The 72,089-nt window shown below is 38.5% G+C and overlaps 1 protein-coding gene across 3 annotated transcripts; it reads right to left on the reverse strand.

The window, feature by feature from the left end:
* Positions 1-8,981: 8,981 nt before the first annotated feature.
* On the reverse strand, positions 8,982-44,660 carry LOC105057821 (uncharacterized). 3 transcript variants are annotated; one of them, XM_010940525.4, is made up of 3 exons: positions 44,393-44,660; positions 10,176-10,246; positions 8,982-9,776 (listed from the first exon to the last, which is right to left on the reverse strand). In XM_010940525.4, the coding sequence occupies exons 2-3, from the start codon at positions 10,242-10,244 to the stop codon at positions 9,180-9,182; spliced, it is 666 nt and encodes a 221-aa protein (XP_010938827.1). In that variant the 5' UTR covers positions 10,245-10,246; positions 44,393-44,660; the 3' UTR covers positions 8,982-9,179. The 3 variants fall into 3 exon arrangements, with proteins under 3 accessions (XP_010938827.1, XP_010938826.1, XP_010938825.1); XM_010940524.3 differs by having other exon boundaries at positions 10,164-10,246; XM_010940523.3 differs by lacking the exon at positions 10,176-10,246 and having other exon boundaries at positions 44,393-44,655.
* Between the last annotated feature and the right edge of the window lie 27,429 nt (positions 44,661-72,089).

The raw sequence follows: 72,089 nt of genomic DNA on the forward strand, positions 1-72,089 counted from the left end.
AATATTTTGTCATAAAAGATATAAAAGATGCTTCTTATATTCTTAGTATAGAAATTCATCATGATAGGAGTAAGAAGTTGCTTGGTTTATCTCAGAGGATCTATATTACTAGGATTCTAAAAAGGTTTGGAATATCAAGCTGCTCATCAAGTGAAGTGCCAATTATTAAGGATGATAAATTTAGTTAATTTCAATATCCCAGAAATGATATTAAGAGAAATCAGATGAAGGATATATCTTATGCATCTACAGTGGATAGTCTGATGTATGCTCAAGTATGTACTTATTCTGATATTAAGTTTGCTTTGAGAATACTTGGTAGATATCAGAGTGATCCAGGTGTAGACTATTAGAAAGCTGCCAAGAAGATGATGCACTACCTTCAACAGACTAAGGACTACATACTCACTAATAAGATGACTAATCAGTTAGAGACTATTCAGATATAGATTATACTTGTTGCCTCGATAGTAGGAAGTGCATAATAGGTTATATTTTTCTGTTGGCTGGTAGAGCAATTTCATGGAGGAGCGCAAAACAGCGCATTGTTGCCTGCTCTACTATGGAAGCTGAATATATAAGCTGCTACGAGACTTCCTCACATATTTTATGGTTAAAAATATTTATCTCAGGGCTCGGAGTTATGGATTCTATTTTTAAGTCGCTAAAAATTTATTGTGATAATTCTATTGCTGTTTCTTTCTCTAATAGTAGCAAAATGACCAATACAAACAAACGCATTGATGTTAAGTATCTTGCTGTAAATTAGAGAAATAGTAGTCATCAGGTGTCTATTAATTTTATTGGTACTGCTTATATGATAGCTGATCCTTTGACTAAAGGTTTAGTGCCTAAAGTTTTCAAAGAGCATATAAAAGTTATGGGCATTTATCATTAGGATGTTTAATTTGTAATAGACACTTATTTTGAGATCTCTTAATAATTTAATGACTGCTATTACTTCTGTTTAATTATTATTTGTATATATTATAGTTAGACTTTTGTCAAAATTAAAGTAAACAAAAGTGTTATTCATATGACATAACGGAGGGACCATTATCATAGGCATTATAATTTTTAATAGCCTATATACTTTAGTATATAAGATTGAGTTAAGTGAGAATTATTGATGTCATGATACATGAAAGGGAGTATGTCATTGAGATGTATAACTGTCATGATCTATATTAATGGTTTTTGCTTAACAAAGTATAAAAGATCTTTCAAAGAATAGATAATTGAATAAATTTTTAAATGAGTCGCATTCGTCGGGTCATTTTCAAAATTTGATTGAAAACTATTATTTTTGAAAACTAAAATTTTTTTTTAAAAGTAAAATATTTTGAAAAAAAATCAATGAGTTATTTTAAGTGATAATATAGGCCAAGTGGGAGAATGTTAGATTTGACTCTTAATATAGCCTAATTATTTCTTAGTCAAGTTTAACTCATTGGATTAATCATATATTCTAAATCAATTACAGTAAGCCCAATTAATTAAAAAGATTTATTCCTAAACAGATATGAACTGGAAGTTCAACTTTAGTTAAGAGCTAGTCTTTTGATGGGACAAAAAAAAGTGCATTTATAAATATAGAGGTGCTCTAGTCCTCTTTCTCCAACTCTTGAAAAGATGTGAGCGATTTCTATCGATCGTCCATATTAAGGAGGATGAGGAGAGAGAAGACCAAATGTCTCATGGAAGAAGATCAGATATCTTGTGGGCTACGGGATCATCGTATTGGATACACGATGATGCAAGGTATGATTTATTTAGATTTGATTTTTGCATGAATATTGGAGCACGATCCAGACATAACAGAAATTAAAATTATCTAACATTCTAGCCCTGGTCCTTCTTTATATCATCCTTTTGGTGAGAGTTCTTAAAAGGAAGTGGATTTGTGTCCCATATTAGACTACTTGATATCCCTGCAATGTGGATCCTTGGATCTGCATCAAAATCCATGTAAAGCACGTATCACATGCAATGAAAAGGAGCATCACATTAAAAGCAAAGCTGTGGATTTATTTGAATCGTGATAAAATCCAAAAGTTCCTTCAAATGGTCCAATAAGCGTTAGACCTAAACCTTTTCCATTCTGACGGTGGTCCTATCTGTTATAGTTGTATAATTGGTCATGATGCTAGATTCTAGCTAGAACGTTGGGCAGGCAAACTCTCTGGTTAATTTAAGGTGCGTTTGATTAGTCATTGAAAAAATATTTTTTTATTTTTTGATTTTTAAAAAATAAAAATCAAAAAATAATATTTGATAACACTATAAAAAGTAAAAAGTAAAAATTAAAATAATCAAAATAATTACTTTATACGTAAAGCAAAAATTTTTTGCTTTCGAAAACTTGTTTTTCTATTTTTTTTGCTTCCCCACATCTAAAACGCCAAACCAAAAAGTAAAGAGCCTAAACCTTTCTCCCTCATCGATCTTTTCATCTCCCCAAATCCTTCTCCCTCCCTTTCCGAATCCTTCTCCCTCATCAAGCTCTTCATCTGCCATCCTCAAATATTATTTTTTGCTTTATAACAACGTAGTTACCAAACATATTTTTTACTTTTTTTTATTTTTACTCAATAGTAAAAATTAAAAAATATAAAAAATATTTTTTGAAAATCAAAAATCAAAAAATGTAACCAAACACATCCTTATTTTGTAGGTTGTTCGAGGTTGCTTCCAAAAATGCTTTGGTGACCCAAATTATCTTAATGGTGTGATCTGCTGGGAGCTAAAGATCAACAAACCATGTCGACAAAATAGCAGATGCCTGTTGATCAATACAGTTATGGCTGCAGCTCTGCGACAAGATTCATAGCTTCTTCTAGGCTGAGGTTAGGATTCAGATGGAGTCTTCTCCACTCATTCGTTCTTTTTGTAGGTTTCTTTAATCAGAGAATGCATCAATCTCATTTGCTGGACGTTTGTCGGATGTGGTGGCACCTCTAAATTTCAGATATTTTTGTGTCATGATTCAAGATAGCTTATTTGAGGATATAAATCTCAGGAAAATAGAGTCAACAGAAGGGCTGCTTCCAATCTAAGCACAAGATCAACCAAGATATTGGTCGACACCAGTATCAAGCAATCTCTGAGATGGCTCTTGATATAAAAACCTTACCTTGTTCCCTCTAGATGTGTAGAAATCTCTAGGGGAAGAGTAAGACATTTTGCCCGGATGTCAGCTCCCTGCTGGCTATGCTTTCCCGAATGAAATGAGCGGCCGCCGCCCCCCACTAGGAAACACACGCACGCAGAGAGAGAGAGAGAGAGAGAGAGATGTGAAAATTATGCCAACTAGCTTACAGCATTAAAAGAAAACAGGAATATTTTGAATAGGTGCACAGGTGAAGAGCAATTAATAGCTATTGGACTCTGGCAAACATCATACCTGCATTATATCTTGTTTAACAATGTGCTTGGAATTTAGTATAATGATTGGTTTTTTCCGTTGAAGCTGTACCCCATTCAGGAGAGAACCCCCTACTCATTGTAAGCACAACTGTAGTCATTTAAAAAAAAAAAAAGGGGAAGAAGTTGAAATCCAAAGATGTGAGATATATTAAGGACATGCACTGATTAACAAGTGATCAGGCTCAAGAATGATCTCAATGACATGAATGTGTGTCCTCGTTTACCTGCACAACAAGTTGCAGTGCTTTACAATTGAAACTGTAATAGACAAGATACACTCATGTTTGAGTTCCACTTGGAACCCTTCTGTTGGTGCAAAAATCCGCTTGCATCAGAGATACTGGAGTCGAAGGAGTCGCGGTCGCCGCCGGGACCTGTAAAAGAAGTCTAAACCGGAGGTGGGGTTGCTCCGGCAAGACCCTCCGACGCTCAAGTCAGTTCTCTGCCTCAACAAGAATGGAGCGCTCGAATGAAAATTTTAGCAGAGTTTCTAGATAAAAACAAGAGCTTATGGAATAACGTATCTGGGGTTCCCCTTTTATAGGCGGAGGAGGCAACAAACTGATGGTGATGCCTGTAACCGTCTGGCAGTGGGCCGCCCATAGTCAGAAAAAATTTGTTGCGGAGAGTAGTGGGGTGGACCCGTGGCTATTACCGGGGCGTGCCACGTGGAGTCTGCCACGAGAAGCGGAGCGGCGTCCGTTGTCGCGACTTGCCAGAGGATAGAAGAATCGCGTGGTATCCGTCGCAGGAAGTGGAGCAGGACCGTAGTCATTATTACGGCCTGCCAGGGAGTGATGGAGCCGCGTGGAATCCGTCGCAGGAGGTGGAGCAGGGTCGTGGAGTGATGGAGCCGCACGGAATCTGCCGCAGGGAGTGGAGCAGAATCGCGGCTATTACTGCGGCGCACCAGGGGGTGAAGGTCTGCCGGCTGAAGTCTGGCTGGAGTGTTTGGCGGAGAGAGGTAGTTAGCCATCTGTCCGAGAGGAGCTCGGAATCCGGCTTTCGCAGGAGTTCGAATGGAGTCTTCCTTCAGTCACAGCCGGGGGTGGAGTCCGGCTCCCGTAGGGGTCTGGGCGGAGTTTCCTTGCTGTTGGAGTCGTGGGCGGAGTCCGACTCCCTTAGGAGTCCGGACGCAGCTCACCGGCAGTTGAAATCGAGGACGAGGCCCGGCTCCCGTAGGAGTCCGGGCGGAGCCTACTTGCAGTCGGAGTCGCGGGCGGAGTCCGGCTCCCTTAGGAGTTCGAACGCAGATCACCAGCAGTTGGAGTTGAGGATGAGGCCCGGATCCCGTAGGGGTCCGGGCGGAGTCTTCCTGCAATTTAAAGCCAGGGACGAAGTCCGGCTCCCGTAGGGGTCCGGGCGGAGCTTACCAGCGGTTGAAGTTGGAGCCCGGCTTCCGTAGGAGTCCGGGTGGAGTCCGGCTCCCGTAGGAGTTCGGGAGAAGTCTGTCTGCAGCCATTGGAGTCGAGGACGGAGCCCGGCTCCCGTAGGAATCTGGGTGGAGTCTTCCTACAATTAAAATCAGGGGCGAAGTCCGGCTCCCATAGGAATCCAGACAGAGTCTTCCCGCAATTAAAGTCAGGGGCGAAGTCCGGCTCCCGTAGGAGTCCGGAAGGAGCTTACCAGCAGTTGAAGTTGGGGATGGAGCCCGGCTCCCGTAGGAGTCCGAACGGAGTCTTCCTGCAATTAAAGTCAGGGGCGAAGTTCGGCTCCCGTAGGAGTCCGGACGGAGCTTACCAGCAGTTAAAGTTGGGGACGGAGCCCGGCTCCCGTAGGAGTCCGGGCGGAGTCTGTCTGCAGCTGTTGGAGTCGAGGACGGAGCCCGGCTCCCGTAGGAATCCGGACGGAGTCTTCCCGCAATTAAAGTCAGGGGCGAAGTCCGGCTCCCGTAGGAGTCCGGACGGAGCTTACCAGCAGTTGAAGTTGGGGACGGAGCCCGGCTCCCGTAGGAGTCCGGGCGGAGTCTTCCTGCAATTAAAGTCAGGGGTGAAGTCCGGCTCCCGTAGGAGTCCGGACGGAGCTTACCAGTAGTTGAAGTTGGGGATGGAGCCCGTCTCCCGTAGGAGTCCGGGAGGAGTCTTCCTGCAATTAAAGTCAGGGGCGAAGTCCGGCTCCCGTAGGAGTCTGGACGGAGCTTACCAGCAGTTGAAGTTGGGGACGGAGCCCGGCTCCCGTAGGAGTCCGGGCGGAGTCTATCTGCAGCCGTTGGAGTCGAGGACGGAGCCCGACTCCCGTAGGAATCCGGGCAGTTGAAGTTGGTGATGGAGCTCGGCTCCCGTGGGAGTCCGGGTGGAGTCCTCCTTGCGGTCGAAGTCGTGGGCGGAGCCCGACTCCTGTAGGAGTCCAGGCGGAGTCTTCCTGTGGTTGAAGTCGGGGACGGAGCCTGCAAGGGTCAATCCCGCTGAGAACTTCGGCTGTGGGTATTTTATACCCAACACCAGTCCCCCTACTTCCGAGTTTGAATTTCGAATGAAGGAAGTACAGAGAGATTGGCATAGCCGAAGTTGTCCCCTCGAATCCTGCGCACGATCGCCCCCAGATATTTTGGCATTAAATGTGCGCGTGCTGGAGTCTTTTCGAATTGGGGCGATACGAAGGGACCCTTCGAAATTTTCGCTGGTACACTGGCCCAGGTACGATGCAATAATGGCTCTACCAACCGTCAGCCACTTTTAGCCACCTGTCGCGGCGAGTGGGACATGTGTCGAGCGCGGGCCGGCCTGGGGGGATTCGCGATCATTATAGCGCCGGATCCCAGGGTCTATTTAAACCCGTCCTTCCACCTTTAGGGGCCCTATTCCGCTCCAGAGTTCTACCAGTATCTGCCCTTCCTCTAGTGCCAATCCTGTTGGTGCAAAAATTCGCTTGCGCCGGAGAAGCTGGAGTCGAGGGAGTCGCGGTCGCCGTCGGGACCTGCAAAAGAAGTCTAAACCGGAGGTGGGGTTGCTCCGGCAAGACCCTCCGATGCTCAAGTCAGTTTTCTGCCTCAACAAGAATGGAGCGCTCGAACAAAAATTTTAGCAGAGTTTCTAGGTAAAAACAAGAGCTTATGGAATAACGTATCTGGGGTTCCCCTTTTATAGGCGGAGTGGGCAACAAACTGATGGTGACACCTGTAACCGTCAGGCAATGGGCCGTCCATAGTCAGAAAAAATTTGTTGCGGAGAGTAATGGGGTGGACCCGTGGCTATTACCGGGGCGTGCCACGTGGAGTCTGCCACGAGAAGCGGAGCGGCGTCCGTTGTCGTGACTTGCCAGAGGATAGAAGAATCGCGCGGTATCCGTCGCAGGAAGTGGAGCAGGACCGTGGTCATTATTACGACCTGCCAGGGAGTGATGGAGCCACGTGGAATCCGTCACAGGAGGCGGAGCAGGGTCGTGGAGTGATGGAGCCGCACGGAATCTACCGCAGGGAGTGGAGCAGAATCGCGGCTGTTACTGCGGCGCGCCAGGGGGTGAAGGTCTGCCGGCTGAAGTCCGGCTGGAGTGTTTGGCGGAGAGAGGTAGTTAGCCATTTGTCCGAGAGGAGCTCGGAATCCGACTTTCGCAGGAGTTCGGATGGAGTCTTCCTTCAGTCACAGCCGGGGGTGGAGTCCGGCTCCCGTAGGGGTCTGGGCGGAGTTTCCTTGCTGTTGGAGTCATGGGAGAAGTCCGACTCCCTTAGGAGTCCGGACGCAGCTCACCGGCAGTTGAAATCGAGGACGAGGCCCGGCTCCCGTAGGAGTCCAGGCAGAGCCTACTTGCAGTCGGAGTCACGGGCGGAGTCCGGCTCCCTTAGGAGTCCGGACGCAGATCACCAGCAGTTGGAGTTGAGGACGAGGCCCGGCTCCCGTAGGGGTCCGGGCGGAGTCTTCCTGCAATTTAAAGCCAGGGGCGAAGTCCGACTCTCGTAGGGGTCCGGACGGAGCTTACCAGCGGTTGAAGTTGGAGCCCGGCTCCCGTAGGAGTCCGTGCGGAGTCCGGCTCCCGTAGGAGTCCGGGCGAAGTCTGTCTGCAGCCGTTGGAGTCGAGGATGGAGCTCGGCTCCCGTAGGAATCCGAGCGGAGTCTTCCTACAATTAAAATCAGGGGCGAAGTCCGGCTCCCTAGGAGTTCGGACGGAGCTTACCAGCAGTTGAAGTTGGGGACGGAGCCCGGCTCCCGTAGGAGTCCGGGCGGAGTCTGTCTGCAGCCGTTGGAGTCGAGGACGGAGCCCGGCTCCCGTAGGAATCCGGGCGGAGTCTTCCCGCAATTTAAGTCAGGAGCGAAGTCCGGCTCCCGTAGGAGTCCGGACGGAGCTTACCAGCAGTTGAAGTTGGGGACGGAGCCCGGCTCCCGTAGGAGTCCGGGCGGAGTCTTCCTGCAATTAATGTCAGGGGCGAAGTCCAACTCCCGTAGGAGTCCGGACGGAGCTTACCAGCAGTTAAAGTTGGGGACGGAGCCCGGCTCCCGTAGGAGTCCGGGCGGAGTCTGTCTGCAGCCGTTGGAGTCGAGGACGGAGCCCGGCTCCCGTAGGAATCCGGACGGAGTCTTCCCGCAATTAAAGTCAGGGGCGAAGTCCGGCTCCCGTAGGAGTCCGGACGGAGCTTACCAGCAGTTGAAGTTGGGGACGGAACCCGGCTCCCGTAGGAGTCCGGACAGAGTCTTCCTGCAATTAAAGTCAGGGGCGAAGTCCGGCTCCCGTAGGAGTCCGGACGGAGCTTACCAGCAGTTGAAGTTGGGGACGGAGTCCGGCTCCCGTAGGAGTCCGGACGGAGTCTTCCTGCAATTAAAGTCAGGGGCGAAGTCCAGCTCTCGTAGGAGTCCGGATGGAGCTTACCAGCAGTTGAAGTTGGAGACGGAGCCCGACTCCCGTAGGAGTCCGGGCGGAGTCTTCCTGCAATTAAAGTCAGGGGCGAAGTCCGGCTCCCGTAGGAGTCCGGACGAAACTTACCAGCAGTTGAAATTGGGGACGGAGCTCGGCTCCCGTAGGAGTCCGGGCGAAGTCTTCCTGCAATTAAAGTCTGGGGCGAAGTCCGGCTCCCGTAGGAGTCCGGACGGAGCTTACCAGCAGTTGAAGTTGGGGACGGAGCCCGTACTCCTACGGATGGAGCCCAACTCCCGTAGAAATCCGGGCAAAGTCTTCCTGCAATTAAAGTCAGGGGCGAAATCCGGCTCCCGTAGGAGTCGAGACGGAGCTTACCAGCAGTTGAAGTTGGGGATGGAGCCCAACTCCCGTAGGAGTCCGGGCGGAGTCTGTCTGCAGTCGTTGGAGTCGAGGACGGAGCCCGGCTCCCGTAAGAATCCGGACAATTGAAGTTGGTGACGAAGCCCGACTTCCGTGGGAGTCCGAACGGAATCCTCCTTGCGGTCAAAATCGTGGGCGGAGCCCGACTCCCGTAGGAGTCCGGGCGGAGTCTTCCTGTGGTTGAAATCGGGAACGGAACCTGCAAGGATCAATCCCGCTGAGAACTTCAGCTGTGGGTATTTTATACCCAACACCTTCTAATAGGAAACAAGTTCTCTGGGATGGTAAACAATTGAATGTGTTCAAGTCATCGACATGACCCATTCCACAATCTGTAAAACAAGATAAAACATCAATGTGCTCTTTATCCATCGTAAATGGCAAAGAACTACAGAAGGCCTTCCAAAATGTTTAGCTTACTGACTTTTGACCTCCTACATATTAATCTTTAAACTGCATAGCTTTTACCTGAACGTCAACTCAAAATGCATGGGTAATGACTGCGAAACATTATGAATGTATATACCAATCTGCAGACAAAAATACTAAAACCGAACCCAACACCGGGTGCACTTAGCCATGCAATCTCCCTTACAGTCCACATTATAGCCTAAAACTTTCGGGTTCCGCAGAAGAAGATTTCGAAGAGTTTTTCCTTTGATTCCCCACTCCCTCGCTAGTGTGGCAACATTGGTCTTCACTTCATCATTGAGATCACATCCAAGCACTTCAGGAAACTTCTTAAGTAATTTGTGACGATCATCATCAGAAAGGCCTAAGCCCTTCAGGTACTCCAATACTTCATTTACCATTTCATATCTTGGAACTTCCTTCTTCTTCTCTTCACCCCAATAAGGTGAATGGATCCATCCAAATGCTTTCTGAAGCATCACATCTGCCACCTCAGCTGAAAAACTTAATGTGGAAAGCATCCCTTTGCATTCTTCCCATGTTTTCTTCTCTTCATCTTCTAGCACTACTGCCTCTGTTTGACCAATTGAATTTATCTTCCACCTTTTCAATGTACAGCTTAAAATGCGGCATCTTTCTCTATTTATATTTGTTTGGACATGGGGCCTTACTCCACATGGTGGCTTCTGCATAAGCAATGCCAGACTGGGTGTTGAAATTGATACATCTGACTGGAACAAGATAATACACAATATAGTCAAAAGATACATTCATACAAAGATTTACATATGCACATCAATCCATGACAAAGAGGTACAAAAATGCATCAATTTACCAACAAATGTCACATGAGTTCATTACACTAAATGTGTTATAATAGATGCTCTAGAACTTCTATCAATTCCTTATATTTTTCAATGGATTTACAAGACAAAGAAACCATTCCTTATCCATGAACTTTGCTTAATAAGGTAGTTTAGCCCAAAATTCTCACTAAATATTTGTCCATGCTTTCTCAACCTATATCTTGCTGATTTAACAGCTTAGGTGCATTTGTATATAACTTGCAACCAGGGGACATGTAATATAGATGTCAACACCAAAAATCAGATTTATACCAAGCAACCTACAGATGAAAGGGGGCTAAATGCTGCGGATTCAAAGGTCAGCAACAGTGATGCTGATGATTTGCCCAACATCCCTGCAGCATTAGACATAAGAATGTTAAAGAAAGAAACACGAAACAAATAGAAAGAAGTAGAAGTATTAGAAAATGTCGAAGTTAAAATACTCAAAAATTAAATGGTTGGTTTTCATTGATTACAGCAGTGAAAATGAAAGGGCATTCAAAAGTAAAGAGATTGTGTATCTTAAGGAAGCGGAAAGCTGACGATTAATTTCAATCAACTAAAGGATTGACAGCTCAGAAAAGGATAATGGTGACAGAGTTTGATCCAGTGGCTAGAGTGAATAAGAATATTAGATTAGTGAAATGAACCAGAAATTTCAATAAAAAGATGAAGCATATTATAAGTAGCCTTGGGTTTCTAGTTGTCTGAGATCATCTCTACCAAGTTTAGCAGCAAAGCAACAAGGTAGCTGCTTTCGTTTTTTGGCTTCATTTAATAACAGGCATCAACTGAAAGTCAAACCCTGGCTTCTTTGTCCAAGATTGTTCCAAACAGCACTCAAGGATGCAAACTCAAGAAGTGTCAACTTGATGGACAAGATGAAATTGTAGACAGATAGAACTACAATCCACAAAACCTAATTTAAATGAGCGGTTAATTATAACCGACTCAAGCATATCAGCTTTTCTAATGGAATTGATTTTTTAGAATAATTTATAAGAAGATTATCTGAAAAAGAGAGCTGGCATCAAAGAGAAAAGAATGGAAGAGACCCAGATGTTGACCGGGAGATTTTAGAAGAATATTTGGTGATCTTATTTTTATCAATAATGATGCACGTACTCGAGGAAAATAATTGCAGATAATTTAATCATGGTTTATTGGTATTTAATACATTAATAAGAGTGGGGCGACTAATTCTGTGTTGTAACATAAGGATGAGAATATTTCTTAGTTGGACCTTGTGGTGCTTCATTCTCCTGTTTTCTACTTCTTCATACATCTATAAATAACACAAAGTAGTTGTTAGTCTGGAACTATAGCTTAGAAGGTGGATGCCAGTAACGTCCTAATATGACATTTACGCTAGTGTAGCAGAAGTCACAGGGAAGAGAAATTGAAGTGTTTGAAGATCCAACCAGACGTTGATTTTGCAATGAGCTTCATCATGCTGACAGTTAGTTTTTGGATAGAGGGTGTTGGTTTGCAAACATTCTGCATGCTTAAATGATGGATCATTTTTGTGGTTGCTAATCTCATCATTAAGGTATCCTTTTCAGTCATGTTTGCAGCAGGTTATTGTGTTTTCTGCTTGTTTACTGGATGCATTTTATCATTTCCATTCAAGTCATCCACTATGTTTCAATTTCTTTTTCTTTTAATTTTACATAACATGCTGTTCACTCGTCTTTTTCTCATCGAAACACATGCATGCATGCATGCATATATATATAGAAACAGTGCAGCAATTTATTAAGAAATAGGAAATTACCACCAGATTACTTCCTACTTCCAAAAGATATAGCCTGAAGACCATCAAAACGAAAATAATCCAGAACCAGAGGAACTGATTAAGTTAATGCCTGAGGAGATGGCTTAATTGCCACATTAGCTTTACCTGCTACTTGTGCTGGTTAAGTCCAAAAAGAGAAATTTTATGTTTTGAAGAACAGAAGGAGAAGAAGAGCGAGGTTTCAGAAAAAAACGTTCACTTTCCAAATAAACCAACAGATCACAGAAATAATAGTCTTCCATCCCTTTCTAAAAGCTGATCTGACCCTTTTGTTTTCTCCAAACCATTATATGGGAAGATAAGCTGGCTGGCCACTGTTTGATTTTCAGCAATTGCCAAAGTGTCCTAAAGCTTTTAATGAAAGGACCTGTCACATGCAGGTGCTTTATCATTTCTTTCTGATATCCACAGAAGGAGCATCAGTGGGGGTTGACCATTTTCCCGTGGCAAGACTTGACATATTAAAAACTTATTTCCCAATGCTAACCAGGTAATGATCGTAACCTTCCCCAGCAAGCACAGGAGTTCTCCAAAGGGCCTTTGAAATATTTAGAAACCAAATCATTGAAGTGAAAAACCTGCAAAGATACTGAAGAGAATAGATTTCTGGTGATTCCCACTTCCAGAAGGCATTTGTCCCCTCTATTTGGAGGAAAACTAAGAATGATGACTTGATAATTGAAAACACTCCTATGTAAGGCTCTCTTCCATCTCCCTTCTAAACTATGGACGCCAATCTATCTTAACATTCAATAACTAATAGATGACTTGGTATTTGACCTCCTCATTTTAAAGATTAGTGCCATGCAAGCCAATCGCATAGTTGATATAATAAGAACTTTTCTGTAATATCTTCCAACTCTTGTATTAACATTATTTATTTATGAAAAAAATGAGACATCTTATTTCATCATTTGCTACAAGATTGTGATGAACTCCATAAATTAGGACAATAATTTTAGGATCATGATCAGACCATGCCAGTAAGATCTAAAATCCTAAAATCTAAATTTAAAATATTTTCAGTTCTTGGATCATTGAGTCGGAGATCAATGGTTCCAATAAGACTGGCATATTCTATGTATGCTCGACGGAGAGGGTGATTGATCTCACAATCACTTGTGTGGAGACACTAATACAATGATATGGATGCTCATTAGAGAATGAGTTCACTGAATTGATCCATACAAAAAACATCTTATGGAGACTTATATGTCAAAAGATAGTTCTCTAGCGGGAGTTATACAAGTGATTCTTAGACCTGAGACCACCATAAAATCTTGTGCACATGAATCCATATTTTTGTTTTATACTCATTCATAACTAAGTCATTTACAGCATGTTTTGGATATGATGGAATATATATGAAGGATATAAGTCGATCAACAAGGAATCGATCACTCCTAGTAAGAGGAGATATCATCCTATAAGTTATCATCTCTAGATAACTCAGGAAGTCTTTGATCAAAGCAAAATGAAAAATTAGAAAGAGTTTCTAATATTTCATCATTAAAGTCGTCATTGATTGATGGATAATCGATATGAATATGTAATTGAGTTTGACATGATTCCATACTCATAAACATATTCAGAATATGAGATAATCGAAGGATTGAATTGCACAGAACTTATAACTGAAGGGTATATTTAGTATTTCAATTAAATTTCTCATTTTTCGAATAGTCATGATACATTGCTAGACGTCAATCTTGATTTGTAGATATTTATAAATTAAAAAGTTTAATTCATGAATCATTTAGATCAACATGAATTGACATGATTTGGACCTAAATTGATTAGAAGGCTTCCAATTAAATTAGGTCAACATACAACTAGACCTACTGCTGGCTAGATGTGGAATCCAATGGGTCACACATAATGGATTTGGTCAAGAATCTATTTAGAATAGGTCATAGATCATTAGATCCAAGTTAGGTTGCTGTTCAGCATGCTAGCATATGTGGCTAACCCTAACTCCTAAATCAAATTGGATTTGATTTAGAACCTTATTTATATGGTCAACCTAACTGAATAGGACTTGGATTTGGTCAAGCCAAGGTTGGGCTACCAAGGGTTGGTGCCTCCTAGCCTCATCCACACCCAAAACCAAGAGACCAAATAGGTTGGGACTCTTCCTTGTGTTTGGCGCAAGGTTTAATGGCACTAATTTATTTATGGCGTGGAGAAAGACCAAAGTTCTTCTATCATGGGTCTCTGACTGATATGGCACCTCCTCAGCTTTATCTGCATGCCCACATATCGAAGACTAAACGCCTAAGACTTATCTGAAGTTGGCATATGAAAATATTGGGCACAGATTATTGTTTGGCATGAGAAAGGACTAAAATCCTGCTTTGGGTCTCTGATCCAAAGAGGCGCCATCTGATTTTTTTCTCTCTCCCTTCCATGCCTAATGATGGCCTTTTGACCATGTCTACGCCCCTTGGGTGGCGTGGAGCAAGAATTAACACAGAGACCTAAGCAAAAAACTATTTCTACTTGATGTTGGTGCCAAGAGTCCTGTGTTGGACAAATGGTTGGCGTCCCCTCATCTCTTCTCAAGCCCATCTGATGGGTATTGGATCAGATCCAATGCCACATGGCATGGCATGGAAGCTTATCAGAATGAGAAAGACATATACATCCCTTTGATGCAGAAACAACATATAAACTTTTCTTCGAAAGAAAAGTGGTGCGCCCTTTAACCCTTAAGAAATTCTTCTACATGAAGGAACTTATCTATATTTCTACGAAAATTATTTTGGGGCGTGTGGACTTGGGATGCGTTGGTTTATGTAGCGTCTCCTCTCTAAATATAAATAGAGATCCCATCCGAGAGTCCAAGGCATCAAAACCATTCTGGTTCTCTTCCTTCTCTTAAGACAAGTCTTCCAAATTAAGACAAGTCAAGAGAAATTCAAACAGGAGTAGGAAAGATAATGGGAAAGGATTTTGAGATATTAAAGAGAGAGTTAAGGGAAGAGAGAGAGTTCTAGCCAAATCCTCGAGTGTTTGATCCTAAAGAGGCTAAAAGAATTCTTGGAGGAAGGATTCAGCAACACAGTTCCTTGAAAGAGTGTCTTTGATCGAGTCCGATGTGAATCATCCTTGGAGGCAAACATTTGGATGCCTCATAGAAATTGGTCGACCAACATAGGTATGCTTCCGAACAAAATATTTAAATTCTGCTTTGGTTGTAAGTATCAAGTAATTTCTGGGTTATAGGGTTCGATTATCTTGATGCTCATTAAAGAAAAATTTTTGAACATCACCCTTCCGCTGCCATACCACAACCCTACAGTGGTATGAGAGCCTTCCTTGATTGATTCAATCAAAGGTCTAGATGATGATATGATTAGGATATGATCATGTCTATTTTATGATATCCGTTATATGTTATAAACACTGTAGCATATAAAGTTTCATATTAGGATATGCATGAGACCAATTGTCCCTCATAAAAATTATGTGAAGTCATGATGCCGAAGTGTGACGAACACTATCTATATCTTCCTTCATGCTGAGTCAATAGAGTATATCAACACCTAGAGTAAGCTTATTGTGCTATCCACAAGACTTGCTATAGGGTTGGTATGATGTTGCCTTAATGCATATTGATACTTATGGTTACTGGTGTTGCCTTGTTGTGCTAATCCACAAGGGCAACATTATTTAAGTATGACTATATAAAAATGGAAGATTCGACAAACATTACAGCTCGTTATGCTATCCACAAAGCTATAAATATTATAGAGGCAAAAGTATTGTTGAGAATTATATGGGATGCAATTGGAAAGGAGTTTCCTACCCTTAAACTCATGAAAGTTTGTTGTACTATCCACAAAATTTTCATGGGAAATCGGGATCTCAACCCCACTGAAGAAACCAAGTAAGATTTTTTGTTCACCACAAAAGAGGATTATGGTATTCGATAAAATAGTAAAAGACACAATTAGATATAAATCCTCATCTAGTTATGCACGTCATCATGAGTAATCTGCTTATACATTATTCTTTATTTATGTAGAATAGTTCTACATTATGACATCTTCATTATCACGACCTGGCATATTGGATGCCAACAACTTGATCGGTCCTAATTATGTGGATTGGTTAAGGAACCTAAAAATAATTTTCACTTAGGAGAGTCTCCTACATTCTTGATACTCCTGATCCGGATTCGATCGAAGAAAATGCTACAGAAGAAAGGACCACATATAAGATATGACAAAATGACAGTATGACTGTCAAATGCATCATGTTGGCCTCAATGAGTAATGAATTACAGAGGCAACATAAAAACATAAATCTTCAATCCATACTACTCAACCTTAAGAAGTTATATGGAGAGCAAAGTAGGAGTGCCAGATATGAGATATCGAAGCAACTGTTCCGTGCGAGGATGAGTGAGGGCACATCCGTGCAAGCTCATGTGCTAAAGATAATTGACTTGATCACTTGATTGAATCAATTAGGATTTGTCATGGATGAAGAGCACAGTCAGGATTTGATCCTGCAATCACTTCCAAAGTCCTCATAGTTTGTTATAAATTATTATATGAACAAACTGAACACTAATCTGTCAGAGCTGCTTAACATGTTAAAGATAGCTGAGAACCATTTCAAGAGTGATAAGGCTCCTCTTCTTCTTATGGATAAGATCTCCAAGAAGAAGGTAGGCAAGAAGCATTCGAACAAGAAGAGGTAGAACTCTAAACGTAGCATCTTTAAGAAGTATGATGGTATCTATCACCATTGTGGCAAGCAAAGACATTAGATAAACTGCAAGAGCCACCTTGTAAGTCTGAAGCATAATGCAAATGTTGCATCCAAAGGTCTGTATATGATACATATCAATTTTTTATTGAGAAATTCAGCTTCTGATTATTGGGTATTGGATACCATCTGTAGTTTTCATTTATGTAAGTCGTTACAGGGACTATAGAGAATTCAAAGCCTGAATAAGGGTGATTTCGAGCTTTTCGGTGCTAGTGGAGAGTCCATTCGTGTTGAAGCTATTGGAACCTACTTGTTGAAATTGCCTCGAAGCAAGACATCAAAATTAGAAGATTATTTCTACATGCCAAGGCTTATTGAAAATATTATTTCTGTACCTTTGTTATTGCAACAAGAATTTGAAATTAATGAAAAGGGCAATAGTTGCTCTATTTTTCAATTAATAATTTTTTTGGCAATGCATATGTGGTAAATGGCCTTTTTTATTCAGTCACTCAATGATTATATTTTTCATATTGATGAAAACAAGAGTTCCTGTAAATAAGTTGTACAAAGAAGAGTTTTTTAATCCTTATGATTTTAAATCATTAGAAATTTGTGAATCTTGTCTCATGAACAAAATGACTGAATTTTTATTTATGAGACATGGAGAAAGGACAGATAAGTTGTTAAGACTTATACATTCAGATGCACGTCGGTCAATGACAACTCAAATCAGAAGAGGATGCTCCTATTTCATCACTTTTATAAATGATTTATCAAGGTTTGGATATATGGATTTAATGAAACATAAATCCAAAGTCTTTGATAAGTTTAAAGAGCATCAAAGCATGGTTAAAAAAAACTAAAAAAATATTAAAATTTTTCAATCTGATCGAGGAGATACTTGACTAGTGATTTTTTCGATTATCTTAAAGAAAAAGATACTCTCTGAATGGACTCCTTATACACCACAATTAAATAATATATCAGAAAGAAGGAATCGCACTTTATTAAATATGGTGCAGTGCATGACATACTTCACTAATCTTCCTATCTCTTTCTGAGAATATGCCATAGAAACTGCTGCATATATTTTAAATAGGATACCTTCTAAATCTGTTGCTAGCACTCCATATGAGATATGAAAAAAAAAATATCCAATTTTAAACATCTTAAAATATGAAGCTTGCCTGCTTGCGTCAAAAGAAATTTTGGACAAGCTTAGTGCTAGATCAAATATGTGTAGGTTCATAAGTTATCCTAAGGAGAGTATGGGATATTATTTCTACCATCCTACTGAATAAAAGATGTTTGTCAGTAGACATGTTACTTTCATGAAAAAAGAGTTTATCCATGAAAAAGATTGGGAGAAATGTGAAATTTGAAAAAGTTCAAGACCTACAGACTATCTCACTGCCACTTGTGGATAGTCCATAAGGGGTTCCTCAACCAGAAGTATCCACTGATGAGATACATCCACAATACACATCTCCTCTCCGAAGGTCAAATAGAGTGCACAATGTATCTTTAAGATATGGATTTGTCATTAAGAATGACAACGAGACCCACATTATTAAGGATGATGATCCTCTGACCTATCCAGAAGCAATCATGAATAAGGACTTTGACAGATGGCTCGAAGCCATGAAATCTGAAATGGAGTCCATATATTCCAATCAAGTATAGACTTTGATTGATGTACCTGAAGGTGTGACCCTAATAAAATATAAATGGATCTTCAAGAAGAAAATTGGAGCATATGGCCAAGTTGAAATATACAAGACTAGGCTAATGGCAAAAAGTGTTAGGCACAAGCAAGGAATTGACTATGATAAAACTTTTTCACCAATGACAATGCTCAAGTCTATTCAGATTTTACTTGCAATATCGCATATTATGATTATGAGATATAGCAGATGGATGTAAAAACAGTCTTCCTTAATGATTTTCTTGAGGAAGAAGTTTACATATCTCAATCAGAGAGATTTGTCTCTAGTGGAAGGACAAATCAAGTATACAAGCTTAAGAAATCCATTTATGAATTAAAACAGGCATCGAGGAGCTGGAACATCCGCTTTGATGAAATAGTCAGAGTTTGGCTTTATCAAAAATATAGATGAACCATGTGTATATAAAAAGACTAGTAGGAGTGCCATTATCTTCTTGATTTTGTATGTAGATGACATACTTCTTATTGAGAATAATATTTTAATGTTGCGATCGATCAAAACTTAACTATCAAAGAAATTTTCCATGAAAGATTTGGAAGATGCATCCTATATACTTAGTATAAAGATCTATAGAGATAGATCTAAAAAGATGCGAGACTTGTACCAGTCTAGGTACATAGACCTCATATTGAAAAGATTCAACATGGAGGAAAGTAAAAGAGACTACCGGCCTATGAGTCAAAGCATACATCTCTCCAAGAAGATATCTCCTAAGATACCTGAAGAAAAAGAAAGAATAAATTCTCTCTTATGCTTCGACTGTAAAATTTATTATGTATGTCATGCTATGTGATAAGTACCACAAACATATCACTAAAAGCATCAAAATGTATAATAATTGATCTTCATTCCTTAAAAATTGATGCTCCTTATCTTTTGTAGAATAAAAGCTCATAATTATAAAGAACTCGATTCGCAAGCCTAGGAAGTAGATTGCACTTAAAATAAAGACCAAAAAAGGCCCAAAACCTAGCTCAAAACCAGCCCAAGCCCAGTCGGTTCAACATGGACCAACCGATTGATCCATGCACGGTCCACAAAACAATGCAGTGGTTCACACACGGTGCAGGAGGGCAGAAGGTTTTTCTGCCATCAAATGGCTGAGGATTTGAAACACCTGATGAATGGCTGAAGAAGCGCTCTACCATATCCATCGGTGGTGGCCCACTGATTTGGGTGCGATCCAATGGTCCAAAGCATCTCTTGCGCGATCCGACAGTGAGGAGCTGTTGCTAGCTGAGAGAGCTGAACCGAAAGCTTATTTTTGCACCATCCGATAGCCCAGAACGAAGATCAAGCATGATCGGATGGCCAGTGTGATTTTCGACTTTGATAAGGCACTGATGAAGCATGATTTGGGGCATTTGATCGAAATCCAATGGCCAAAAAATTTTGTTCACGCAGGACACGCTTGGGATGCGAGTTCGAGAGGTTTAACGCGGCAAGGAGTCCTGTAAGGTGTGGTAATTCTTGAGGAATCAGGATAGTGAATACGATCAGGACTTAGGAGGCCATGAAAGCTATAAAAATGGGTACAGAGAGGACAAAAAAAAGAGAGCAAAAATTAAGAGAAAATTGTAGAGAAAAAGAAAGAGAAAGAGAGGGAAGTTGTTAAGGGTCTGGAGTTTTGAAAGAGAATTTTCGGATGGCATAGGAGGTTCTGCTGCATCTTCTTCTTCAAGTTCTTCTTCTTCTTCAACTTTCAAAGAAGATAGAGCTTTTGATGGCGAGCGAAATCCAATCCATGAGCAGCTAAATCCTTCGTCCTCAAGGGAGTCGATGAAATCCTTTAATCCAGATTTGTATTTTATTTTTTGATCTTATTGTGTATTTTCTTTATACAATCAACTACTTGAACATTGTAAGGCTTCTTTATTTTTGAATAATAGTGAATATTTAGCAAACATGAATATTTTCTGTGATTCTATTCATATGTTAAAATAGTAGTTTTTTTTGTTTTATGATACTTGATTTTGAATAGTTTATGACTATGTAAAGACGAGTCGTGATCCAAGGATACGATTCGTACTCAGCGAGATAAGCTATGTTGAGAGCAAGATCATAAATTCATCTTTTTATTATCACTACGGCTTGTAGTTTATAGTGATTTAGATTATTTTGATTAGAATACTAATCTACGATTAAAAGATAGATTCGAAAACCCGAGGCACTTTCTACTTGATTTTTGTCAACTTTATTTCTATCAAACTTATTTCTTTTATTCCTCTTAAAAATTCTAAAATCTAAATCCTTCACCATATTTATTTTAATTGAACACAACTCAGCTCTTTGATCCCTGAGGATACGATCCTGACTCATCCTATCTATATAGTTTGAGTTAGATTTTTTTATTTTTGACCGTCCACGACACCGATCAAATTTTGGCACCGTTGCTGGGATCATTGGCACGATTGTTTCAACATAAAAAAAATATAAAAAAAATTGCATAATACATATAGTGATATTAAAACCAAAAAAAAATTTTGCTTGGACATCTTGTTTCTTTGCATAGCATCTTCATAACACATCTTAAGGGCACAAATCCTAAACAAGATAAGGTGGGGATTTCATCACCCTTCCTTGGCCCACAAATAAGTTCCTTGCGTCTTGCATAAATCCTAATCCTATTAAAATCAATTAGACGTTAGCCCCTAAGGAATTCGAACTCAATAGGACAAAAGAATCGAAAAGTTGAACCAGATCGGATCTAGTTGATCAATTGGTGTCTAGAAAAATGATTCAGAGACTACGTCCCAAAGAAAGGTGATTATTTAATTGATTTCATTCACTGATCTGACCAACTTGGTGTCTAAGAAAAGCAACAGGGGGACCCCCACCAACCTTATACTTACCTGACCAGTTAGTTGATTAAGTTCGCACTTGGAGTGCTCGAAGATGACGTTGGAATAGTTAGAAGCTGTCTGGATCTAAGTTAACCCTAGGATAGAGAGTCTATTCTTGTTTAACTTGATTGCAATTAACATCAAACATTAACTAATTCTTCTCTCTCATAGATTTAGGACTCTTTAGATTCTCATCTTTAGAATTCATCTTTCTTTCTCCTTTCATCTTCTCTTTTCTTCTTCAAAAAAAAAATTGAACTCTTTGTTGTATGCTTGGTCATTGATCTTTACAAACAGAATTGCAACCATTAGACTAAGAAATTGAAAAGACCCTCAAAACAATTTGATCTAGGAATATGGCTGAACTAGATGAACCCAACCCTCCTTGTCAATTGAAAAAGAGTATTTCACCCCATCTTCATATACATATTCTCCTTGTATTCAGGTGCCCCCTATAGAGACCTCCCAATATGAGATTAAGTCCGGTGTCATTCAAATGTTACCTTCTTTCTACAAACATCTTGATGAATTTCTTGAGATATGCTCCACTATCAAAATTCAGAATTTCCCTGATGATGTCCTTAGGTTAAAATTGTTCCAGCTTTCTCTTAAGAACAAGGCCAAGTACTAGCTAAACTCCCTAGACTCGATAACAATTTCAATCTGGGACCAACTTCAGAGAGAATTTCTCAAAAAATACTTCTCCGTTAAAAAGACAAACCAGATTAGAAAAGTCATTGCCAATTTTTCCCAATGGATGGAAAAATGTTCCATGAGATTTGGGAGAGACTCAAAGACCTAATTCGTAAATGTCCACACCACGACGTACCCAAATGACAACCAGTCTAACGCTTTTATGATGGTCTATCAGAAAAGCATCGACAGATAGTTGATGCCTCGTGTGGTGGAACATTTATGCTCTAAAATGAACATGAGGCCTGACAACTATTTGAGACCCTTAGCGAAAACTCCAAACACTACATATCTGCCGCCCATAGAGACTCCCATGATTGGACCAAAAAGAGGTGGAATTTACGAAGTAGGCCATTCCATAAACATCCACAGTGAGGTGGATGAACTATCACAAAAACTTAACCGACTACAAGTCGGGCAAACCTCCACCCCATCCACACGTGCAAGATGTTTGTGCCATTTGTTCGAGTCCAACCCATTTTGTGGGTGATTGTCCAGCCGCACATCAATTTTTTGAGTTTATGCAGGAGCAAATTTATCAGGCCCAAATCCAGATTGCTCCCAGATCAGATAACAACCCATATTCAAATACTTACAATCCTGGCTGGACAAATCATCCAAACTTCTCCTGAAAACCACGACCTCTGTTTAACCCAATGACCCACAGACCCAACTACCAGAAGACAATATCAGAACACATCCTACCCTCCGTGCCAAAATGCTCCTCAACCTTCCACCACTGCACATAATTCAGCTTTTGAGGAGGTCTTGAAAGCGTTGGAACGATTAGAAGTCAACACCCAGATCCTTCACTCCCACACGCAATCGATAGCTAAGAGGCCCAAATAGGTCAACTAGTTATAGCCTTCAGTAGGAGAGAGGAGGAAAAATAGCCCAGCCAATCCATAAGCAATCCCTTCACCAATCCATAAGCAATCCAAAGGGGTAGTACATGGCTGAAAGCTCTAACGCCCACGAAAGCTTTCCTGAGCATACTAAATCAGTAACGATCTTGAGAAACGAGAAGGTCTTAGAACAGCCAAGAAGAACCAACGAGCCGAGAACTCAAACCCTACCAAAATCGAACCATCTAAAAAGGAAAAAGACTCCAAGAAGAGGGATGAACCAACTCCTCTAGTACCCGCATCTAAAGCTCCATTGTCGAGTGGTTTAGAATCTCCTACACCATTCAATAAGAAAAATTGGACAAAATGATGAAACTATTTAAGCAAGTCCAAATCAATCTTCCCCTTCTCGATGCAATAAAACAAGTCCCAACCTATGTCAAGTTTCTAAAGGATTTGTACACACAAAAATACAAATCTAGAGCACAAATTCCAAAAAAAGTTTGCCTCACTAAACAAGCCAGTTCAATCTTCCAACATGCTATCCCCCCTAAGCTTAAGGATCCAGGTGTCCCTATCATCTCTTGCATCATAGATGACCTACATATCGAGAAAGCTCCATTGGATTTAGGGATAAGCTTAAACTTTTTGCCTAGTTCAGTGCATGACTTCTTTGAATTTGATGAGCTGAAACCCACCTCAGTCACCCTACAATTAGCTGATAGATCCGTCAAAGTACCGCATGGAATGATTGAGGATGTTCTGGTAAAGATAGATGAGTTCTACTTTCCTGTAGATTTTCTAATATTGGACATAGAATCTGGTGGCAATCCTAACCAAATCCCTATCATCTTAGGACGACCCTTCCTAACAACAGCCAACGCATGCAACAACTATAGGACGGAAGTCATGGATGTTTCGTTTGGAAATAAAAAATTGAGATTGAATGTGTTCAATACTTCCCAAGGACTACAAACTGAGAGTTGTTTCGAAGTTGATATAATTAAAGATCTAACAGAGGAAGCCATTCCCTTAATTTTGTCACAAAATCCTTTGAGGTTTGTTTGGCTCATTTCAAAGTGGGCGATTAACAATTTTGATGTAGATGGGAACATAGACGAAGTGAATGCCCTGTTAGAACCACCCACTTCAAAGACCACTCCGCCATAGAGTATAAACTATGAGCCATACCCGAATTAGCTAGCATCCCAATAGCTCCTTAGCTAGAATCGCCACCCACTTTAGAACTAAAGCCACTTCCTGATACCCTCAAGTATGCATTCTTAGGACCCAATGACACCCTTTCGGTGATCATTACATCAGACTTGACTGTTGCTCAGGAAGCCCAGCTCATTGATGTTATAAAGGAACATAAAGAAGCAATTGGGTGATCTATTGCCGATCTGAAAGGCATAGACCCCTCTATCTGCATGCACCACATTCACTGCGAGTCTGATGCAAAACCTATAGAGATATGCAGAGGAGATTGAACCCTAACATACAGGAGGTAGTCAAAAAGGAAGTCATAAAGTAATTAGATGCTGGGATTATCTACCCAATATCCAACAGCAAATGGATCAGCCCCACACAGGTAGTACCTAAAAAATCGGGTATTATTGTTGTAGAGAATGATGAAGGTGAACTATTGCCCACTCGCACAACTACTGGATAGCAAGTGTGCATCGATTACAAAAAATTAAATGTCGTTACTAGGAAGGATCATTTTCTTTTATCTTTTATTGACCAAATCCTAGAACGATTGGCAGGCCAAAGTTTCTTTTGTTTTTTGGATGGCTATCCAGGATACAATCAAATTTCTATATTCTCGAACGATCAAGAAAAGACCACCTTCATATATCTTTATGGCACGTTCGTATTTCGGCGCATGCCCTTTGGACTTTGTGATGCATCTGCTACCTTTCAGCGATGCATCCTGACCATTTTTTCAGACATGATAGATAAATTCCTCGAGGTCTTCATGCACAACTTTTCTGCATTTGAAACCACTTTTAAGAACTGTCTTCAGAATCTATATGAAGTGTTGAAGCGTTGCAAGGAAACATACCTAATCCTGAGTTGGAAGATGAACCATTTTATGGTTTAGGAAGGAATCATTTTGGGACACATTGTATCCGAGAGGGGGCTCGAGGTAGACAAGATGAAGGTTGAAATAATTTCTAAACTACCACTTCCAACTTCGGTCCAACAAATATGATCCTTTCTTGGTCATGCAGGATTCTATAGGAAATTCATCCAAGACTTTAGCAAAATTTCTCGACTCTTATGCAACTTGCTTGCCAAGGACACTCCCTTTATCTTTTTGATGACAACTGTGCCAAAGCCTTCCACACACTTCACACTGCCTTGACAACAACACCTATCATTAGGCCCTCTGAAATCAAGTGCAATGCATCCGATTTCGCGATCGATGCAATGTTAGGGCAAAGAGCAAATAAGGAACCACACGTGATTTACTATGCTAGTAAAATCTTTTCGGATGCGCAACTGAATTATACCACCACCGAGAAAGAGTTGCTAGCCATTCTGTTTGCCCTAAACAAATTTCGCTCATATCTTCTAGGGTCAAAGGTCATCATATACTCAGATCATGCAGCCTTAAGGCATCTACTCCAAAGAAAGATACAAAGCTTAGGCTGATCAGATGGATCTTTCTCTTACAAGAGTTTGATTTAAAAATCAAAAACAATAAAGGTTCAAAGAATGTGATAGCAGACCACATTTTCAAGATCTTAGTTGAACACACCCCAAGCATCGATATGGTCAAGGATGGATTTCTTGATGAGCAGCTTTTCACAATCTCTTTCAATAATCCTCCTTGGTTTGCCCATATCATTAATTACTTAGCCACAAGACAAACCCCTTCTCATTGGTCCAAAATAGGAGAAGAAAAGGTTCTTCACATAAATCAAACACTACTTTTGGGAAGAACCTGAACTGTTTAAACACTGCCTGGACCAAGTAATTCGTCATTGTGTGCCCGAGAGTGAGTTTCATAGTATTTTGACCTTCTGCCACTCTCAAGCTTGTGGGGGACACTTCAGTGGAAAAAAAACTGCAGCAAAGGTGCTGCAAAGTGGATTCTACTAGCCAACGCTTGTCAATGATGCACACGCATTTGACTGCAGCTGTCTTAAGTGCTAACAATCAGGAAATACTTCTAGGAAGGACATGATGCCCCTCTCCCCTATTTTAGTTGCTGAGATCTTTGATGTTTGGGGGTTAATTTTATGGAACCTTTTCCAGCCTCTCACGGATATGAATATATCCTGATAGCAGTTGATTATGTGTCAAAATGGATAAAGGCCATAGTAATTAGAACCAACGATCACCAGGTGGTGATCAAATTTATTCAACACAACATTTTCAGTCGTTTTGGCTTCTCGAGAACATCATTAGTGATGGGGGCACTCACTTTACGAACCGACACTTTGAAATATTGATAAGAAAATATGGTTCACACATAAAGTAGCCACCCTCTGCCACCCCAAACTAATGGTCAGGTCGAGGTATCCAATAGGGAAATTAAGCATATTTTGAAGAAAATGATTAGGCCTGACAGAAGGGATTAGTCCCTTCAATTAAATGATGCACTATGGACCTACCGCACCGCATATAAAACCCCTATAGGCATGTCTCCGTACCACTTAGTATTCAAAAAAGCCTGCCATTTATCGATTGAGTTGGAACACCACGCACTATGGGCTATAAAGAAATTTAATTTCGATACGAAGAAAGCGGGCTCTAATAGGAGGCTCCAATTGAATGAATTAGAGGAGCTCCACAATGAGGCATATGAAAATTCACGAATTTATAAGGTTCTAACAAAAGCATTTCATGACAAATACATCTTTAGGAAAGTGTTTGAACTCGACCAAAAAGTGTGGCTGTTCAACTCCAAATTACACCTCTTCCCCAGTAAGCTTCGTTCTCATTGGGATGGACCGTTCATGGTAATCCAAATATTCCCTCATAGAGCGATTGAAATCTAGAATCCCCAAAATGGCAACACTTTTAAAGTCAATGGTCAATATTTGAAGCCATATGAGGACGGAATTAGTAATGAAAGACTAATTGACTCCACCAATTTGGTAGAACCAGTACATGCATGACAATAAGCTTCACGATGTCTGGTTGAAGACATTAAACTTGATATTTTTTGAGAGACAACCCAATTTTTTTATTTTTTTTATTTTTCATTTTAGGTTATCTTTGAAATACAAATTGATCAAGATATAAATGCTCGATGGACTTCTGACAAACACCTATTGAGCCAAAAGCATGTTCCTCCCAAGAGATATCTCTCCTTTTCTTTTCTATTTATCTATCACACTCTATTTCTCTCCTCCATTGAGGACAATGTCATTTAAGTTGGGAGAGAGAATAACTAATTTAATCAAGTCCTCACATATGATCAGAAATAATTAGTTTTGTGTATCCAAATTGTCTCGATTTGAAGTTAATTAGATACCCTAATCAATAAATGATTAACAGTTTAGATAATTTTAGAAACATTGAGGGGCAAATTATTAAAAAAACCAAATAAATGGTAAGATTTAGATCAGACCAAATTTTTGAGTGATTCTAGAACTCTCTTCCTACCTATCTCAATGAAGAATCTGCTTCATGAGAATATGGATGGAAAGATCAAGGTATGCAAAAAAGTATCCCTTATTTTTTAAATTAAAAAAAAAAGATTTAGCATTATCTCACTAAGTAATCGAGCCTCTTCACCTAAGCATTATGGTTCACGTCAAAAGATGAGGATGTCAAGAGACCTGTTATAGAGTCAATCTCACCTCATAGCTTTTATTGGACTCAAGTCAGTAAGCCCTGAGGATGTTTCACACTTAATACCCTAAAGCTAACTGGTTTAAGAGTCATTGGCCAAAAGCTTGCTACAAGGACCAACTAGAAGGCTCAAGAGGCTAAGATATTACACCAGACACTTTTTGAAAAAAAAAAAGATAATAAGGGGATTAAATTGTAAAAAGACAATAAAACCTCTCACATCAAGTTAGAGGACTTAAAGAATAGAGTAGAGAGTTGGTGAAAGAAGTTTTTTAAAAATTTTTGTGACTAATACTCAACCAGTAACTGAGTCGAATCAGTAATCCAATTAAGTACCTCTTTAATAGTCTAGCCGGATATCGGTGGCCTTTAGGAGTGCCTAGGATAACTTTTAATTCAAGGACGAGTCAGTACACATTACTGATTTATTTATTTTATTCGAAGACGAGCAAAGTTCAAATTGGAGGATCTAATAAGTACCATAAACATATTACTAAAATCATCAAAATGTATAATAATTGATCTTTATTCCTTAGAAATTGATGCTGCTTCTTATCTTTTGCAGAAAAAATGCTCATAATTATAAAGAACTCGATTCGCAAGCCTAGGAAGCATATGGCACTTAAAATGGAGACCTAAAGAGGCCCACAACCCAGCTCAAAACCGACCCAAGCCGAATTGGTTCACCATGGACCAGCCGGTCAATCCATGCACGGTCCACAGAACAGTGCAGTGGTTCACACACGGTGCAGGAGGGTGGAAGATTTTTGCGCCATTGAATGGCTAAGGAGGATTTGAAATACCTGATGAATGGCTAAAGAAGCGCTCTTCCATATCCATTAGTAGTGGCCCACTCATTTAGGCACGATCCAACGATCCAAAGCATCTCTTGCACGATCCGACAGTAAGGAGCTGTTGCTGGTTGGGAGAGCTAAACTGAAAGCTTATTTTTGTGCCATCCGACAGCCCAGAACAAAGATCAAGCGTGATTGAACGGCCAATGTGATTTCCGACTTTGATAAGGCGCTGATGAAGCGTGATTTGGGGTGTTTGATCGAAATCCAATGACCAAAAAATTTTGTTCATGTAGGATGCGCTTGGGACGCAAGTTCGAGAGGTTTAACGCGGCAAGGAGTCCTGTAAGGTGTAGTAATTCTTGAGGAATCAGGATATTGAATACAGCTAGGACTTAGGGGGCCATGAAAGCTATAAAAAGGGGGATAGAGAGGAGAAAAAAAAGAGAACAAAAATTAAGAGAAACTTGTAGAGAAAAAGAGAGAGGAAGAGAGGGAAGTTAAGGGTCTGAAGTTTTGAAAGAGTTTTGGAGTGGCATAAGGAGGTTCTGCTACATCTTCAAATTCTTCTTCAACCTTCAAAAAAGATGGAACTTTTGATGGCGAGCGAGATCCAATCCATGAGTAGCTAAACCCTTCATCCTCGGGGAAGTAGATGAAGTCCTTCAATCCAGATTTATATTTCATTTTCTGATCTTATTATGTATTTTCTTTATGCAATCAACTACTTGAACATTACAAGATTTCTTTATTTTTGAATGATATTGAATATTTAGCAAACATGAATATTTTCTGTGATCCTATTTATGTGTTCCAATAGTAGTTTTTTTTATTTTATGGTACTTGATCTCGAATAGTTTATAACTACATAGAGACGAGTCGTAATCTAAAGATACGATTCATGCTCAGTGAGATAAGCTATGTTGAGAGCAAAATCATATATTCATCTTTTTATTATTACTACGGCTTGTAGTTTGTAGTGATTTAGATTGCTTTGATTAGAATACTGATCTATAATTAAAGGATGGATTCTAAAACTTGAGGCACTTTCTTCTACTTGATTTTTCTCAACTTTATTTCTATCAAACTTGTTTCTTTTATTCTCTTAAAAATTTTAAAATCTAAATCCTTCATATTTATTTTAATTAAATATAACTCAGCCCTTTGATCTCTGAGGATACGATTCCAACTTATCCTATCTATATAGTTTGAGTTAGGTTTTTTATTTTTGACCACCCACAACAGCGATCATTATGTATTAGGCCTGATGTGACTTACACTTTAGGCATATCTAGCAAATTTCAGACTGATCTAAGAGAAGATCCTTGGAAAGCTGTAAAAAATATTCTGAAGTACTTAAGGACTAAAGATATTTTTCTCGCATATCGAGGATTTGATTTGAAACTAGAGGGCTATATAGATTCTAGCTTTCAATCTGATCCAGATGATAGCAAATCCATATCATGATATATATTTACTCTGAATGAAAAGACAGTGAGTTGGAAGAGTTTTAAACAACAAACTGTAGCTAACTCAGTCACTGAGATAGAGTACAATTCTGTTAATGAAGTTACTAAGAAAGCTGTCTGATTGAAGAAGTTCATCATCGTGTTGGGTGCGATTCCAGAGATTGAACAATCCATGCCACTTTATTGTGATAATACTGATGCTATTGCTCAAATAAAGGAACCAAAGTCTCATCATAAATCCAAGCACATCCTAAGACGCTTCTACCTCATTCGAGAAATTAAGAGAAAAGATGTGACTACAGAACGAGTAGATGCAAAAAAACAATTAACAGATCCATTCACTAAAGCATTGTCTCAACAGCAATTTGATTGCCATCTTGATTGTATGGATATTAAATACAAAGATGATTGACTATAGTGCAAATGGGAGATTGAAAGATTAGTGTCCTACAAGCCAATCACATAGTTGATGCAATAGAGACTATTTTGTAATATTTTCTAACTCATATATTGACATTATTTATTTATGAATAAAATAAGGCATTTTGTTTCATCATTTGCTGTAAGATTGTGATGAACCTCATAGATTAGGACAATGACTTTAAGATCATGATGAGATCATACCAGTGAGACTTAAAATCCTAAAATCCTAATCTAAAATATTTTTAGACTTTGGATCATTGAGTCGAGGATCAATGGTTTCAGTAAGACTGGTATATCCTATGTATGCTCGATGGAGAGGATGATTGATCTCACAATCACTTATGTCGAGATACTAATACAAAGATATGAACGCTCATTAGAGAATGAGTTCACTGAATTGATCCACACAAAGAACATCTTATGGAATCTTACTTATATATCAAAAGATGGTTCTCTAATGAGAGTTGTGTAAATGATCCTTAGACCTGAGACCATCATGAAACCTTATGCACATGAATCAATATTTTTGATTCATACTCATTAATGACTAAATCATGTACCACATGCTCTGGATATAATGGAATATGTATGAAGGATACAAGTCGATCAATAAAAAATCAATCACTCCTAGTAAAAGATGTCATCCTGTATTATCATCTCTAGATGACTCATAAAATCTTTGATCAAAATAGGATAAAAATTAAAAAAAAATTAATATTTCATCATTAGAGTTATCGTTAATTAATGAATATCGATATGAATATATAATTGAGTTTGACATGATTCCATACTCATAAACATATTCAAGATGCGAGATGATTGAAGATTAAATTACATGATAACTTACCACTGAAGGATATATTTGATATTTTCACCAAATTCTTCATCTTCCGAATAGTCATGATATATTACTAGACGTCAATCTTGATTTGTAGGTATTTATAAATTAAAAAATTTAATTCATGAATCAATTACAAAGAATTCTGATTGATCAACTTAGATTGACATGATTTGGATCTAAATTGATTGGAAGGGTTCCAATTAAATTAGATCAACATGCACCTGAACCTACTACTTGCTAGATATGGAACCCAATAGGTCACACACAATGAATTTGATCAAAGATCTATTTGGAATAAGTCATGGATCATTGGATCCAAGTTGGATTGCTATTCAATATGCTAGCACATATGGCTCACCCTAACTCTTAAATTAAATCAGATTTGGTTTAGAACCTTGTTTATATGGTCAACCTAATTGAGTATGACTTGGATTAGGTCAAGCTATGGTTGGACTGTCGAGGGTTGGCGCCTCCTAGCCTCATCCATGCCCAAAACCAAGAGACCCAATAGGTTGGGACTCTTCCTTGTGTTTGACGCAAGGTTTAATGGCGCTAATTTATTTATGGCATGGAGAAGGACCAGAGTCCTTCTATCATGGGTCTTTAACTCATGGCACCTCCTCAGCTTTATCTGCATGCCTACATGTCAAAGACTAAACGTCTGAGACTTATCTGAAGTTGGCGCATGAAAATATTGGGCACAGATTATTGTTTGGCGTGAGAAAGGACTAAAGTCCTGCTTTGGATCTCTGATCCAAAGAGGCGCCATTTGATTTTTTTTCTCTCCCTTCCACACCTAATGATGGCCTTTTCGCCATGTCCATGCCCCTTAAGTGCCGCGGAGCAAGAATTAACGCGAAAAGATGCGAGCAGAAAATTGTTTCTGCTTGAGGTTGGCACCAAGAGTCCTGCTTTGGGCAGAGTGGTTGGCGCCCCCTCATTTCTTCTCATGCCCATCTAATGGGTATTGGATCAGATCCAATGCCACATGGCATCGCACGAAAGCTTATCAAAATGAGAAAGACATATACACCCCTTTGATGCCGAAACAACGTATAAACTTTTCTTCGAAAGAAAAATGGCGCATCCCATGACCCTTGAGAAGTCCTTTTGCATGAAGGAACTTATCTATATTTCTATGGAAATTATTTTGGGGCGCGTGGACTTGGGATGCGTTAGTTTATGTGGCGCATCCTCTCTAAATATAATTAGAGACCCCATCCGAGAATCCAAGGCATCAAAACCATTTCGGTTCTCTTCCTTCTCTTCAGACAAGTCAAGAGAACTTCAGACAAGAGTATAGAAGAGAATAGAAAAGGATTTTGAGATATTAAAGAGAGAGTTAAGGGAAGAAAGAGAGTTCTAGCCAAATCCTTGAGGGTTTGATCCTAGAGAGGCTAAAGGAATTCTTGAAGGAAGAATTCAGCAACAAGATTTCTTAAAAGTGTCCTTGATCGAGTCCAATGTGGATTACCATTAGAGGGCAAATATTTGGGTTCCTCATGAAAATTGGTCGACCAACACAGATATGCTTCTGAACAAAATTTTTAAATTCTGCTTTGATTGTAATTACCAAGGAGTTTCTGGGTTCTAGAGTTCGGGTATCTTGATGTTCATTAAAAAAATAAATTTTGAACATCACCCTTTTGCTGCCATACAGCAACCCTATCATGGTATCAGAGCCTTCCTCGATTGATTCAATCAAAGGTTTAGATGATGCTATGATTAGGATATGATCCTGTCTATTTTATGAGATCTGTTATGTTATGAACACTGTAGTGTATAAAGTTTCATATTAGGATATGCATGAGACCAGTTCTCCCTCATAAAAATTGTATTAAGTCACGATGGTGAAGTGTGACAAACACTACCTATGTCTTCCTTTATGCTGAGTCAATAGAGTATATCAACATCTAGAGTAAGTTTGTTATGCTATTCACAAGACTTTCTATAGGATTGGTGTGATGTTGTCTTAATGCATGTTAATGCTTATGGCATATTTGATAGTGTTGCCTTATTGAGCTATTCACAAAAGCAACATTATTTAAGTATGACTATATGGAAATGGAGAGTTTGATTTAACTAAAACATTATAGCTTGTTGTGCTATCCACAAGACTATAAGTATTATAGAGGCAAAAATATTATTGAGAATTACATGAGATACAATTGGAAAGGAGTTTCCTACCCTTGAACTCATGGAAGTTTGTTGTACTATCCACAAGATTTTCATAGAAAATTGGGATCTCAATCTCACTAAAGAAATCAAGTAGGATTTTTCGTTCATCGTAAAAGAGGATTATGATATTCAACAAAATAATGGGAGACAATTAGATATAAGTCCTCATCTAGTTGTGTACGTCATCACGAGTAATCTGCTTATACATTATTCTTTATTTATGTAGAATAGTTCCACATTATGACATTTTCATTATCACGATGTGGTATATTGAATGCCAATAAGTTGACGAATCCTAATTATGTGGATTGATTAAGGAACCTAAAAATAGTTCTCATCTAGGAGAGAATCTCCTACATTCTTGATACTCCTGATCCGGATTCGATTGAGAAAGATACTATAGAAGAAAAGGCCACATATAAGATATGACAGAATGACAGTATGATTGTCAAATGCATCATGTTGGCTTCAATGAGTAATGAATTACAGAGGCAACATGAAAGCATGAATCCTCAATCCATACTACTTAACCTTAAGAAGTTATATGGAGAGCAATGCAGGACTGCCAGATATGAGATATCGAAGCAGCTATTCCGTGCGAGGATGAGTGAGGGCACATCCGTATAAGCCAATGTGCTAAAGATAATTGACTTGATCACTTATTGAGTTAATTAGGAAATGTCATGGATGGAGAGCTTAGTCAGGATTTGATCCTGCAATCACTTAATAGAGTCCTCGTAGTTTGTCATAAATTATCATGTAAACAAACTGAACACTAGTCTACCAGAGCTACTTAACATGTTAAAAATAACTGAAAGCTACTTCAAAAGTGATAAGGCTCTTCTTGTGGGTAAGACCTTCAAGAAGAAGGCAGATAAGAAGGCTTCGAACAAGAAGAGGTTGAACCGTAAACGTGGCATCTTAAGAAGAAGAATAATGGTATCTCTCACCATTGCGGCCAGCAAGGAATTGGAAAAAAAACTACAAGAGCTATCTTGCAAGTCTAAAGCAAAATGCAAATGTTGCATTCAAAAATCTGTATATGATACATACCAGTTTTTCATTGAGTAATTCAACTTCTGATTCTTGAGTATTAGATACCATTCATGGTTCTCATTTATGCAAGTTGTTGTAGGGACTACAGAGAATTCGAAGTCTGAATAAGGATGACTTCGAATTTTTCAACACTAGTGGAGAGTCCATTCATACTGAAGCTGTTGGAACCCACTTATTGAAATTGCCTTAGGACAAGATATTAGAATTAGAAGATTGTTTCTACATGCCAATGCTCATTAAAAATATTATTTCCGTATCTTTGTTATTGCAACAAGGATTTGAAATTAATGCAAAGGGCAATAGTTGCTCTATTTTTCAATCTAATGAATTATTTGGCAACGCATATATGGTGAATAATCTTTTTATTCAGTCACTCAATGATTGTATTTTTCATGTTGATGAAAACAAGAAGAGAAAGAGAGAAGACGTAAATGTCACATATCTTTGACACTATCGGCTTGATCATATTAATGAGTCAAGGATAAATAAATTGTATAAAGAAAAGTTCTTTGATCTTTATGATGATCATTAGAAACTTGTGAATTTTGTCCCATGGAAAAAATAACCAAATTTTCACTTACTAGACATGGAGAAAGGGCAAGTGAGCTTTTAGGATTTATACATTTAGATGTATGTGGGCCAATGACAACTCAGGTCAGAGAAGGATACTCCTATTTCATCATTTTTACAAATGATTTATCAAGATTTGGATATGTGTATTTCATAAAACATAAACCCAAAATCTTTGATAAATTTAAAAAGTATCAAAGCATGATCGAAAAATAAACTGAAAAAAATAATAAAATTCTTCAATCGAATCAAAGAGAATACTTGACTAGTGAATTTCTTAATCATCTAGAAAAAGATATTCTCTCTGAATGAACTCTTTATACACCACAATTAAATGATGTATCAGAAAAGATGAATCGCACTTTATTAGATATGGTGTGGTCCATAATATGCTTCACTAATCTTTCTATCTCGTTCTGGAGTATGCCCTGAAAACTACTGCATACATTTTGAACAAGATACCTTCCAAATCTGTTGCTAGCACTCCATATGAGATATGGAAAGAGAAAAGGCTCAATCTTAAACATCTTAAGATATGGAGATGCCCTGCTTATGTCAAAAGAAATTTTGGACATAAGCTTAGTACTAGATCAGATATGTGTAAATTTATAAATTATCTCAAAAAGAGTATAGGATATTATTTATACCATTCTACTGAACAAAAGGTATTTATCAGTAGACATGCCACTTTTATGAAAAAAAAATTATCCATGAAAAGGGCAATGGGAGAAATGTTAAATTTGGAGAAGTTCAAGACCTACAGACTATCTCACTACCACCTATAGATAGTCCATAAGGTGTTCCTCAACCAGTACACACTGATGAGGTACATCCACAACACATCTCTCCAAAAGTCAGATAGAATGTGCAATGCACCTTTAAGATATAGGTTTGTCATTGAAAATGACAACGAGACCCACATTATTGAGGATGATGATCCTCTGACCTATTCGAAAGCAATCATGAATAAAGAATCTGTATTGATATTATTAATTTATAAATAAAATGAGGTATTTTGTTTTATCATTTGCTATAAGATTGTGATGAATCCCATAGATTAGGATAATGATTTTAGGACCATCATGAGATCATACCAGTGAGATCTAAAATCCTAAAATCCTAATCTAAAATATTCTGTTGTTGGATCATTGAGTTGGGGATCAATAGTTCCAATAAGACTGGCATATCCTATATATGCTCAATGGAGAGGATGATTGATCTCATAATCATTTGTATAAAGACATTAATACAAGAATATAGATGCTCATTAGAGAATGAGTTCACTAAATTGATCCATATGAAGAACATCTTATGGAATCTTACTTACATGTCAAAAAATGGTTCTCTAGTAGGAGTTATGCAAGTAATCCTTAGATCTGAGACCACCATAAAATCTTGTGCATATAAATCCATATTTTTGATTCATAGTCATTCATGACTAAGCCATGTACGATATATTCTGGATATGATAAAATATGTATGAAGAATATGAGTCGGACAATAAGAAATCGATCACTCCTAGTAAGAGAAGATGTCATCCTATGTATTATCATCTCTAGATGACTCAAGAAGTCTTAGATCAAAGCAAGATGAAAACTTAAAAAGAATTTCTAATGTTTCATCATTAGAGTCATCATTAATTAATGGATAATCAATACGAATATGTAATTGAGTTTAACATGATTCCATACTCATAAACATATTTAAAATACAGGATGATCGAAGGATTAAATTGCACGATAACTTGCCACTGACAGGTATATTTGATATTTCTACCAAATTCCTCATCTTTCAGATAGTCATGATACGTTGCTGGATATCAATCTTGACTTGTAGGTATTTATAAATTAAAGAGTTTAATTCATGAATCAATTAGAAAGTTTTGATTGATCAACTAGGATTGACATGATTTAGACCTAAATTGATTGGAAGGATTCTAATTAATTAGGTCAACATGCACCTGGACCTACTGTTGACTAGATCTGGAATCCAATTGATCACACACATAATGGACTTGGCCAAGGATCTATTTGGAATAGATCATGAATCATTAGATCCAAGTTGGGTTGCTATTCGGCATGCTAGCACATGTGGCTAACCCTAACTCCTAAATCAAATCGGATATGGTTTAGAACCTTACTTATATGGTCAACCTAATTGAGTATGACTTGGATTAGGTCAAGCCATGGTTGGGCCACCAAGGGTTGGCATCTCCTAGCCTCATCCAAATCCAAAACCAAGAGACCCAATAGGTTGGGACTCTTGTGTTTGGTGCAAGGTTTAATAGCGCTAATTTATTTATGGCGTGGAAAAGGACCAGAGTCCTGTCATGGGTCTCTGACTCATATGGCATCTCCTCAACTTTATCTGCACGCCCAAATGTCAAAGACTAAGTGCCTGAGACTTGTCTGAAGTGGCGCATGAAAATATTGGGCGCAAATTATTGTTTGGCGTGAGAAAGGACCAAAATCCTTCTGCTTTGGGCCTCTGATCCAAAGAGGCACCATCTGATTTTTCTCTCTCCCTTCCATAACTAATGATGGCCTTTTGATCATGTTTACGCCCCTTGGGTGGCGTGGAGCTAGAATTAACACAGAGATGCGAGCAGAAAGCTGTTTCTGCTAGAGATTGGTGCCAAGCATGATTTTTCGAAAGCATGATTTTCGGAACCATTCCGAACCAGCCGATTCAGAGCATAACAACCGTACTGACAAGGAACCGCAACGATTCCGATGGAGAAAATGGCACACACTGGTGCTAAGAAGAAAGAGAGGAAAACAAATACAGAAAGAGAGGAGCGAAAAAGAGAGGACGCTGTCAGAAGTCAGTGGTGGCCCTCTATGTCCGCCAGTGGATGGCGGAAGCCGCCACAGCTTGTTCATCCCATGGGGCTGCCGCAATAAGCAAGAAAGAAAGAGGGGGGAGACCACCAGAGATGGAAAGACAGGACGGTGGAGAGGCCGCCAGAGGTCTCTGGATGGCCGCCGTGATCATCAGGTGGTGAAAGCGGTGCAAACAATGTCGCGGCTATGAAACAGGGGCTGTCGCCCCTGTTCACGCATCGGTCCTTTTTTAGAAACGGAGATGAATAGTGAAGCCGGCAAACCATTTACCGACTTCACTATTTAAGAGATTTTTTAAAAAAAAATTAAAATCAGTGAAGCCGGCAATCGGATTGCCGACTTCATTTTTTTGAATTTTTTAAAAAAAAAAGCAAAAACAGTGAAGCCGACAAATTGTTTGCCAGCTTCACTTAAGTTTCAATTTTCTAAAAAAACCTGTGAAACTGGGGCATCGCCCCTGTTTCACACCCACAGCACCACGCGCATGGACTGCACCGTCCGACGACCCGTCGGAGACCGTCCAGCGGCCCCTCTGACTCCTTCCCCTCCTTCCTTTTCTTTCTTCCTCCCTCTCTCTCTATTTCTCTCTTTTCTTCCGGTTCGCTTTGCCTTCATCGATTCGCATCGCGTTGGTCTGTTACGGTATGTAGCCATATCGTACCATGCCACTAGCTGGCCGAAATGGCCATCGATACCGACACAGAAAATCTTGACGCCAAGAGTCCTGCTTTAGATAGAGTGGTTGGCGCCCCCTCATCTCTTCTCATGCCCATCTAATGGGTATTGGATCAGATCCAATGCCACATAGCATGGCATGGAAGCTTATCAGAACGAAAAAGACATATATACATCCCTTTGATGCCAAAACAACGTATAAACTTTTCTTCGGAAGAAAAGTGGCGTGCCCCTTAACCCTTGAGAAGTCCTTCTGCATGAAGGAACTTATCTGTATTTCTACGAAAATTATTTTGGGATGCGTGGACTTAGGATGCATTGGTTTATGTGGCACCTCCTCTCTAAATATAAATAAGGACCCCATATGAGAGTCCAAGGCATCAAAACCATTCCGGTTCTCTTTCTTCTCTTAAGACAAGTCTTCTAAATTAAGACGAGTCAAGAGAAATTCAGACAAGAGTAAGGAAGAGAACAGAAAAGAATTTTGAGATATTAAAAGGAGAGTTAAGGGAAGAGAAAGAGAGTTCTAGCCAAATCCTTGAGGAGGATTTGATCCTAGAAAGGCTAAAGGAATTTTTGGAGGAAGAATTCAACAACAAGTTTCCTTGAAAGAATGTCCTTGATCAAATCCAGTGTGGATCACCATTGGAGGGCAAACATTTGGGTGCCTCATGGAAATTGATCGACCAACACAGATATGCTTCAGAACAAAATGTTTAAATTCTATTTTTTGATTGTAATTATCAAGGGATTTCTGAGTTTTAGGGTTCGGTTATCTTGATGTTTATTAAAGAAAAATTTTTGAATATCACCCTTCCACTGCCATATCGAAACCCTACATCATTATCACTGAGGCTACAAATGGGTCAAGTTGACCCGTGGAGACCCAACCTAACCCATTTTAAAGGACTGTAGAGCTGGGTCGGGTTCTAAAATTAGACCTGCTTTATTTTCTAGGTTAGGTCTAGGTTTATTAAATTCTGATCCGATCCAAGCCAACCCGCTTAGTTTTCTGAATTCATATAGATCTTATGCTTAATGACCCAACCTGACCCAAACCCATTATACAACCCAGATGAAATGCGCAAACCCATAAACCAGCAATTCCATCATGTTGTAAACCAGCAATTTCATCATATCAGGTAGTAAGGGCTGGACCTCCTAGCATTTTTATTTTGAAATTATAGCTTCTTGTCTTAATTTCTATGTTAATATACTAACACAAATATCTCATATTGCTTTATAGGGAGGATTCAAATTATATATTTATCTTATCTATTAGAAATTTTAATTTTATATTGATTTCTTTTGTCCCCACAATTACCATTTAGTACCAATCCCATTTAAAATTTTCTTATGCCCGCAATGCATTAGCTAGGTTGGCTACCAAAGCAATAGCATTGTCCGGTTCTGAGCTGGTGCAATAACTCTGATCTTTTGAACCTTCCTTAATCAAAAGATTTTGGACTGTCTGATCAGTGTGGGATTATGAAAAATAAAAATAAAAAGCAAATTGATAAATGAAAAAAAGGAAAGCAATCCACTTTTACTTTCCTCCAGCTATCCCTTTTTCCGTTGCACTATTCTCTCCCCTCCTACCTCTCTTCAAACCCAACCCAGACCCGAATTTGTCGGGTTGGGCAAAGTTATACATGGATCCAACCTGACTCGAATGATCCATTGGGGCAAAATTTTTGTCCATAGACCTAACCCGACCCAACCCGAACTTTATGGAACTGGGTTTGCTTCCAACATCACAACCCGATCAAGGAATTGAATTGGGTTGGGGGTCACTCATGACCTAATCCAACCTAACCCATTTGCACCCCTAATCATCATAGATCTTAAAAAAATAAGGACAGAAAAACACTAGTGGTCATTCCAGCCAATGGTCATTTTAAAATCAATAGACTTCCTCTTTCCTAATTGAGAACTAATGCAGCAAAAGAAACTATTATGGGAACTCCTAGCTCCTTGCCAAAGGGGAGAGACTACAAATATAAGAGCCAAAATTCTCCTGCCATATGTTCTTCTTCTTAATAGTTCCCAAGGTTCAAAGGCCTTCACATTGCCTCCTTAGCCTCAATAGACTTGAGCATCAACCAGGTCACCCAGGTTCAAACCAGGCCTAAGCTCAGTAACAAGGCCAACAGGATGACCCATGCCTGGTTTGGATCCAAGACTAGATTCTTCAGCCTGAGCATGGCCTGATTACTGCACTGCAGGTCCTAGACCCACCCAGCCTGACCTGATATAGGCCTAGGGAACAAGTCTAACTGATAGTGGTCCAGGATGTTGACCAACGGAGAGATTGAAGGACAGGAAGTACACCAAATATAATGAGTGGCTCTAGTTTCATGAGCAGTGAAAAGGGCATAGCAGAGAGAGGGGGAGTTTCACTTTTCTCGCGAATTGGGATGAATAGGGAGGGAGAGAGAGAAGGGAAAGTATCATAACTGTGGGATTGTTATTCGCAATGGAGGTCGGGGAGGGGGAGAGAAAAAAATCAAAGGCTAGGGAATGAGAGGACAGAGACAGTTTGGATTTTGAGAAAATAGAGTGAAAGAGGATTTTGATTTTAAATAACTTACCATTTTCAACTAATATAATATATTTCATACATGTTTAAAAATTAGGTCAGACTGGACCAAGACAATACAATTTTTACTTACCTTGGACCAAGTCTGAATTCTAAAACAAGCCTCAAGTTGTAGGCCCAGTCTGATCTGACTGCTCAATGAAACCTTGCCCAAGCCTACCTAAAAGTGGGTTGGATGAGTTGGGCTGGGCAGGTTGGAACAAATTTGCTCATCTAGCCAGAGGAAGTCTCCACCACCACTTTCCCACATATGCAAGGAAGTCTCTTCACGTCTAAGGCTCCTTCACCTCCTTCACAAAGTTTATCTAATTAACCAAGTAACAACAACCATCAACCTTCATCTTACCTCACCAAAAGAAGGTCCATCGAAAAGAATCAATCTTGTTCATCATGAACTCTAGCAGAAGGAAAATGGACACACCCACAACGATGCTAAGAGAACTAAGTGTACTGATACAAGTCTCCTACAGTTAGATAAGACCTTACTTTTCCACCTTGCAAGTCTCTTATTAATTCTTTTGATGAATGACATCCAATCCACCCAAAAATTGAGAAAAGTTGTAATAGAAGTACTAAGTCAATCATTATCTCCAAACATAATTTTGCAATCTTTTAAATACATTGATCTTGAGGCTAGTAAAAATTCAAAAAGAATATAGAATAAACTTTAGGTCGACTTACATGGTTCGTTGAACCGCCCTGAACCGGATGGTTCAGAGCGTGCCGAACCATATTTGCGGCTAACTAATGTGATTCGGATATTTGATTTGGAATGCCGGAAAAAATGGAGCAAGAAAGAAGAAAAAAGAGGAAGAGAGAGAGGAGGGGAAGAAGGAAAGGAAAAGACAGGCAGTGTCTGACGGTGGCCCATCGAGGCTGCCGGATGGCCACCGAGGCCTCTAGGGCTCTACAATCTGAGAAGCAAGAAAAAAGAAAGGGGAAAGGAAAGAAGATGAGGGAGAGGAAGGTGGTGGTGAGGCCGTCGGAGGGCAGCTAGGTGGCCACCATGGCCGTCGGATGATCCAAAATAGCCCATTGCCGACTCCACTGTGTATTCTCTTTTTTTAAAAAAATATGACAAAACAAAGGCTTTACCTCTGTTTCAAACTCATGGCGACCATGGGTTGTTTTGGGCCATCTAGCAACCACGACGGCCACCCAACGGCCCCCTAGCAGCCTCGCCACTGCCTTCACCTCCCTCCTCTTGTCTCCTTTCTCCTCTCTCTGTCTCTCTCTGCTCTTATTTTCTCTCATAAAGGACCGCGAGCCTGAAAGGCCTCAGTGGCCTCCATGGCCCTCCGATGGCTGCTATCGGCATCTCTGCTGGCCTCTCTTCATTTCTTATCTCTTCCTCCCTAACCCTTCTCTCTTTCTTTCTCTTTTCCTTCCCGATTCATCCCTCGTTTCTGTATCGATTCGGATCTAGTACCAGGACGTACCGACTCATACCGTCAACTGACCGGCATGGGATCCAATTCCGAGTCGACGATCCTTAGTCTACTAGCTACTCCTTAACATGAGAAAAAGCAAGGTGTCATGTCATCTACATAGAGGTTCCAACACCATTTTCCTCAACATTAGGACAAGTTCCTCTACCAATCCTGCCTCGATTACAAATTCTACTTGGAACATCAACCACTTGAATATAAATGAAATGGAGACAGATGTTAGCCTCTCTCTTTCTCTCTCCCCCCTCCCCCTCTTCTCCAAATGCACCTACAAGATTGCTAATTCACTATATCTGAGGCAGCTAAAAGTTCAACCAACCCAATGGCCCCAAAAGCCTGTGACCTTCAACAATTCTAGGATCACATCCCTAAAAACTTAATCATAAGCTTTTTCAAAATTCAATTTACATGTCTCCATCTTTCCCTCATGTTACAATCAGATACGATTTCATGGGTGCTACTGAAGCAATCTCTTATAAGTCTCTGTCTCATAAAAGCAAGTTGACAGTCACAAGCATCACTAGCACCAGTCTTAGCTTATCAACCAAAACATGATAAAAAGCTCACTGAGCAGATAGGTGCATCAGAATTCATTTCCTCTCTTTTTTTTGGGGATAAGAGTGATGAAAGCATAGTTTTGTATGCTATATTATACTGTCCCCAGATACAAGTCTTAGAATAGCCAAAGTTGTACTTAACAGAACTAAACACCTCTTTAGCATCCCCTTGATGAAACATTCCTTGAGATTAATCTTTGTTTAAACTCCACTTCAAATATTTATGCCACCTAGAAACATTTTCCATTTCATGAAAAATCGGTAAGAAATATCCTTGGAAGCGGGCATAAGATCATCGTTTTCAATATTTTCCAAGAAGTCATTAAAAGGCATTTTAAAAAAAAGAAAAACAGTAGAAGTCGCACATTATGTTACTTCATAACACAAATTATTTTCTTCTTGGTAGTGGGAACTCCACATTCTTCAGATCAAATTACACCATATTTAAAAGGAAAAAGATTTAGTTATGCAATTATCTTTGCAGCCATAAAACCCTCCTATGCCCTATCTATCAGCTTGTGATCTTAGCAATACATATATGACAAAATCATTAACCTGATCTGTCCATCTTCACTGGATCACAAACACTCCATGTACTTAACAGTATTTTAAATTGCATGTGCAATACACAATCTTTCCCCGTCCTCTCATCCAAAATATAATCTGTACATAAACATCTTAACATGGAAACAAACTTTAAATAGATGGAGAATAAATCTTTGATGAAAATAATAATAGAAAAAGATCATTAACCGAAACTACTTTAAATTATTAAAAAACTGATGTGTCTAAGTTTTAGGGTGCACAAGTAACAACTGCATACATGCTCTTGTGTGGATTACTAATTATGTTTGTACCTCCTGCAGGTTATCTTTTGAGTTTCTTATTGGATGGGTAATCATAGTGCATAAACAGATTTTTCGGAACAGACTTTATGACAAACAAAGTACTTTATTGTCTTAGGTCAAACAACAACAATCCTCAAAACAATCATTTACAGAAAAGACAAGAAGTATTAGAAAGGATTTGTAAAATCTTGAAGTAACACAAGATATAGCTTTGAGGGGAATGATTGGCAAAAAGGACTCAAAAACTTGACAATGAATAGTATATCTTATACCAAAGAGCATGAGTAAATCCGATTAGAAGGAAATTAGTAATCCTTTCACTATATGTACTTTAAAATTTTTAACACGTTTTACACTATATTTAATTTTTATCCAATATTTCTTCCCCTACTGGTATTTTTCCAAGCAAAGAAGGTGGCATCTAGATGAACACCCCGATTCTGATGAAATATGCAGCATGCCTGGATTACCTTTCGCAGTTGAAACCCTCCAATACAGCAATGGTAGCAAATAATTAAAAAAAAAAGAAAAAAGAAAAATCAACCACCGTATTAACTACAAAACTACTAGAAGAACAATGCAAAAGCTGATGGAAATAGAGGACAGTTGATGTCGGATCTGGCTAGTGAACTTTAGGAATCTCTCAGAATTCCAGAGAGGCATGTCAAGATAGATAAAACTAGGTAGGAAACTACATAAACTAAATAATATCGATTACACAAACTAAGGGAGGGGAAACTAAGCAGCCCAGGGAGAGAGAATACCGTAGAGAGCAGAAGAGCGCGGGTAGAAGAAGATGATTTCGCGGAGAGAGAGTTCATGGCTAACGGAGATTGGAGGGACGTTCGCTGGCGGTAAGCCCGTCCCCAGCCCTTAGATTCATAGGCCTGCGACCTTCCCCGCATAAATAAGAGGAGGAAAATCTCGGCCGATGCCCCCTCCGATATCTGGATGGTGGATACCGCCAGCGGTGTGGATTTTGTACCTTTCAAACTGGCAAAAGGTCATTTCCGGCGAAAAACCGGCTGAACCCAATCCGAATGCACCTTTATGCTTCGGTTTGTATCAATATTTTTTGAATTTTTCTGAGTGCTTCAAAAAAATATATTTTAATTATTTTATTATTTATTTATTTTTAAATATGGATCATATAGTTGCTAATTAGTTAAAGTACTCGGATACATAACCGATAGAATAAATATTTTAAAATTTAAAATTATTTTAATATTAAAATTGAAGGTAAATTACATAATCTCTGCCACGAATGTTCGTTGAAAGGATAACAGGCATGCATTGAAGGGATCAAAGATGGAAGAGTTGCAAGCGACGAGGGGAAGGGGGTGGGGATGTGTGGCTGTAGAGAAATCGTGAATAATCGTGAATAGATGGAGACGGAGGAGCCACAAGGAGAGAAAAAAGAAAAAATAATAATAATAAAATATTATTTAAAAAATAAAATATATAAAAATAGTAATGTTTAATATCTTAAATTTTTTTATAATAAAATATTATAAAGATCACTGTAGTAAAATTTATTTTTTTTTAATTCAATTTAGTTTGAATTTGAGAAAATCTTAAACCTAACAAATTTAATTTGGTTCCTTTTTGAGTTTATAGAAAACTAATTCAAACAAATCTAACCTGAACCAATCCAATAAAATATTATTTAAAAAATAAAATATATAAAAAATAATAATATATAATATTTTAAATATTTTTTATAATAAAATATCATAAAAGAGCACTATAGTAAAATTTATATTTTTTTAATTTAATTTAATTTAGATTTGAAAAAATCTTACACTAAACAAATTTAATTTGATTTCTTTTTGAGTTTTTAAAAAATTGATTCAAACGAATCTAATCTAACCAAATCCAATCCAACTCATGTGTGTGTGTATATATATATACATAGTTGTGGGTGTGGTGAAAAAATAAAATTAATAAGCAATGCATATCTATGATATTGTTTTAAAGATAGTATTTTTCTGTAAAGATCGTAATTTATAAATATACAAATAGCTACTTAAAAAATCTACCTCCAAGATATACTGTCCAACTCTAATCTTCTTTCTCTAAGTCTTTATACTTAAAAAAAGATAAATAATTAGAACCGTTGATATGCAAAACAATATGATGAAAATACAAAACTCAGAAAGAATAGATATCTCTCATGTTTCTATATCATATTATACAGTAGTTCAAAGGACATCATCCAAAAGATATATCCTTTGGAAGAACACATCCTTGTGGAAGAGAGATAAAAAAAAAAAAAAATAACTTTTCACAGTTTTAAGTTTAAAAGAATGTGATAACCATTTAAAAAAAATCACTAAAACTGATATTTCCATTGATTTCCACCCATACGTGATCCTATAGGTCACAAAGCAATAGAAGAAAACTTTCGTTGGAGAAAAACACCCATCAGGATGTTTTCAAACCACAGAGCCATTCGCCATCAAACTTTATCTATTTTTTTTTTATTTTAAAGAAAAAACTTTTAGCAAAAAAAAAGAAAACAATAACATTCTCCCACCATTTTCTAAAAATAAAAAATAAAAAATAAAATAAATAAAGAAAATAAATAAATAAATAAAATGCTATCTGTATAATGCATAGCCATAGGTAGATATCTTTGAACCTATAGTTTAAATATAGTCTAAAGTAAAATGAGAAGATAAAATCTGGATATGACTCTAGATTTATTCACATTGTATAAAGGTCCATTAATTCTTTTAAGGCTGCACATTATAGATTATGTACTTATCCTAGCTTAACAAGTGCTTTGGAACTTTATCACGGTTCATGAGAAGCAATCCTGACTTATATACTTGGAAAGATAAATTCTATTAAAAGTGTTCACAACCTCCTTTCTCTCCACCGAGGTTATGATATACTTGGAAAGATAAATTCTATTAAAAGTGGTCACAACCTCCTTTCTCTCCACCGAGGTTATGAGCTTGTTAAAAGCTTATTAGTTTAACCTTACTTTGTTGCAAATTAACAGTGCATGCATAAAGATGGATTATTTTTATTTTGAAACTATAATATTAAGCATTAGTTTCAAAATTCATGCACTAGAAATGTGATCTCATTGTTATCATTTTAATGGGTCTTAACTGATTCCTTTGAACTTCAAATTTTTTAAATATAGAGTATGCTACAATCAATGGACCTCAATTAATTGATAATAATCATATCTCCCTTGAAGCTTTTAATAATTTTTCTTCTGTCAATGGCTTAGTAAATGAATCTGCCAACATAAATTCAGTTGGAAGATGTTCCACAACCATTTTATTTTTTCACCATTCTTCTAATATGGTGATATTTCATAGGAATATGCTTAATCTTGTCAATTATTTTATTGTGTTTAGCAATGTATATTGCCATTTTATTATCACAATATATAATAATAGATTGTATTGGAGTATTGATAAAAGAAATTTGTCTTCAAAATCTCCTAACTCATACTATTTCCTTACCAACTAAAGACATAGCAACATATTCAAATTTCATTGAAGATAGTGCAATGCAGATTTGTTTCTTAGAACACCAAGTTATAGCACCACCTCCCATGATGAATATCCACCTATTAGTGAATTTAGAATCAGAGTCAAGATCCAATCAGCATCAAAGTAACATTCTAATGTAAGTGAAGAACTATCATAACATAGTCCATATTGCAAAGTACCTTTTAGGTATCTTAATAATCTTTTAATTTCTCTTCAATGATCTAAATTAGGACTAAAAGTCAACCTATTCAACTTTGCCATAGCATATGCTATATTGGGTCTTGTACAATTCATGAGTTACATGAGACTTTTAATAATTCTAGTATATTTCTCTTGCTCAATAGGTTCACCTTCATTCTTCATTAAAGATTGGGTACTCAAAGGTACATTGCTAGATTTGCAATCAAAATAGTTAAAATGATGTAAGGTGGTATTTGGTACATCGCCAAGCAATCTGAATTGCTAGTAATGTAGATTACCATTAATGTGGATTATCAGTAATGTTGATTACTATTTGGTACACATAAATAATATTGTAGTAAAATTACTAAGAATCTTGATTGACATGTTTGGTATGACAATCAAATTACTGGTAATGTAACATCAAATTTGCAAAATATCCTTAAATCAAATTATTAGTTTAGTATTTTAACATATATTTAGTAGAACTAATGATCTAAATCTTTAGCCAAATCAATCTATGTAACATATATGAAAAAATTTATTTTTTTTATATATTAAAATTTAAAAATAATTAAACTATTTATTTAATTTATTATTATTTTTAATTATTATTATTATTATTATTATTATTTAATACTTATTATTATTTTTATTATTTTTTATTATTTTTCTCCTTCCTTCTCTTTCTCCCGCATGCCACACCCCGACCCCCCCTCCCCCCACCCTCGATGGGCCTCGGTTGCTCCGCGCACCCTACCCCCAATAGCATCCTGCCCGTCGTGCCTCTGGCATCACCCTCTAGCCATTCGACAAATCTGCATCCCACACACTCTACAGCCACCTCCATCGCCACCCTCATTGCCCTCACCCATCCATGCTCTGGGCCCCGACGAACCAGCACCTGGCACCCCCACGATCGTCTCTATCACCGGCCTCACCCATCCATGCTACCGCCCTTACCCACCCCATCGGTCCCCCACATCCGTGCTGGAGTTCGCTGTGACCTCGCAGGTGAGATGATGGAGCTACCGGCTGCTGGCACCACCGCCTCCTCCTTCCTCATTATGTTCTTTGATGGGGAGTGGGATGTCGATATCAGCACCATCGCGGTCCACCCCACCTTCGATGGAAAGCGGGAGGTCAACATCGATGGGGATCGCTCCTCACCAGATCTCTTTCTCCCTCATCTGCCGCAAGAAGGCCCGCGCCTCATCGGAGGTCCGTCGCAAAATCCCCATCAATGAGTCCTCTGATTTCGCCACCATCACATGCATGGGATGCCCTACGAGAAGGGTGCCAATGCCAGAGTAGCTAGAGCTGCACGAGCAGTGCGAGAGAGCGAAGGAGGAGGGGCGGCTATCGTAGGATAATTATGTCTAAAAATTTTATTACAAGATTATCAAAGTGGTGATAATCTGGATAGCCACCCCTCCCTTGGTAATCTAGATTTTCTCATGGGAGGTAATATGGATTACCAAGGCAATCTGGATTACCAACCTAAAAAGCATACCAAATGTGGTAATCCAGATAACCATATTAAATTCCTAGCAATCTGGATAGATTGCCAGCTATCAAATGCAACCTAATACTTTCTCGAGATAATATGATTGGGTCAAAATTATTTTACCATCTTGCTGAAAAATTTTTCTTCCCAAAATCACATTTAGTAGATCGATATCTTTAATATCAAAACTTTGTTTAAGAAAGCTTCTTGTTTCTTCAATAATTTTTTGAATTTGAATTAAATATAAATAAATCATCTACATAAAGTGTAATAACTATGTTACCATCATCAATTACTTTTGAAAAAACATAATTTTCAACTTTATTATTTTTGAAACTTAGTTTTTTAACCGTTACTTTGAATTTTTTATACCATTGTCTAGGTGCATGTTAAAGATTTATTTAGCTTATAAACTTTATCTTCTTGACCAATCTCAATTTGACCTTCAGGTTAATTAATATAGATTTCTTCGTCAATACTACCATTAAGAAAAGTTGTATTTACATCCATTTGGTGTTATATCTAAATTATATATAGATGTTATGGTCATCATTATTTTTACTATAATGTGTCTTGTTACGGGTAAATATACATCAAAATAATCAAATCTTTCTTTTTGACAATATCCTTTGGCCATCAATCTGGCCTTGAATCTATCTACAGTAATATTAGACTTCAATTTCTTTCTTAATACCCACTTACAGCTATAGTTTTAGTATTTAGAGGAAGATTAATCAAAGTCCACGTATTATTTTCTTTTATATACTTTGTCTCATTATCTGTTGCCCTTTTCTACATAAGTGTATCCGGTCTAGTAGCCTCAATATAATTCTTAGAGTCATCTTCTAAATGATATGTATAAGTATGCATTCTTAGTTCTAAATCTTTTTCAACTCTTTTCCTTTTTCTTCTTCTAAATCCTAATTCCTCATGTTTGGAAAAAATTTCTTCAAAATTTATAAAATTTTATGAAAAACTTTGTTTACTTAAAATCTGATTTTCTCCATTTGAAACATCTAATTCTTTTGCAAATTTTTTTTCTAAATCTAATAAACTAGCATCTTTAATAAACAAATGTTCAAAAAATTCTGCATCAATAATTTCAAATAAAGTATTAGATTTTAGACTTCAAGATCTATATACTTTGCTCTTTGGTGCATAACCTAGAAAAATAGATTTGATATTTTTAAAACAAAGTTTTGGTCTTTTATGAGAAACATCCGACACATGAATAATGTAACCCCAAGTTTTAAAAAAATTCATATTAGGTTTCTTATTTTTCTATAATTCATATGGTGTTTTATTTATGTTTTCTATTACCAATATAGCATACTATATATAATGCTTTATCCTAAAAATATAAAGGTAAATTAGCACTTAATAACATAGCATTACTATTTCCATAAGGGTTTTATTTTTTATTTTTGCCACACCATTTTGGATGGTAAGGAGCAACTTTTCATGCATAATTCTATAATTTTCTCAAAAAGAATCAAATTCATCTGAAGTATTCACCTCCTCTATCACTTCTTATTCTTTTGACTTTTGTTCCTAATTGTTTTTCCACTTCTGCCTTGTATATTTTCAGCTTACTAAATACTTCATCTTTATTTTTCAGTAAAAACACATAGTTATATTTTAAAAAGTCATTCATAAATGTAATAAAATATGTTTTCCTCCTCTAGTTAAGTGATTATTACCATCATATATATCGGTATGTATTAACTTTAAAATAGTAGTAGATCTAATTACAGATTTGGTAGGCCTTATAAAAATTTTAGCTGGAACACAACATTCATATTTTTCATTTAATATAAAGCTATCTATTTTAGGCACTAATTCATATTGTATCATTATGTCCATAGTTCTTTTACCTATATGACATAATCTATAATGCCACATATTATACATATTAAATTGAGAAATAAAATCAATATCAATTAAATAAGCAGAAGATGCATTATTATTCATTAAACTGAGTAAGTACATCTTATCTTTGGTTTAACCTTTTCCAATAAAAGTCCCTCTTTTAGTAAGGACCACTTTGTCAGACTCAAATATTACACGAAGACCAAGTAAATATATAGCTACAGAACTATTTCTAAATCTGGAAACATGATACACATTTATAACGGTAAAAGCATTTTTGGAGGATAGAAGAAGATCCACTATTCCAATGCTTGCAACAACACTGGGGGCTGAATTTCTCACGTAGATGTTGACTTCATTCTTCATAGCCTTGTAGGTAATAAAGATTATTTTTTGTGGGGAATTACATGATAGGTAGCGCCTGAATGATGATTAATATCACTAATAAGTGTAGGTTGCTGCATTTTTTTTAGATTGTTGGTCCTTTTTATGATAGCACTCTTGTAGAATACGTCCAAGTTTTTCGCATACAAAACATGGACCTTTATTCTTCTTGTGTTCTTTCTTATCCTTGAATTGTTTCTTGATTTATGCAGCCATTTATTCTTTTTTTTTTTTCAGATTACTTTTGTGGTTGATTTTCTAACATACACTTTTGCCCTTAACAATATGTGCCTTCTCATTATTTTCCTTTTCTTCAAGTTGATCTCTTTTGCGAGCCTATTCCTCAATTTAAATGAGTAAGATTCTTTTTTATATTTCAACATAGTATAATATTCTTTCTAAGATGATGGCATTGTTGGAAATAGTATTTCAAAGCCAATCGTCAGCCTATTGACGATTGTGTTCATTTTTGTATATATACATGAATTATGAATTAATAAAAATTATTTTGGTATTTTTCATCACAAAATGTTTCATCTTCTAATGAACTCCTATGTTGTGATGAAGTCCTTAGGACTATTTAGACTCGACAAAGGAGATTTATCGTTTAGTCCTTAAATCTGTTCGCAACCAAATGATACGTTATTACCAAGGATGACAACATTTATCAAGCATAGGTCGTTGTGTGTCATATAGGTTGGTTGTCCTCTTAACCAATGAGTGTGGAGACACTGGTATGGCATACAGGTGAGATGTAAGGGTACATCTGTACTGAACGTGACCGACTCTGGAGCTATTTCTGCTGTCAAGATTTGCTCCGATGGAATATGGGTATAAATATCCCTCCGACCTGAGATCGCCACGGTGACTTGCAAGCAACTCACTGCACTTAGGCACTGGACTACCTGAATTTCTAATTCAGTGACGGAAGGCTGCTGGGTGTAGTCAAATACTTGACTTGTCGATGCGTGTGTCAAGATGGGATTGACCACTCTAATTTAGGAGTTGTGTATAGTCGTATTTTAATTTAGCAAAATCTTGGCCATGATAGTTTTTGTGAGGAGTCACAGGACTGTTTGAGTTGAGCAAGATTCAGATGATCTAATCAGGGTTGACGTTTAACCCTGAGTCATCCTAAACACAGAGGTCAAAAGGATGAATTATACAGTAACCATATTCACATAGGTTCTGAGTGTTGCGATTGCGACTATTCGACCTATCCGATCGTCGGGTATCATTGCTAGATGGTCACTTCGATTAGTACAAGAATTGGTTCCTATGCTACCGGCTTAGGTTCGAACCTGTGGGGTCACACACATTAGAGGTTCCTATCTGATCTGATGGCTGACGAAGAGTCCTACTGCTCGTGGACTATGAGTCTTATGTATCTAAGACTCTGTGATCGAAAATCAGGATTCTCTGATCATGAGTCCCACACATTTTGGGTATCGAGGTCAAGAGTCCCACTGGTTTGGGACTCTTCGATCAGGATTACATATCGATGAATTATGATGCCCGATTACCCATCGGATTTGGACTCAATATTTATGAGAAGTTTAATTAGTGATTTGATCACTAATTAACTCAATTTGATTGAGTAATTATTTTTAAATCAAGTCCAATTGAATTGGATTCAGTTGGGTTTGACCCGATTAAGTTAAGAGTTGACCTAATCGTCGAGATGGTTTGGTCCCTGATTTGATCAGGGGTTGGGCTTAATCAATTTTAATTTGATTAAGATTTTATTGAGCTTAATTAAGCTTAATTAAGTTGGGTTTAAATTAGTCTAATTGAGCCTAACTTATTTGGTTCAATTAGGTTGGTTTAAATAATGAAACCACCTTGACCCATTCTCCCTGCGCCACCTCACTTCCACTGCGCCCATTTGAATTCACGAGAAGGAAGTTCTCATGAATTTTTTCTCACGCAAAGCCCTCCTCACATCCTACTTTAATGCACCAAATGAGTGGATAAAGATGATTGGTTGGCCATTCAAATTCAAAATAAAGTTTGAATTTGAATGAGCAACCAATCTTAGCGCCTTGACCTTATCCTCTTTTAGCGCCCCATTTATTATACGAGAAAATATTTCTTATGAAATCACTCATGCACAAATTAAGCCATGCCCTCCTCTTCTCACACCCTTAGTGGATAGGGATAAATTGGTTTTCATTTGAATTCAAAATTTGATTTGAATTCAAATGTGCAATTACTCATCTTTATCCTCTCACGTGGATAAGACGTTTGACATTATTTTAAAAGGAGGAGAAGAGTGGGGCGTGTGCAAGAAAAATTTTGGAGAGAAAATCTGGGCGTAAGGAATCCTTGTGTGCAAGGTGAAGGTCTATATCCTTCCGAGAGAAAAAGAAAGAAAAGAAAGAAAAAATGTGCGCAGGGTTTTAGTGAGTTCTTCAGGGTTTCAGCCTAGAGTTCGGAAAGTGAGAAGGTGAGCTACAAGTGTCGTGAGCCCACCAAATTTTAGAAAGATCTTCAACATCCTCTCAATTATGTCTGCTAATGATCCAGAATATTTGAAGAATCGACAGACATCGATCGAAGGAGTTCGATCAGCATCGACCGTCGAAAGGGCTCTACAACGAGCTAGCACTCGTGAGGAGTCGATCAGACTGAGAGCTTCGTGTGGATGATCCACAGAGATCAGACATGCTGTGTGGCTACATCACGATGATCAGACTCTTTCGATGATGATCAGATTGCGGCGATCTACGATCCGCACAAAGATATTGTGTTATGAACACATTACAGTAAAGTGTTTACTATTTAAATTCGAATTTCAAATTTAAATGCATGCATGCTATATATCATATTTAGATCCTAGTATAGGATAAATTTTTATTAATTAATTAAATTAATTAATAATTTTTGCTGTAAAATAATGATTTTGAAAAAGTTTTGAAATTATCATTTTACCCCTGCACTGAATTTTTTTCAAAAATGGTATCAGAGCGGGTTCTTAGATATGATATATATATTTGCATGCGTAGATTAAGTTGTAATCTAAAAGTTTAAATTTAAAATTTGAAATTTAAAATTTAAAATTTGAATTTTGAAAGTTATTCAAATTCAAAATTCAAAAATTTAAAATTTAAATTTTAAATTTTAAAATTTAAAATTTAAAATTCAAAATTTAAAAATTTGAAATTTGAAATTTGATTGAAATTTCAAATTTAAATTCAAAATTTAAAATTCAAAATTTAAAATTCAAAAATTTAAAATTTAAAATTTGTTTAAAATTTGAAATTCAAAATTTAAAATTTAAAATTTAAAATTTAAAATTTAAAATTTAAATTTTGAAATTGGTATATTTAGATATACTTGATCCAAGTAGCAAGTAATCGAATTGGGTTGGTTGCCATGGCCGTCAGATCATAGGAGAAAAGTAGAGTTTAAAGGCCCTCTCTTTCCATTCAATGGAGTCTCCTATGGCGGTAGGGGTGCCGATGTGATTATATCCCATACAGATGAAGCAGCGAAAGGAATATTCATGATTTATTTTGATTGAGTTATTTTCTGTTATGTAATTAGCAATAGGATTGCTATTTATGAAATGTGCTGATATATTTGTGTAATAAGTCAACATATTTGGTGAACAGAAAATAAAACCTTTCAAATTTGAAAATTATTTTCGAAATGCCAAACCCTGACCCATCAGCCCAAATACTTAATTAAAAGAATTAAATGTTATCTAGTAGGTCTAGAATTGTGAATTAAGACCTAAGATAATTGCACAAACTTGTGGGTCAATGGGTTAGATGGATTAGGTCCATAATTAGGTTAGACCTAAGGTTAGCTTAAAGAAATGGACTAAATTTAAGTAATTGGTCAAATCTAATCAAAAGTTGAATTAGATTAGGTCAAGAATACTCTAGACTCAACTCCAATAGTTGTAATTGAATGGGTCCATGTCTTTAACTAGACCATTCATGGCTACGCGGTGGAACCCTATTTATTAAGTTGATCAAATTAAAATTAATGAACCGGTTGGTGTCTAAGGTAAGTTTGACAGTTTGACCAGTGATTTTTAAGCGGGAGCTACTCACAGTGATTCGATCTCTGACGAGTTAATGGCTTTCCCCACCACCGATCTCACTTACCTGGCCAACCTGGTGAATTAGGTTTTGATTAGATCACTTGGTGATTAAGGCTCACCCATGTCACTAGGTAAATCAGTTTGACTGATTTAGGTGCTCCTAATGCTAGCTTTAAGTAAATCCTTTTTAATCTGACTTGGTGAAGTCAGTGGGAGGATTGAAATTGACTGGATATTTTCTTCTCATCTATTCTTTAATAAAATCCTCAAAAAAAAAAATTAGGTCTTAAAAATGATTAAGTTATATTGATAACTAAGTCATAGCCTCCCATTAAGTGAGTGACAATGAGTCTATTAGTTTAATAATCATTGGAGGTCCAAAGGCCTGGTGCTTATTGACTAATGGAATTATCATTCATAGTATGATAATTTGGTTTGAGTCTTTCTGATGGTGGTTAGGTTGGCCGACCAAAGTCGGGCTTGATCATTTATTGGTCCGATTCACCAAATCAAATCATGTTAATGGTTGGACCTAACCAGATTTTTTCAGTGGAGGCCAAAGCCTATTGATTAGGTTTGGGGCAAAACTAATTACTAGAAGTTGTTTAGAGAAACAACTGGTTATGAACCTACCCATAGATGCACATGGGTTGACCAACCAAAGTTAGGCTCGTGTGTAGTCTGTGTGGATTCTAGTATCCACTAAGGAATTAAAGTAATTCTTCGAATTGAAAGTTGAGGCTATCAATTCGTAAAAATACTGGAAGAAACTTTAGACTAAAGTCCAAGTCTCTAGTATTAATAATTTATGTACTAATATAGGTCTGATTTTCTTTTATGCAGCTATGGCCACTATCCTGTCGCTCCGGTCATTATTAGATAATGACAAGCTCATGGGACCTAATTTCGATAGTTGGTATCGAAAATTAAAAATCGTCCTTGAGCATAAGCGGATCCTTTATGTAGTAACGGATCTGGCACCTGAGGAGCCAGCCCTGAATGCTAGAGGGACGGTCCGAGATACTTACCAGAAGTGGCTCAACGACCGCACCAACGTTCGGTGCATAATGCTGGCGGCAATGAATGATGAGTTCAGTCGTAGGTTCGAGAACGCCCAGCCACAGGAGATGCTTCAAATGTTGAACGACTCTTTTAGCATGCCTGACGATGTTGAAAGGCATAAAACTAGTTGTGCCATTTTCAATGCTCGGATGAGGGATGGAGCCTCAGTCACTGATCATGTACTGTACATGATCTAAATGATTGAGTGCCTAAGTAAACTGGGTTTTCTCCTGCACGAGCAGCTCGGTAAGGATGCGATCCTTAATTCTCTGCCCAAGTCCTTCCTTCCCTTCCTTACTCATTTTCGAATGACAAAGCGTGCAGTGAACTACCACAGCTTGTTGGGGTTGCTACAGAACTTTGAGAAGGATCACCACCTCCATAAGGAGTTGGTGAATGTTGTGGGAGGATCTTCTTCTGGTCGTCGATCCTTTGAGAAAGGGAAGAAGAATAAGAAGAAGAAGAATAAGTAGGTGCAGCTGCATGCTGGGACATCTACACAGGGTCAGACCAAGAAGCGTAAGCCCGATCAGAGCTAGGCAGAGTGCTTCTTTTGCAAGAAGCAGAGGCACTAAAAGAGGAACTGTCCTCTATACATTGCCTCACTGGACCCGAACAGGCCAAAGAAGAAGCAAGGTACTTATATGATAACACCTTGCAACTTTTCCATTTGTGATACTACTGCCTGGGTATTGGATACCAGAAGCCCTTATCATATTTGCAATTCGATGCAGGGTCTACAGGTCAGTAGAAGATTTGATGAAGGCGAGAGGTTCCTGAACATTGGAGATGGAAGCAAAGTTCCAGTTCTAGCATTAGGAATCATGAACCTTGTAATCAATTCTCGAAATAGAATTCTGAGTGAATGTCACTATTGTCCAAGCTTTTTATTAAATATTATTTCTGTAGGCCTTTTGGCCATGAACGGTTATCAATTTTTAATAAAAAGAAACATTTGCAATATCATTTTGAATGGTGTTACAATATTTATTAGACAACTTTATAATGGAATTTACTTTCTATCACAACCTGTTAATGTGGTTTAAATCTTCGGTAAACGCCCTAGAATAGATAATGTGTTAGAAGTCTACCTTTGGCACTGTAGGCTAGGTCATATCAATAAGAATAGGATAAACAGGTTGGCTCAAGAATGAATTCTTAAAGTAGGTGATTGTGAATCACTTCCAACCTGTGAGTCCTGTCTTCTTGATAAAATGACCAAGTCACCTTTTACTGAAAAAGATGAGTGAGCCAGTGAACTCTTGGGTCTAGTACATTCTAATGTATATGGATCCATGAGCACAAGTGCAAGAGGTGGATATTTCTACTTCATAACCTTCACAGATGACTTATCGAGGTATGGGTATGTCTATTTAATGAAGCATAAGTCGGAGTCGTTTGAAATGTTCAAATTATTTTGAAATGAGGTAGAAAAATAAACTAGAAAGTGTATTAAAACTCTTCGATCTGATCGAGAAGGTGAATACCTTTCCAATGAGTTTCTGACATATCTTGAGGAGAATGGGATTCTCTCTCAATGGACTCCTCCTGGAACACCACAGCATAATGGTATATCTGAAAGGAGGAATCGGACCTTATTGGACATGGTTCGATCCATGATGGGGTTTGCTGGTCTGTCGATCTCTCTCTGGAGATATGCGCTCGAATCGGCTTGTTACTTTCTAAATAGAGTTCCGAGTAAGTCTGTAACCAAAACGTCATATGAGATATGGATAGGACGTAAGCCAGTACTCTCGCACCTTAGGGTTTGGGGGTGTCCGGCTTATGTTAAATGTTTAATTACGGATAAGCTAGGACCTAGGTCTGACAAGTGTAATTTTATAGGATACCCAAAAGAGACCAAAGGATATTATTTCTACCTGGCTGATGAGCAAAAGGTGCTTGTCAGCCTTAAGGCAATCTTTTTGAAAAAAGAGTTCCTTGGTGAAGGGACTATTGCCTCTAAGATCAACTTGACGAAGTTCGACAGGTGGAAAAACTGACACAAGTTGCTGAACCTGAATCGGATTTGATTAGATCAGATCCGGAGCCTTTTGTTCAAGCACCCTTAAGGTGATCTGGTAGAGTACCACGTCAACCGGACAGATACTATAGTTTTTTGGTCTGAGACGACGATCCTATCAAACTTGATGAAAACGATGAGGATCCGATCACCTACATGGATGCAATGCAGAGACCTGACTCTGAGAAATGGCTAGAGGCCATGAAATTCGAAATGGAGTCCATGAAGGTCAACAATGTGTGGACATTGGTTGACCCATCCGAAGGAGTAAAACCCATAGGGTGTAAGTGGGTCTTCAAGAGGCAGAGGGGCGCAGACGGAAAGGTGAAAACCTATAAAGCCCGTCTGGTTGCCAAGGGATATCGTCAACATTATGGTATAGACTATGACGAGATGTTTTCTCCTGTGGCAATGCTCAAATCCATTCGGATTATGCTTGCGATAGCTGCCCATCTGGACTATAAAATCTGACAGATGGATGTGAAGACGCTTTCCTAAATGAAGAGCTGGATGAAGAGGTGTATATGATACAACCTGAAGGATTCACATCCACTGATGAGTCTAAGGTGTGCAGACTACAGAGGTCCATTTATGGACTTAAGCAGGCATCCGGGAGTTGGAACATACATTTTGATAGGACGATCAAGACGTATGGCTTCGTTAAGAATGAAGAAGAGCCCTGCATTTATAAGTGGGCTAATGGTCCAGTAGTAGTATTTCTTATATTGTATGTGGATGATATTCTCTTAATCGAGAATGATGTCCCTGCATTACAGAGAATAAAGATTTGGCTGTCGTCACTATTCTCCATGAAGGATTTGGGAAAAGCTTCCTACATCCTAGGGATGAGACTCTATAGGGATAGATCTAAAAGGTTGCTTGGTTTATTTCAGTCTACGTACATAGATACTATACTGAAGAGATTCAGCATGGAGAATTCCAAGAAAGGCTATCTACCGATAGGCCATGGAATTTCTCTCTCGAAGAGGGATTGTCCGACAACAGCTCAAGAGAGAGAGCGTATGGGTAGGATTTCATATGCTTCGACAGTGGGATCTATCATGTACGTCATGACATGTACACGACCAGATGTGGCATACTCACTAGGGGTAGTGAGTAGATACCAATCTGATCCAGGGGAGAATCACTGGAAGGTTGTTAAAACCATCCTGAGGTATTTAAGAAATACTAAGGACCAGTGGCTTGTTTATGGTGAATCGGACTTGAGACTTATAGAGTTTACAGACTTAGTTTTCAGTCTGATCACGATGACAGCAAAAGTGTGTCGGGATTTATTTTTACCCTTAATGGTAGGGCTATCTGCTGGAAGAGTTTCGAGTAACACATAGTGGCTGATTCAGTTTGCGAGGTGGAGTATGTCGCTGCATCAGATGCTGCCAAAGAAGCGGTGTGGCTGAAAAAATTCATCACCGAGCTCGGAGTAGCACCCTCCCTTGTTGGTCCAGTTCTGCTCTACTGTGACAGCTCTGGAGCCATTGCTCAAGCGAAGGAACCCAAGGCACACCAGCAGACGAAGCATATTCTGTGCCGCTACCATCTCATTCGTAAAATTGTGGATCAAGGTGACGTCGACCTTCTGAAGATCGACGGAAAGGAGAATCTAGCCGACCCATTCACTAAAGCCATTGCAGTGAAGGAGTTCGACGACTACAAGTCGAAGATGGGTATTAGATACTGCACGGATTGGCTTTAGGCCAAGTAGGAGATTGTTGGGAATAGTATCCCAAAGCCAATCGTCAGTCTGTTGATGGTTGTGCTCATTTTTGTATATGTACATGAATTATGAATTAATAAAAATTATTTTAGTATTTTTCATCATAAAATGTTTCATCTTCTAATGAACTCCTATGTTGTGGTGAAGTCCTTAGGACTATTTAGACTCGACAAAGAAGGATTTATCGTTTAGTTCTTAAATCTGTTCGCGACCAAATGATACGTTATTACCAAGGACGATAATGTTTATCAAGCATAGGTCATTGTGTGCCATATAGGTTGGTTGTCCTCTTAACCAATGAGCGTGGAGACACTGGTATGGCATACATGTAAGATGTAAGGATACATTTGCACTGAACGTGACCGACTCTGGAGCTATTTCTACTGTCAAGATTTATTTCGATGGAATATAGGTATAAATATCCCTTCGACCTGAGATCGTCACGTGACTTGCAAGCAACTCACTGCACTTAGGCACTGGACTACCTGAATTTCTAATTCAGTGACGGAAGGCTGCTAGGTGTAGTCAAGTACTTGACTTGTCGGTGCGTGTGTCAAGATGGGATTGACCACTCTAGTTTAGGAGCTGTGTACAGTCATGTTTCAATTTAGCAAAATCTTGGTCAGGGTAGTCTTTATGAGGAGTCACAGGACTGTTTGAGTTGAGCACGATTTGGATGATCTAATCAGGGTTGACAGTTTAACCCAGAGTCGTCCTAAACACAGAGGTCAAAAGGATGAATTATACAGTAACCATATTCACATAGGTTCTGAGTGTTGCGATTGCAACTATTCGACCTATCCGATCGTCGGATACCATTGCAGATGGTCACTTCGATTAGTACAGGAATTGGTTCCTGTGCTATCGGCTTAGGTTCGAACCTGCGGGATCACACACATTAGAGGTTTCTATCTGATCTGATGGCTGATGAAGAGTTCTAATACTCATGGACTATGAGTCCTATGTATCTGAGACTCTGTGATCGAGAATCAAGATTCTCTGATCACAAGTCCCACATATTTTGGGTACCGGGGTCAAGAGTCCCACTAGTTTGGGACTCTTCGATCAGGGTTACATATCGATGAATTCTGATGTCCGATTACCCATCGAATTTAGACTCAATATTTATGAGAAATTTAATTAGTGATTTGATCGCTAATTAACTCAATTTGATTGAGTAATTATTTTTGGATCAAGTCCAATTGAATTGGATTCAGTTGGGTTTGACCTGATTAGGTTAAGAGTTGACCTAATCATCAAGATGGTTTGGTCCCTGATTTGATCAGGGATTGGGCTTAATCAATTTCTGATTTGATTAAGATTTTATTGTGCCTAATTAAGCTTAATTAAGTTGGGTTTAAATTAGTCTAATTGGGCCTAACTTATTTGGTTCAATTAGGTTGGTTTAAATAATGAAACCACCTTGACCCATTCTCCCTACACCACCTCACTTCCACTGCGCCCATTTGAATTCACGAGAAGAAAGTTCTCATGAATTTTTCCTTATACAAAGCCCTTCTCATGCCCTACTTTAATACACCAAATGAGTGGATAAGGATGATTAGTTGGCCATTCAAATTCAAAACAAAGTTTGAATTTGAATGAGCAACTAATCTTAGCGCCTTGACCTTATCCTCTTTTAGCGCCCCATTTATTACACAAAAAAATGTTTCTCATGAAATAACTCATGCACAAATTAAGCCATGCCCTCCTCTTCTCAGGTCCTTAGTGGATAGGGATAAATTGATTTCCATTTGAATTCAAAATTTGATTTGAATTCAAATATGCAATTACTCATCTTTATCCTCTCACGTGGATAAGATGTTTGACATTGTTTTAAAAGGAGGAGCAGAGTGGGGTGTGTGCAAGAAAAATTTTGGAGAGAAAATCTGGGCGTGAGGAATCCTTGTGTGCAAGGTGAAGGTCTATATCCTTCTGAGAGAAAAAGATAGAAAAGAAAGAAAAAGTGTGCGCAGGGTTTCAGTGAGTTCTTCAGGGTTTTAGCCTGGAGTTCGGGAAGTGAGAAGGTGAGCTACGAGTATCGTGAGCCCACCAAATTTCAGAGAGATCTTCAACATCCTCTCAAGCATGTCTACTGATGATCTAGAATATCCAAAGAACTGGCAGACATCGATCGAAGGAGTTCGATCAGCATCGACTGTCGAAAGGGCTCTACAACGAGCTAACACTTGTGAGGAGTCGATCAGACCGAAAGCTTCGTGTAGATGATCTGCAGAGGCCAGACATGCTGTGTGACTGCATCGTGATGATCAGGCTCTCCCGACGGTGATTAGATTGCGGTGATCTACTACCCACACAAAGGTATTATGTTCTGAACATATTACAGTAAAGTGTTTACTGTTCAAATTCGAATTTCAAATTTAAATGCATGCATACTATATATCATATTTAGATTCTAGTGTAAGATAAATTCTTATTAATTAATTAGATTAATTAATAATTTTTACTGTAAAATAGTGATTTTGAAAAAATTTTAAAATTACCATTTTACCCCTGCACTGAATTTTTCTCAAAAAGCAATTTGCCAATTATAGTTAAAACTTGAAAGTTCTCACTCATAGGATCACCTAATGCTGCAATATCCTAAGTAGTTCATGTTGTGAATTTCTGTGCAGGGATAAAATAGTAATTTTAAAACTTTTTTAAAATTATAATTTTATAATAAAAATTATTAATTAATCTAATTAATTAACATATATTAATCCTACATAAAAATCTAAATATGATATATATAGCATGCATTTAAATTTAAAATTTAAACTTCTATAGTAAACGTTTTACTGTTATGTGTTCAGAACACATTACCTTCGTGCAGGTAGTCGATCGCTGCAGTCTGATCATCATCGAAAAGGTCTAATTATTGTAATATAGCCACACAGTATGTCTGACCTCTACGGATCATCCACACGAAGCTTCCAATCTGATCGGCTCCTCACGAATGCTAGTTCGTTGCAGAACCCTTTCAACGACTGATGCTGATCGAACTCCTTCGATCGGTGTCTGCCGATTCCTCGAATGCTCCAGATCATCAGCAGAGATAGTAGAGAGGTTGATGAAGCTCTTCCTAAAGTTTGGTGGACTCACGACACTCGTAGCTCACCTTCTCACTTCTCGAACCCTAGGCAAAACCCTAGGGTACTCTCAGAAAAACCCTACACCCTTTCTGTTTCTTTTCTTTTCTCTTCTTTTCTTTTCTTTTCTCATGCAGAAGGCCTTTCTCACGCCACCCTTTCTCTCTAGGATCAGATGTTGCAAACCCCACCTTCTCTCTCATTTTAAAATGGTGCAAGACCACATCTTTTCAGTGTTTTCACCGTGTGAGAGGATAATGCTAGGTGGTTGCTCACTTGAATTCAAATCGAATTTGAATTCAAATGCCAACCAACGTATCCTTATCCACTCAAGGTGTGAGAAGAGAAGGGGAGTGGGTTCTTTGTACGTGGAGAATTTACATGAGAAACTTTTTCTCGTGTAGAGTATGGGGCGCATAAAAGGATAAGGTGGCGCATGGATTAGTTGCCCATTCAAATTCAAACATCATTTGAATTTGAATGGCCAACTAATCAATCTTTACCCACTCAAATGGCACACAAGGGAGGGCATGGGAAGGCTTCTGCGTGGGAGAAATTCATGAGAACTTGTTTCTTGTGAATTCAAATAGGTGCAGGTGAGGTGAGGTGGCGCAGGGAGATAAGTCAAGGTGGTTTAAATATTAAATCAACCTAATTGAACCAACCTTATTAAAATAGGTTAGGCATAATTATACTAAATTAAATCCAACACAATTAGGCTTAATTAGGCTCAATAAAATCCTAATCAAATCAGGAATTGATTAAGCCCAACCCTTGATCAGATCAGGGACCAAACCACCTTGGCGATTAGGTCAACTCTTAACCTAATCGGGTCAAACCCAACTGAATCCAATTCAATTGGACTTGATCCAAAAATAATTACTCAATCAAATTGAGTTAATTAGTGATCAAATCACTAATTAAATCTCTCATAAATACTGAGTCTAAATTCGATGGGTAATCGGGCATCAAAGTCCATCGATATGAAACCTTGATCGAAGAGTCCCAAACCAGTGAGACTCTTGACCCCGGTATCCAAAATATGTGGAACTCATGATTAAAGAATCTTGATTCTTGATCACAGAGTCCCAAACATGTAGGACTCAGAGTCTCCAAGTATTAGGACTCTTGGTCGAAGAGTCCCAGTCCAGTGAGACTCTTCACCAGCCATCAGATCAGATAGGAACCTCTAATGTGTGTGACCCCGCAGGTTCGAACCTAAGCCGGTAGCACAGGAACTAATTTCTGTACTAATCGAAGTGACCATCTAGCAATGGTACCTGACATCTGGATAGGTCGAATAGTCACAATCGCAACATTCAGAACCTATGCAAATATGGTTACTGTATAATTCATCCCTTTTGATCCCTGTGTATAGGACGATTCAGGATTAAACTATCAACCCTGATCAGATCATCCAAATCGTGCTCAATTCAAAGAGTCCTATGACTCCTCACTAGGACTACCCTGACCAAAGTTTTGCTAAATTGAAACACGACTGTACACAGCTCCTGAACTGGAGTGGTCAATTCCATCTTGACACACGCACCGACAAGTCAAGTACTTGACCACACCCAGCAGCCTTCCATCACTGAATTAGAAATTCAGGTAGTCCAGTGCCTAAGTGCAGTGAGTTACTTGCAAGTCACTGTGGCAGTCTCAAGTCGGAGGGACAGTTATACCCATATCCTATTGGAGCAAATCTTGACAGCAGAAAAAGCTCTGGAGTCGATCACGTTCAGTGCAGATGTACCCTTACATCTCACCTGTATGCCATATCAGTGTCTTCACACTCCTTGGTTAAGAGGACAACCAACCCATATGGCACACAACGACCTATGCTTGATAAACGTTGTTGTCCTTGGTAACAACGTATCATTTGGTCGCAAACAGGTTTAAGGACTAAAGGACAAATCCTTCTTTGTCGAGTCTAAATAGTCCTAAGGACTTCACCACAACACAAGAGTTCATTAGAAGATGAAATAATTTGTGATGAAAAATATCAAAATAATTTTTATTTAATTTATAGTTCATATACTAATACAAGAAAGAGCACAACCGTCAACAGGCTGACGATTAACTTTGGAATACTATTTCCAACAATCTCCCACTTGGCCTAAAGCCAATCGGTGCAGTATCTAATACCCATCTTCGACTTGAAGTCATCGAACTCCTTCACCACAATGGCTTTAGTGAATGGGTCGGCCAAGTTCTCCTTTTCGTCGATCTTCTGAAGGTCGACGTCATCTCTATCCATGATTTTTCGGATAAGATGGTAGCGGCACAGAATATGTTTCGTCCGCTGGTATGCCTTCGATTTCTTCGCCTGAGCAATGGCTCCAGAGCTGTCACAATAGAGTAGAACTGGACTAACAAGGGAGGGTGCTACTCCGAGCTCGGTGATGAATTTTCTCAGCCACACCGCTTCTTTAGCAGCATCGATGCGGTGACATACTCTGCCTCGCAAACTGAATCTGCCACATTGTGCTGCTTGAAACTCTTCCAGCAGACAGCCCCACTATTAAGGGTAAAAATAAATCCCGACACACTCTTGCTGTCATCATGATCAGACTGGAAACTGGAGTCTGTAAACCCCATAAGTCTCAAGTCTGATTCACCATAAACAAGCCACTGATCCTTAGTATTTCTTAAATACTTCAGGATGATTTTAACAACCTTCCAGTGATTTTTCTCTGGATCAGATTGGTATCTACTCACTACCCCTAGTGAGTATGCCACATCTAGTCGTGTACATGTCATGGCGTACATGATAGATCCCACTATCGAAGCATATAGAATTCTACCCATACGCTCTCTCTCTTGAGGTGTTGTCGGACAATTCCTCTTGGAGAGAGAAATTTCATGGCCTATCGATAGATAGTCTTTCTTAAAATTCTCCATGCTGAACCTCTTCAGCATAGTATCAATGACGTGGACTGGGATAAGCCAAGCAACTTTTTAGATTTATTCTTATAGATCCTCATCCCTAGGATGTAGGAAGCTTCTCCCAGATCCTTCATGGAGAACTGTGACGACAGCCAAATCTTTATTTCCTGTAATGCAGGGACATCATTCCAATTAAGAGAATGTCATCCACATACAATACAAGAAATACGACTACTGGACCATTAGCTCACTTATAAATGCAGGGCTCTTCTCCATTCTTAACGAAGCCATACGTCTTGATCGTCCTATCAAAACGTATGTTTCAACTCTGGGATGCCTGCTTAAGTCCATAAATGGACCTCTGTAGTTTGCACACCTTAGACTCATCTGTGGATGCGAACCCTTCAGGTTGTATCATATACACCTCTTCGTCTAGTTCTCCATTTAGGAAAGCTGTCTTCACATCCATCTGCCAGATTTCATAGTCCAGATGGGCAGCTTTTGCAAGCATAATCTGAATGGATTTGAGCATTGCCACAAGAGAAAACGTCTTGTCATAGTCTATACCATAACGTTGATGATATCCCTTGGCAACCAGACGGACTTTATAGGTCTCCACCTTTCTGTCTGCACCCCTCTTCCTCTTGAAGACCCACTTACACCCTATGGATTTTACTCCTTCGGGTGGGTCAACCAATGTCCACACATCGTTGACCTTCATGGACTCCATTTCGGATTTCTGGCTTCTAGCCATTTCTCAGAGTCAGGTCTCTGCATTGCATCCATGTAGGTGATCGGATCCTCATCTTTTCATCAAGTTCAATAGGATCGCCGTCTCGGACTAAGAAACCATAGTATCTATCCAGTTGACGTGGTACTCTACCAGACCATCTTAAGAGTGCAGGAATTATGGGCTTCGAATATGATCTAACCAAATCTGGTTTAGGTTCAACAACTTGTGTCAATTTTTTCACCTGCCGAACTTCCTCAAGTGCGACCTTAGAGGCAACAGTTCCTTCACCAAGGAACTCCTTTTCCAAAAAGATTGCCTTAAGGCTGACAAACACCTTTTGCTCATCAGCTAGGTAGAAATAATATCCTTTGGTCTCTTTTGGGTACCCTATGAAATAACACTTGTCAGACCTAGGTCCAAGCTTGTCCATAATTAAACATTTAACATAAGTCAGACACCCCCAAACCCTAAGGTGTGAGAGTACTGGCTTACGTCCTATCCATATCTCATAAGGCATTTTGGTTACAGACTTACTCGAAATCCTATTTAGAAGGTAACAAGCCGATTAGAGCGCATATCCCCAGAGGGAGATTGGCAGACCAGCAAACTCCATCATGGATCGAACCATCTCCAACAAGGTCCGATTCCTCCTTTCAGACACACCATTATGATGTGGTGTTCCAGAAAGAGTCCATTGAGAGAGAATCCCATTCTCCCTAAGATATGTCAGAAACTCATTGGAAAGATATTCACCTCCTCGATCAGATCGAAGAGTTTTAATACACTTCCTAGTTTGTTTTTCTACCTCATTTCGGAATAGTTTGAACATTTCAAACGACTATGACTTATGCTTCATTAAGTAGACATACCCATACCTTGATAGGTCGTCTGTGAAGGTTATGAAGTAGAAATATCCACCTCTTGCACTTGAGCTCATGGGTCCACATACATCAGAATGTATTAGACCCAAGAGTTCATTGGCTCGCTCACCTTTTCCAGTAAAAGGTGATTTGATCATCTTCCCAAGAAGACAGGACTCACAGGTTGGAAGTGATTCACAATCACCAACTTCAAAAATTTCTTCTTGAGCCAACCTGTTTATCCTGTTCTTATTGATATGACCTAGCCTACAGTGCCAAAGGTAGACTTCTGACATATTATCCATTCTAGGGCATTTACTAGAGGTTTAAACCATATTAACAGGCTGTGATAGTAAGTAAATTCTATTATTTAGTTGTCCAACAAACATTGTAACACCATTCAAAATGATATTGCAAATATTTTCTTTTATTAAAAATTCATAACTGTACATGACCAAAAAGCCTACAGAAATAATATTTAATAAAAAACTTGGACAATAGTGACATTCACTCAGAATTACATTACGAGAGTTGATTACAAGGTTCATGATTCCTAAAGTTAGAACTGGAACTTTGCTTCCATTTCCAACATTCATGAACCTCTCGCCTTCATCAAATTTCTTACTGACCTGCAGACCCTGCATCGAATTACGGATATGATAAGGGCTTCCGATATCCAATACCCAGACAGTAGTATCACAAATGGAAAAGTTGCAAGGTGTTATCATATAATTACCTTGCTTCTTCTTCAGCCTGTTCGGGTCTAGGGAGGTAATGTATAGAGGACAGTTCCTCTTCTAGTGCCCCTGCTTCTTGCAAAAGAAGCACTCTGCCTGTCTCTGATCGGGCTTGCACTTCTTGGTCTGACCCTGTGCAGACGTCCCAACATGCAGCTGCACCTTCTTATTCTTCTTCTTCTTATTCTTCTTTCCTTTCTTAAAGGGTCGACGATCAGAAGAAGACCCTCCCACAACATTCACTAACTCCTTATGGAGCTAGTGGTCCTTCTCAAAGTTCTGCAGCAATCCCAACAAGCCGTGGTAGTTCACTGTAGGTTTTGTCATCCAAAAATGAGTAAGGAAGGGGAGGAAGGACTTGGGCAAAGAATTAAGGTTTACATCCTTATCGAGCTGCTCGTGCAAGGGAAAGCCCAGTTTACTTAGGCGCTCAATCATTTCGATCATGTACAGTACATGATCGGTGACTGCGGCCCTATCCCTCATCCAAGCATTAAAAATGGCACAACTAGTTTGGTGCCTTTCAACATCATCAGGCGTGCTAAAGGAGTCGTTCAACATTTGAAGCATCTCCTGTGGCTGGACGTTCTCGAACCTGTGGTTGAACTCATCATTCATTGCCGCTAGCATTATACACCAAACGGTGGTGTGGTCGTTGAGTCACTTCTGATAAGTGTCTCGAACCGTCCCTCTAGCGTTCGGGGCTGGCTCCTCAGGTGCCAAATCCGTTACTACATAAAGGATCCGTTCATGCTCAAGGACGATTTTCAATTTTCGATATCAGCTATCGAAATTACGTCCCATGAGCTTATCATTATCTAATAATGACCGGAGCGACAGGGTAGTGGCCATAGCTGCATAAAGAAAAATCAGACCTTTATTAGTACATAAATTATTAATACTAAAGATTTGGACTTTAGTCTAAAGTTTCTCCCAGTATTTTTACGAATTGGTAGCCTCAACCTCCAATTCGAGGAATTACTTTAACTCCTTAGTGGGTGCTAGAATTCACACAGACCACACACGAGCCCAACTTTGGTTGGTCAACCCATGTGCATCTATGGGTAGGTTCATAACTAGTTATTTCTCTAAACAACTTCTAGTAATTGATTTTGCCCCAGAACCTAATCAGTAGACTTTGGCCTCCACTGAAAAGATCTGGTTAGGTCCAACCATTAACTTGACTTGATTTGGTGAATCTGACCAATAAATGATCAGGCCCGACTTTGGCCGGCCAACTTGACCACCATCAGAAAGACTCAACCAAATGATCATATTATGAATGATAATTCCATTAGTCAATAAGCACCAGACCTTTGGGCCTCCAGTGATTATTAAACTAATGGACTCATTATCACTCACTTAATGGGAGGCTATGACTTAGTTATCACTATAACTTAATCATTTTTAGGGACCTAATAATTTTTTGAAGATTTTATTAAAGGATAGAAGAGAAGAAATTAATCAGCTAATTTCAATCCTCCCACTGACTTCACCAAGTCAGATTAAAAAAGATTTAATTAAAGCTGGTATTAGGAGCACCTAAATCAATCACACTGATTTACCTAATGACATGGGTGAGCCATAATCACCAAGTGATCTAATCAAAACCTAACTCACCAGGTTGGCCAGGTAAGTTAGATCAGTGGAAGGGATATGCCATTAACTCGTTAGAGATCGAATCAATGCGAGTAGCTCCCAGTTAAAAACCACTGGTCAGACTGCCAAACTTACCTTAGACATCAACCGGTTCATTAGTTTTAATTTGATCAACTTAGTAAATAGGGTTCCATCGCGTAGCCATGAATTAAGTCCATCTTGATCTAGTTAAAGATATGGACCCATTCAACTACAACTATTGGAGTTGAGTCTAGAGTGTCCTTGACCTAATCTAATTCAACTTTTGATTAGATTTGACCAATTACTCTAATTTAGTCTATTTCTTTAAGCTAACCTTAGGTCTAACCCAATTATGGACCTAATCCATCTAACCCATTGACCCACAAGTTTATGGAATTGTCTTAGATCTTAATTCATAATTTTAGACCAACTAGACAACACTTAATTCTTTTAATTAAGTATTTGGGCTGATGGATCAGGGTTTGGCATTTCAAAAATAATTTTCAAATTTGAAAGGTTTTATTTTTTGTTCACCAAATGTGTTGACTTATTTCACAAATGGATCAGCACATTTCATAAACAGCAATCCTATTGCTAATTACATAACAGAAAATAACTCAATCAAAATAAATCATGAATATTCCTTTAGATCTAATCTAACACATTCATGATAAATTTTACAATTGAACATTTATAGTTAAGTCCTTTCGCTGCTTCGTCTGCATGGGATATAATCACTCGGCACCCCTACTGCCATAGGAGAACCCCATCGAATGAGAGGAGAGAGCCTTTAAACCCTACTTTTCTCCTATGACCGGACGACCATGGCAACCAACCTAATTAGACTACTTGCTACTTGGATCAAGTATATTTAAATATATCAATTTTAAAATTTAAATTTCAAATTTTAAATTTTAAATTTTAAATTTCAAATTTCAAACAAATTTCAAATTTCAAATTTTAAATTTTTGAATTTCAAATTTCAATTTTTAAATTTTAAATTTCAAATTTGAAATTTCAAATAAATTTCAAATTTTAAATTTTAAATTTTGATTTTAAAATTTTTGAACTTTGAATTTCAAATTTTAAAATTTAAATTTTAAATTTAAACTTTTAGATTACTGCTTAATCTATGCATGCAAATGTATATTATATTTTAGAACCCGCTCTGATACCATTTGTTGTGAATTTCTGTGTAGGGGTAAAATGATAATTTTAAATTTTTTTAAAATTATAATTTTATAATAAAAATTATTAATTAATTTAATTAATTAATATGTATTAATCTTACATAAAGATCTAAATATGATATATATAGCATGCATTTAAATTTGAAATTTAAACTTCTACAGTAAATATTTTACTGTTATGTGTTCAGAACACATTACCTTCGTGCAGGTAGTCAATCGCTGCAGTTTGATCATCGTCGGAAAGGTCTGATCATTGCAATGTAGCCACATAGTATGTCTGGCCTCTGTAGATCATCCACACGAAGCTTCCGATCTGATCGGCTCCTCACGAATGCTAGTTCGTTGCAGAACCCTTTCGATAGCTGATGCTGATCGAACTCCTTTGATCGGTGTCTGTCGATTTCTCGGATGCTTTGGATCATCAGCAGAGATAGTAGAGAGGTTGATGAAGCTCTCCCTGAAGTTTGGTGGACTCACGACACTCGTAGCTCACCTTCTCACTTTTCGAACCCTAGGTAGAAACCCTAAGGTACTCTCAGAAAAACCCTGCACCCTTTCTGTTTCTTTTCTTTTCTCTTCTTTTCTTTTCTTTTCTCATATAGAAGGCCTTTCTCATGCCACCCTTTCTCTCTAAGATCAGATGTCACACGCCCCACCTTCTCTCTCATTTTAAAATGGTGCAAGACCGCATCTTTTTAGCATTTTCACCGCATGAGAGGATAAAGCTAGGTGGTTGCTCCCTTGAATTCAAATCGAATTTGAATTCAAATGCCAACCAACCTATCCTTATCCACTCAAGGCGTGAGAAGAGAAGGGGCGTGGGTTCTTTGTGCTTGGAGAATTTACACGAAAATTTTTTTTTCGTATAGAGTATGGGGCGCATAAAAGGATAAGGTGGCGCAAGGATTAGTTGCCCATTCAAATTCAAACATCATTTGAATTTGAATGGCCAACTAATCAATCTTTATCCACTCAAATGGTGCACAAGGGAGGGCATGGGAAGGCTTCTGCGTGGGAGAA

This window comes from Elaeis guineensis, chromosome 8 (assembly GCF_000442705.2).
Source record: "Elaeis guineensis isolate ETL-2024a chromosome 8, EG11, whole genome shotgun sequence".
Taxonomy (NCBI): domain Eukaryota; kingdom Viridiplantae; phylum Streptophyta; class Magnoliopsida; order Arecales; family Arecaceae; genus Elaeis; species Elaeis guineensis.

Coding starts and splice junctions, on each gene's coding strand:
- LOC105057821 (XM_010940523.3), bottom strand. CDS start 44,533: ATGCGGGGAAGGTCGCAGGCCTATGAATCTAAGGGCTGGGGACGGGCT. Junction 9,777..44,392: donor GCGCTCTTCTGCTCTCTACG/GTATTCTCTCTC, acceptor ATCTTGTTCCAG/TCAGATGTATCAATTTCAAC.